The sequence below is a fragment of the Juglans microcarpa x Juglans regia genome, chromosome 6D (genome assembly GCF_004785595.1).
Source record: "Juglans microcarpa x Juglans regia isolate MS1-56 chromosome 6D, Jm3101_v1.0, whole genome shotgun sequence".
Lineage (NCBI taxonomy): Eukaryota > Viridiplantae > Streptophyta > Magnoliopsida > Fagales > Juglandaceae > Juglans > Juglans microcarpa x Juglans regia.
In genome coordinates this window covers 7330673-7402761 of record NC_054604.1, presented here as the reverse complement: position 1 = coordinate 7402761, position 72089 = coordinate 7330673, and the positions used below count along the sequence as shown (strand labels likewise).

The 72089-nt window shown below is 35.0% G+C and overlaps 6 protein-coding genes across 7 annotated transcripts in view; 3 read left to right on the top strand and 3 right to left on the bottom strand.

Annotated features, from left to right (window-relative positions):
* The window catches only part of LOC121235013 (cyclic dof factor 3-like), a 3314-nt gene extending 1406 nt beyond the window's left edge, over window positions 1-1908 (bottom strand). Inside the window, exons 1-2 of the mRNA XM_041131197.1 lie at window positions 1614-1908; window positions 1-283 (exon numbers count right to left, since the gene is read on the bottom strand). The exon at window positions 1-283 is cut by the window's left edge and continues 1406 nt beyond it. Of these exons, the coding sequence (XP_040987131.1) occupies window positions 1-283; window positions 1614-1889 (559 nt within the window). The 5' untranslated portion in view covers window positions 1890-1908. The remainder of the gene's footprint in view (window positions 284-1613) is intronic.
* Window positions 1909-30682: 28774 nt separating this feature from the next.
* LOC121268855 lies at window positions 30683-31562 on the top strand. The gene is made up of 3 exons (XM_041173119.1): window positions 30683-30844; window positions 30937-30995; window positions 31121-31562. Exons 1-3 carry the CDS (start codon window positions 30760-30762, stop codon window positions 31259-31261), a joined length of 285 nt encoding a protein of 94 aa, XP_041029053.1. The 5' UTR covers window positions 30683-30759; the 3' UTR covers window positions 31262-31562.
* An 11040-nt stretch (window positions 31563-42602) lies between these two features.
* Window positions 42603-44474, bottom strand: LOC121268827 (GDSL esterase/lipase At1g74460). The gene is made up of 5 exons (XM_041173092.1): window positions 44093-44474; window positions 43821-43951; window positions 43464-43703; window positions 43091-43340; window positions 42603-42971 (listed from the first exon to the last, which is right to left on the bottom strand). Exons 1-5 carry the CDS (start codon window positions 44331-44333, stop codon window positions 42712-42714), a joined length of 1122 nt encoding a protein of 373 aa, XP_041029026.1. The 5' UTR covers window positions 44334-44474; the 3' UTR covers window positions 42603-42711.
* A 4461-nt stretch (window positions 44475-48935) lies between these two features.
* LOC121234365 (geranylgeranyl diphosphate reductase, chloroplastic) lies at window positions 48936-51115 on the top strand. Its single transcript, XM_041130283.1, has 2 exons — window positions 48936-49811; window positions 50185-51115. Exons 1-2 carry the CDS (start codon window positions 49122-49124, stop codon window positions 50884-50886), a joined length of 1392 nt encoding a protein of 463 aa, XP_040986217.1. The 5' UTR covers window positions 48936-49121; the 3' UTR covers window positions 50887-51115.
* Window positions 51116-59093: 7978 nt separating this feature from the next.
* On the top strand, window positions 59094-61844 carry LOC121234767 (malate dehydrogenase, chloroplastic). 2 transcript variants are annotated; one of them, XM_041130856.1, is made up of 3 exons: window positions 59144-59248; window positions 59661-59711; window positions 60341-61844. In XM_041130856.1, exon 3 carries the CDS (start codon window positions 60347-60349, stop codon window positions 61583-61585), a length of 1239 nt encoding a protein of 412 aa, XP_040986790.1. In that variant the 5' UTR covers window positions 59144-59248; window positions 59661-59711; window positions 60341-60346; the 3' UTR covers window positions 61586-61844. The 2 variants fall into 2 exon arrangements, with proteins under 2 accessions (XP_040986789.1, XP_040986790.1); XM_041130855.1 differs by lacking the exon at window positions 59661-59711 and having other exon boundaries at window positions 59094-59248.
* A 2672-nt stretch (window positions 61845-64516) lies between these two features.
* On the bottom strand, window positions 64517-66016 carry LOC121235351 (protein RKD1-like). Its single transcript, XM_041131699.1, has 4 exons — window positions 65907-66016; window positions 65582-65723; window positions 65081-65449; window positions 64517-64945 (listed from the first exon to the last, which is right to left on the bottom strand). The coding sequence occupies exons 1-4, from the start codon at window positions 66014-66016 to the stop codon at window positions 64751-64753; spliced, it is 816 nt and encodes a 271-aa protein (XP_040987633.1). The 3' UTR covers window positions 64517-64750.
* Window positions 66017-72089: the final 6073 nt, after the last annotated feature.

Sequence of the window (72089 nt, the reverse complement as noted above, 5' to 3'; positions counted from 1 at the left end):
TGTAATTATTATAGTAACAGAATTTTGTGTCCATGCTTTTGCAGCGAGGGCATGGGAGAATTTTATCTGGCTTCTTCAAGGTTTTCTCTTGAGAGTTGTTTGTATCACTCTGATCTTTTTCAGTCTTGGCAGTTTTTTCTATTGCATTTTCTTCCTCTATAGAGGGTGTTTTAGGATTCACACTAGCATCAAGCAATGTTTCTGAATTTATCTGATCTTCTGTGTTCAGCGCTGGATCATTGTCTTGTTTCATCATCTTGGTGTCTTTCGTTGATGGTGAATCCTGCAAATCAAACATTGATTTTCATTTAGTCAGTAACTAGTTACAAGTATTTAAAATAAGTACATCAATTCAGATGGGAGCCTACTCAGCATGGTTGCCCCAACATCGAGGGCAAGCAACAAAGAAAAGTAAAAATAAACTTAGAAATACATAGTGATTATCTGCAAAATCCAGATATTTGAAACCCGGTAGTTGTATATGCATATTTGTTTTGACAAAATCAAAGCCACATTAATACTAAGCAATTTCATTGAGACTTCTGGAAATTTATAGAAGCCACTTACCCTGTCCTCTAAAATCAAAGTACAGTAGGAAACTTCTAGATAAATAGAGAAACGCCAATTTATATCAGTATAAGACAACTAGTAACTAGAGTTTTACATTTTAAAAAAATATTAGAGAAAATCAAGTTCAGAAAAGCAAATTGAATTAGAAGAAAATTAAATTCAGAAACTCTACAGAAAACGCTTTAAATATTTCACACTCATTTTGTAAATTGTAAAATGCTTGGCAACAATAAAAGTTAAATTGTCAAAAGCAAAGAGCCTCTATCTTAGGTTGTTTTGGAAAAAAACAAAGGCCCTGTGTCTCTGGAGGAGCTTGAATGGCTAATTGGTCAAAAGGAGGAGAGCTTTCAAAACACGATATCGAAACTGGAAGTAAAATAAAACCTTGAAACTTAAAATTATATAATTCTCAGAAGGGTTTGTCTGATTACATGATTGGAACAAAATAGGTTAAGGGCAAAAGGAATATACTATACTGTTTTCGAAAAACTAGTTCAAATAATCCAGAAATTTCTCAACAGCATCAAGAGCAGGTAAAAAAATTTTTAGAGCAACTAAAACGTAGTAAGAAATTTGTGGGTAGAAATTGTACTCCAATTGGTTGCATACGGATTGATAAGGAAATCAAAAGTTCAGAATCTTAAAAAAAAATTAGCTTTTGAAAACGTAAAACTCAACGAAGCTCAAATGTGTAGAAACTTGGCTTTCCCAAGCCCTCAATTTTGAAAAACCCAAAGGAGTGAAATATCAACACCAAAGTCTAAAACTAAATGAATACCCCAAAAAACACCAAAATTAGATAAAAATAAAAGCGTTTTCTTCAGCGAGAAAGCAAAATTCAAAAAGGAAAACCCCAAAACCCCAACTAAACCCAGGGCCACAAAAGGGGAAAAAAACTGCCGGAGCCACTTTAACATCCCCATTGAAGATGATAGTGAAACAAGTAAAACCAACCAACCAGCACTTTCAACGTCCGAACAAATGAGTTTCCCTAAAATTTTCTGATAAAGACACTAAAAAGCTTATTTTCTCACTCTCTGTACCTTCTCTGATTCTTCTTCTTCTTCTTCTTCTTCTTCTTCTTCTTCTCCTCCTCCTCCGCTACACCTTTCCTTCTCCCGAGCAGTCGCCGACATGTCTTCTCCAGCGAAGGCCGGAGTCTCGCCCTCAGAAGGCAAGGGAATTTTCTTGCCGAAGAGCGTGATAGCAGGGTCTTTATTTTCTTGCATTTTCTGGGGAAGCAAACAGGGGAGGTGGAAAGGAAAAAACGCGCGAGGTTTTTCTTCGGGTTTGGGAGGGTCTGATCTCTCAGTTGGCATTGGACGTAGTAGGAGTCGCAGTCTACGTTATTGATCCCGTTTAAACAAAGAGGTGGCTGCCACGTCAGCACAAGAGTTTGATTCTCAGCCACAAGTTTTTGTGGCCTCCAGATTTTCTCTTCTTTCTTTCTCTAATTTTTTATTCTGACTCTCACCCCATCGCACAGAGACTTGTGTCCATACCGAGTCGATTTCGAAACTTTACGTTGAATTGCGATGAATTTAGTTTAGTTTAATTTTAAATGGATTTTTAATATATAAATATTTAATTTTTAGACTATTAAATTTTTTTTAATTTAAAATTTTTTTATACGTAAATTTATAATTTTTTTTAATTTAATATTTATTACACGCGAAATTTATAATATATTTAAATATATTATAAATAGATCCTATAAAATTTATTCTAATATTTTAATTTATTACTATTTATAAATAACTCAAATTTAAAATCTTTGGGACAGGTTCGTTTTTCTCTTGAGGCACAGAAATTTGTATCACTATATACGTGGCACGTTGGGAATGGTGGAAAGGTGGATAAATTTGTATTTATAAAGAAATGTTAAGTCTGCAATAGAAATTGTCCACCAATATAACATCTCCTCCGAGCATTTATCTTCTTTTAATATCATTTTATTCTAATTAGTTCCCACCATACTCATATGTTTGGGATTTGGAAATAAAAATTTTTAAATATAATATTTTCATCATTTTATGATATAATATTAAATAATTATTAAATAAGTGAAAATTATACTTATTTTTTAATTACTTAATAAAGAAGGGAAAATATGATAAATAGTAGTATGAGCCTAACCACTATTTTATTACTATTTATTCAAAATCATTTTCTTTGTATTTGTTAGATTAGAAAATGGCCTGGGACAAATACAATGCTCCCTCGTGACATATATTGTCTACTCTATCCGCTTATGATTGGTACACTTTAGGGGATCTTTACTTTCCGTTTCTGTCTTGAATGTTTCTCTTATTTACTTTTGTGCCCTTGCTTGTTGTTTTGTCTTCCCGTTTCTGTACGGCTGTGTCTTTCATTTTTACGTTCCTGCCCTTATTTGATTTCATGTGTACATTTTTGCCCTTGCTTGGTTTATTTTTGCTTTCTTTATTTGTCGTTCTGTTTGCTGCTTTTGTACATTTTTTCCCCTGTTTTGTTTTTTTTTTCCCTTTTTGCCGTTGTTTGATTGCATCCGTACGTTTCTCCTTTTTTTTTTTTTTTTTTAATTTTCATTTTGAATTTGCTTATTTTACGTTTCGCTTGTTCTTGACAGAGTGTAGCTTCTGTTCTTCTTGTTGGGCTTTTATTTGTTGTTTTATTGAGAATGAAATTGGTTTACGTTGCATTTGGTTTTATACTTTTGGTTCTTGCACAGTGCTTTAGTGCATTGGTGTGATGTGTCAAGGATGTGTCTCACAACTGGTCATAGTCGTTAAGCTGCAAATTGTAAAGTGGGTGGCACGGTGTGTTTATGACATTTCTGATGCTTAAGTCAATAATAAGTGAGGGATAATAATTTAAGAATGCTCAATCAGATCATTCGAAGGTTATTTATTACCCCTATATGTAGGCATGAAGAATATTGGATGAGTACTATAAACTTATTAACTTTGTACAATGCTTAGTTATTAAAAGGCTTATCCTTAATGTATCGGAGTTGTCTAATCACCATGTCATCCATACCAAAAATGACAAAACAGTGTCGTTTGGTCTTATGTTATTAAGTTGTTTTATAAAATCTCTCAGGCATGCCTGGAGTTATATATATATATATATAAATACATATATAATTATTTATTATATATTATATATAATATATGTGGGGCGGGAGAAACTTGGAGCGGGGTTGGGCCTCCTCTGTCCCCCACCTCCATTGGAGGCCTCAGATGCGGGCGGGGCCACCCGCCCCCCACATCTACCGCACGGAGCCCCGCTGCCCACCCCTACTAGATGTTTCTAATTTTAGATTATTTCAGGAATGATGTTAGACAAGATGTGATACTTTTTATGAATCTTTGGCTACTAAATTTAATGACTATTGATTTTGGCATATTTTTTTGGACTTGTTAGAATGGATTATTTTCATTGCATATCATTCTAGGATTTCAAATAATAGAATTTAGTTTTTGTTCTAGAAGATAAGATTATTATTCCCTCCTCTACATTCCTCAGGTAGACATAGTTTTTTGCATTTGGGTGTCACGTTTTCATTCTTTTGAATTAGAGACTTTGACCAAGAAAGAAAAAAACATATCTTTGAATGCTACTCTTCACCCACTTTATTCATTAACCCATTGCTATGTAATTGAACCAATTTTAGAGTTGTATACCAAGTGTTAACGTCGTGTTTCGCACGCGTTTGAGCCAGGTTTTAGCAACTCAGATTTTTAGGACTTGGGCCTATGAAAATAGAGAAGAAGATAGTTGGGAGAAGGCGACCTTGGGGCCAGAGAGTCTCTGATGCCAAAGTTAGTAAATTCTCTTAGAAGTTTGTAAGTGAAAGAGTCTAGGGATCAGAGATAGTTTCTCGTATCTGAGACTTGCTATTTATACCAAGAGTCTGGGGGACAGATCGTGTCTGCCCCCATGGAGTCTGTGTCCTTTGTACAGTTCCTTTTGTCAGAGTCATTTAATGCAACGTGACTCTGCGACGATGTCATTAATATGGTGTGTAGCTTGTATAATAGTGTTATTAATACGTTGTGGTTTCCCGATTTAACTCACATCGTTAATGTCCTTGGTGGTCCGGTGATACCTCCCATATTAGAAGATTGAGGGTCCCCCCGTATTTTTCGCCCATTACGCTGACAAACACTCAAGAGCTGGACACTATTCAGAGGGTCTTCTGGTCGCGAGTCTCATCCCTGTAGCACTTTCCCACATGCAGGTAGCGTCCAGAGGCACCTACCCATGGGCCAGGTCGAAGATTCTACTTGTTCTGGGCTAGGCCTTTGGTTTGTTCCCAATTGCCCTTCTTAGGCCCGCTTAGATAGAGAGGGAAAAATCCCCTTACACCAAATTTTTATGCTACTCTACATTATCTTATTTTCAACTACATTTTATTTGCCGTATATAAATGTTATTTTCAAGATTTTTTCACACAAATGGAAAAACGTGCCTTGCACGTTGCACCATCAACTAGTGTGTGTATATATAGATATATATTCCCCATGGCCTCAACCATGGATAGATTTGCAGTACTCATCTTTATTCGATCGAGTTCAAGTAGATTCTTCTATAGTATTGTCTCAAGCATTAACGGTGCTACCAATCTCAACATGCTTGCAGCTTGCTGAGACGTACATACTATAATAAGGCGAGGTATCTATTCGTAATAAAAACAAGAAGTACGGAGGTAAGAAAGACATGGCTACTGATCCCCATCCTCCGAGAGAGAATTAGGCCCCTAAGGAAAAAAACTACTAAGAAATATGGAAATGAAAAGTCTCTATTAATAGAGAATTCTAGCTAGAAAAACAAAAGGCATGCATAAAAACCCTAGTTATTTGGATGGTAGATCAGTATTATGAGAATATCTCCTAACACTTCCTAGTTCGTACGTACGGTTAAGTTTACTTTCATTCCCAAACGCACACACGTACAATATACTCACAATAAATGATCCTCCCACGTCGCTCGTAAGTCACTTTATTGTCAATAACAACGTGCCACGCCACACATCAATATATGTATTTAGATAGAGAGATAAAAATGACAAATATGGTATATATAAGAGATGATTAGTAACATTTTCTTTAAAAAAATTGCAAATTAGGAGGGGAGATCCCCTTCTGTTGGAGTTAGGGTGGCCGCAATTAGAGGTGAGCACTGACTGATCTGATTAGTATTTAGGACTGACTCGGTAACCAGAACAAAAAGATGGCCCGGCTCGACCCAACCCAAGTTTGATGAGTAATAACACCTTTATTCTCAAGAGACCGAGATTGATGTGGGCGTCGATTATAATTTTAACCAAAGTGAAATTATTTGCCACTTTTATAGAGGAATTCTGTACAAAGACACAAACGCAGAGAGAAAGTGAGAGTGAGAGGAAGAAGTCAAAACGAAACTGTAACCATAACCGTTGAGTCATCGCTGCAATTGCGTTTCTAGAGTGAGAGAGCTCGCCATGGCTGCAGCTGCGTTCCTAGAGTCATCGCTGCATGGATCCTGCATGTTGGCTCTAGCCGTGGCACTTACGGGTGACGGTGACAATGGTGGCCTCGCGATGAAATGGGTTCTCCTCTCAAGTGCTGCGTTAGTCGCTTTCATGTAGGGGTGCTACCCGCATGGTGCTGGGCGGGGGCACCCCCTCCCCGCCCCCCGCCTCGCACCATGTCGGGGAAGCGATTTCAACCTCGCCCCCCGCCCTGGTAGAGGGGGGTGGGGTTGAAACCGCACATCGCCCTGACCCCCGCTCAACCCAGTGATTCACTAGATCTATAATTTTTTTTGGGTCTAAAAAATATAATTATAAATTTTATTCGAAAAAATATAAATTCATTAGAGTTGTATTTTTGATTGTTTTGGTTTCTTAGGCCAACCATTATATAGGAGATCAAGGTAATACAAAAGTCATTCTTAAGCAATGTGTGACCTAACGCCTAGGAGGCAAAGACAATCCATTAACTTGAATTCAAGTTTTTAACAAATTGTATATATTTATATATAATATATATTTATATAAATATAAAAAATATTTTTTATTATAATTTGGGACGGTGCGGAGCGGGGTACGGGGCAGGGCCCCATTGGGGTCAGCCCGCCCATGTGGGGTCGGGGCAGACGGGGGAGGGGTAGCTAGAGGCAGGCCCCCGCTGCCCACCCCTACTTTCATGTTGGACTCACGAGTGACGGTGACAATGGTAGACCCGCGATGAAATGAGCATTTTTTGCAGAGCCTTCGATATGGATTTTATGGGGATTCCTGGATGGTGCTTAGACCGAGCTCCTCACGGTTGATGCAAGCAAGCTCTGTTTTTCTTTTTCAATTTAATCGTTTGTTCATGTAGTTTATAAGGTTTGGTTTTTTTCCATAATGAAATGCTCTATTTTGTTCTTTTTGTTTTTCCAAATCGGCATAAAACTAAGGATTTTCCTTGTGGTTGAACAATGAATCAACAATCCGTATAACATGCTCCAACTTGTGCTTTAAATTGACTGCAAGTGGTTATGACGACAAAGAGAAATGGGGAGGGATGGTAGCTAGGGTTTGAGATCAATTGTGAAAACGTGTAGTTGGTTTCAGCGGGTTCGACGCTATTTCAAACCACTTTTCAGGTCGATTCGGATCAGGTCTTACGGACATATTGGGTTACGTACTTTTTTGCACAGCCCCAATTGCAACCACCCTAACTTGAAGCTATGGTCCACACGACTAGGAGTGTAACCGGTCCGATCTGGTCGGATTTTGGACAAAATTTAGGACTGAACCGGTATGTACCGGTTTTTCATTTTTCAAAACCGATTACGCCCCGATTACCCTCCTAAACCGGTACATCCGGTTTTACCGGTCCGGTCCGGTCCGGTTTTTCGATTTTTTTAAAATGTAAAAAACATATAATAAAGTGTTACTTCTTATGATAAAATGTTATTAATAATTTAATATATATATATATATATATTATGTTTAAAGCATATGATCAATTAAATTTTCATCTTTAAGATTAAACTTTTATTTCATAAATTATAATAACATTATCTTATATATAATTATATTAATAACATATGATCAAACAAATTACAAATGTTCATATTTAAAATTAAAATTTTATGTTATAATTTATAAATTCTAATATGAAATTATTTCATATATGATATATAATTATATATTATATATAAAACTTATATATATAAATATTTTGTATAATATATAAAATTAATTTTTATATATATATTTTTTCTAACCGGTCTGGTTCGGTCCGGTCAGGTTCCGGAAACTACGGAATCGAAATTGGACCTGTTCCGACCGGTTTTTATAATATAGGAACTGGTTCCGGACAGTACCGGTTCAAAACTAGACTAACTAGTCCGGTTCAGTTTGATTTTTCGATTTTCTGATTTAAATTTATACCCCTACACACGACCACCCTAGGTGGCTAGGTTGGACTTGAAGCCACCCCAAGTTGGTTTGGCTGGCTAGCTATGACCACCCCTTTAATCAAGAAAGGAGGTAATGGAAGGGTTTTTTCAACCACGTGGCAAGGATTTTACACTTTATTACGGTGTGATCTACTTTTTTATAAAAAGTTTAAGCGAGGCTAGTCTATTGAAGCTTGTATAAATTATTTTTCTAAAAAATATACCAAAAAATGTAAAACAATTTGACAAAAGTGGTATACTAAAAACATTTTCCTAATAATATTAAATAGTATAAAAAAATATTAGGAAAAAACTACAAATTAATGAGGATGAAGTGATAAATTAATCTTTATATTCGACATTATAAAATATACACACGTAACAATATCTTCCCTCTCTTCTTTAACATCATTCTTGATTATACATATCTTTCTTTTATTCTAAAATATATTGTAATATTTGCTTTCAGCTAATTTTATTTTAGTGATCGTTGTTTCAAGTTTGGACTACTTTTTAGATGTTGAAGTGAGTTGAGTTGAGATGATAAAATATTGTTAGACTATTATTTCTTAATATTATTATTATTTTGAGATTTGAAAAAATTGAATTGTTTATTATATTTTATGTTGAAATTTACAAAAATTGTAATGATGAGTTGAGATGAGTTGGGAGGAGTTAAAGATCCAAACTAAGCCTATAATCTGAACTGTTAATGCAAAAGAATTGTACAATATGCCAGAATAGGAGAAATAATCATTCTCGGTCCATGATGGTGTTTCGAGCCTCGATTAGAATAGTTTGGAATCTCCGGTAGAGGTCCGGATTGGCTATATGGTGTCTGTATGTACATTCATAGCAATAAACAAAACTAATTGCAGGAAAAATAAATAGAGAATAAGATACAGATTTACGTGATTGGGCATTGAGCCTACGTCCATGGGTCGTTTGGAGGGTAAATTCACTATAATTTGATTATTTTACAGTCTTTCATGATCTCTTATCTTTATTGTACAATAAAATTCGGGATCCATTTTCTGGAAGAGACCTTCTCTTTGAAACTCCCGTCGTAAAGTTGAAGAAACTAAAGAAGATAAAATATGACATTATTTGAAAATATGATAAAATTTAAAAAGTACTGTTACATATAAATACAGTTTTACGCACAATAATATTATATGTATAGAGTATTCATCTTATTTTATCAATTTTTTTAATTAAAATTTCAAAAATTTCATTAATTCAATACCTGATATATCAATACGCGGTATGATCATGTGAATAAAATTATAAGCATAATAGCATTTTTTAAATTAAATTTTTAAATCAATGATAACATAATTACTAAAATATCAGCTTCGTTTGGATCATCAATCCATCTCAATTCATCTCAACTCATTATTACAATTTTTTTAAATTTCAATATAAAATATAATAAACAATTTAACTTTTTTAAATTCTAAAATAATAATAATATTAAAAAATAATATTCTAATAATATTTTATCATCTTATCTCAACTCACCTTAATATTTAAACGTAACCTAATAAAGGTTTTTTGAATTCAAAAGTGGAAAGAAAAAACATATAAGAGCATTGTTATTGGTTTCATCAAAGTTATCTCTAAAATTTGATGAAAAGTACATGATTTCTATAAATCTAAAATTTTCCTAACCATAATTCAACATTGAATTAGCTATTGAATTCATCAAAATAATAATATAATATTATTTTTTTAATAAAAATATTTTTATCTTTTTTCTTATTTTACAATTACATTGATCATATGTTAATTAATAATTTAATTTGATTCTTACATTATTATTACAAGACGGTTGGAGATTAAACGTGAATAAAAAAGATTTTTAGAGATTAAAAGTGAATAAAAAATAAATTTGATGAGTGATTAGTAACTCTTCAAATTTGAAGAAACCTATCCATTTACTATAACTCAAAGTTTCATACTTATATTTTTAATTAATCTAATATAATTTTATTTTAATAAAATTTATTAAATTTTATATTTGATTAGATTTGTAATGAAATCAATACCAATGCTCACTGACAAGGTGCGATGCCTAGTCATCTGCGAACATATTTCAAATTGGGGCAAAAACTGGAAAGTTTTTTCATCTGTGGCCATATAGGTGCAACACGTGTTAACCATCTACTATATTTAACAAAAGAATCAGCCTGGTCATGACACGTGTCCTATGCACTGAAACTTTGTTTATTGTTTGGAGAATTATAAAATTGGTAGACGTGGGGATGAAAAGTTCCCAACATTATCTGTTGGAGCTTAATTTGGGTGTAAGTATTAAGAAAGGTCAATCATGAAGAGGCTTGCTTTGTTTTTTTTATGAATGTATGATTCATGAGAGGTTACTTTTCCTAACTAAAGTTTTGTTTATTAATGTAGGACGGTGTCGTGGTCAGCTAGCCTTTTAAAACATGCTTAATTAATTTAGATCCAATCAAATACTGATTTCGACAGTTTAATCTAATCGGTTTTGAGTTGATTAGGATCAAAATTAATCCTAATTTTTTTAGGGTTTTTCTTTTTGTTTTGCATGTAGATATTTAACCAAAAAAAAAAAAAAAAAAAGAAAACAAAGAATGAATCATGATACAAATGTTGTGGAAGAGATATTTCGGGCCTTGGGACAAATAAGCCAATACGTTGGAAGGCCCAAGTTGAAACCTTAGGAGTCGAATTGGTTTTGCAAGTCTAGATATTGGATCTTTAACCACGTGGTGAATAACATACAGAATAAATAACATCTCAGATGGTCCAAGAAATCTATCATACTGATTTATTCGAGAGTTATCCAAGATAAACTTTGGAGTTAATTGTTATCAACATCTTCATACTTCTATAAATAATAACTGAATGTAACAGATTGAGATTCATTCATATATATATATTGAGAACATTTTTCTCTAACTCAGGCATCGGAGTACCCCTAGGCACCAAGTGTTGCCATCTTATTTGTTGTAAGTTGTCCGTACTGTTAGTAGTATGAAACACGTCCTTAACATGCTACTTGGAAAATGTAGGGTTTGTTAGATGGGGTGACAAATTATTTTCTTCGTTTTAAATTTTATTATCTATAACAATGCTATATTTGATATGTCATATTTTAAGAGATTTATTATTTAAACATGCAGTTGATGATAAACTTATCTAAAATATGACTAAGGTGTCGTTTGGATAGTGAGTTGAAATGAGATGAGTTGAGATGAAAGTTAAAAATTGACAGTTGAATAAAATATTGTTATAATATTATTTTTTAATATTATTATTGTTTTGAAAACTGAAAAAAGTTGAATTATTTATTATATTTTGTACGAAAATTTGGAAGAATTGTAATGATGAGATGAGATGAAACACTTTCACCATGCAAACGGAGCCTAAGAATGATAAAATTGAGGAAAAGAAGAATAATATGCTTAAATGGAGCATGTATCTGTTAATATTGTTTCCCTTAAAAGAAATGATAGTTGCAATCGTGAATATGTAAACGCCGTGCAATCATTTTGAAAAAAGTGAATAAATACGAGACCCACATGAAAAGAAATGAATTTTTTAATAATGGATCCTACTTGTTTTCAACGCGATTATACGGTACTTGAGCACTCCACGATTATATGTAGCATTACTCTTCCCTTAATGGTTTTGTGATGTAAAGAAAAAGTTGGTACTAGGATTATCTTGAGTAGCTTGAAAGAAACGTATCTCTAATGAAAAGTTATGGTAAGAGCCAATAATACAATCGAATGAGTTATTATGGCAAGCTTGAAAGCTTGCCACGTTATGTATGATTAAAAAAAATACATGATTTGAGTTATTATTATTATTATTATTAATACAAATGTATTCTAATAGTAACAGTGTATTACAAGCTAACTTGTAAGTAACTAAATTCTTATAAGAAATCGGATAAGGATTCCTTGGAATTGAATGAATTTGTATAAAATTGACAATTGGGTCCAATTTGATTAGATTAAGAACTAATTAAAGAAGAGAAATGCTTTAGTCGCAAATAAATTTCACAAAAATAAACTTACAAACTGACGTGGCTTGATGTGAAATGTTAGATCATCAGACCACGTTAGTTTGTGATTTTACTTTTGATGGATCTCTTTGTTAAAATAAAGATGAATAGTATCAAGGCTAAGGATGAATTGGGACTCCACTTCTGATGTTATGGATGGAGTCTATTGGATTTAATCAAAAAGATTAAGCAAGCATGCAACTTTACAGAACTAGCAGGCCGAAGTAACCCAAAACTAGAGAAGGTGTTCAACTAAATGCCTGTACGGGTTCCAAAGCATCCAAAACTTTCTATGTCAACAGCCTCCAAGTTCATAGAAATTTATGACATTTGAAGAAATTCAGCAACTTTCCTCAGTGGATGAATAGAAATCCGATACTGGAAATCATTGTTTTCTTCCATAAAAAAGCAGGAGAGTTTGCTTCTTCTCGTAGCTGAAACTGCACACACCTGACACCTGTACTAACACTTGTAATAATACGGGTCTATTCATCAATTTCAGCCACAATGCATAAGTTTAACCAGTGCAGTCTATAATACAATAGAAAAAGACTAGAGATTATGGTCTCTAGCTTGGGGGTGAACACTCTATGAAACAGGTCTGGACGCCAAAGATCACTTCGTTGGCTTTACTAAACTGAAAGCCAGAAGCAAATACGTACACCTAAAAAGTTCTACAACACCATATCACTGTAGAACTTCGTTAATGCATGTTACCACCATTCAATAAATCATTAAGAGATCATAGCAGGTAACATAGTCAAAAAAGGAAACTTTAACTTGATTTTCCGTTCAGCACCTCTGCATTGTTTCCAACTGCAACGTCCTTGAGCGAACTGAAACTGGGGATATAAACAGCTACTTCGAAGTTTGATTCACCTTCACGAATCTTAATATACTTGTGTTCTTTTCATGATTAGTCATAATACAACAGGCAGTTGCAAGCAGGACGGTACATCAGCATTGCTCCATTCCCTAAAGTTTTTACTGGTTGGTATAAGCCTTGAGGCCAGAGTTGTCCAAGGTTCTTGGGCACCATACTTCTTCAATGCCCACACGCTAATACGGCCACAATCAAAAGTCGCATGCATGCATAGATAAACGTTTAATATGCCCATGCCGATAAAACTTTTCTTCTTTCATGCCCCAGATGTCACATATATGGATGGGAGCTGGAAATGAGCGGATCGGAATTGCTCACTATCAAAGTTAAGAGGAAAAAATAAAAAAATAAAATAAAATCCTCAGTCCCAAAATGACACGAAACCTGCAGAAAAACAGCCTACGGAAAAATCAGACAAAGTTGAAAGGAAAGAGAAATCTTTTCTTATTTGATCTTAATGTCATCTAACTGTATTTCAGATATAAGTAACTAATTGCTAACTGTTATGGCTCAGCTATGAGGAGTTAGAAGGTGCAGAGACAGAGTATGCGAAGGTGGAAGAAGCAGCAAGAGTATGTTGGGCAGAACTGAGAAGTGTCGAAGTGAAGTCTTTGGAGTTAAGAAGCTATGACTGATGTGGTGCCGTTTTACTGCCAGCCATAAGGTGCCGTTCTACCAAGGATAAAGTTGTGCGTTTTGTTTAAGTTCCTTTGCTATGTGTTTTGTAATAAAGTGTAGTCCACGTCTCTTTTATTTGGTAAGTTCTAGAGGAAGTTTGTTAAGGGTTAAGTGTGTCTTTTTTGTCAAATTCCACTAGGATGATGGCTGTAAAGGGGTGCAGGGAATCTATAGTGGGGATTCCGAAAAACATTGAGCAGACACTGTAGTTGATTCTTCCTCTTGCTATTTTCATTTTTCCATTTTTACAAACAGATCATATGCAATCTGCCCAAACACGATAACTTTCATAGACCATTTACTCTCCATCCTTATTTACATATTACCCAGACTCAACAGCACCCTAACACTAACTTACTAACTAAAGTGTTGTTCCAATGTAACTAAATGCCAACTGTATAATATACTTTCAGGTCACCTATACTTCTAACTCTCCCTCTCAAGATGGTGAGTGTATGTTATGCACCAATCTTGAAAATTAGAAGATAAGTGAACTGATCGACTCCAAGAGCTTTAGTTAGAATATCTCCCACTTGATGTTTTGATGAAACTTGAGATGCACAAAGAATGCCTAGGTGTATTTTTTCTTGCACCAAATAACAATCGAATTCTATATGTTTTGTCCTCTCGTAGAACATTGGATTAATTGCTATGTGTAATGCAACTAGCTGGCTGTCATAAAATAACAAGGTTGGTTGCTTATGATCAACACCAAAATCCTTTAAGAAAGATATCAATTACCAAACAATTTCACAACTTGTAAATGTAAGTGCTCTATACTCTGCCTCGGCTGATGACCTTGAAGTGGTAGTTTGTTTCTTTGATTTTCAAAAAATAAGAGAATCACCAAGAAAAACACAATATCCAATAACAGAACGTCGTATATCAGGACAAGATGCCTAATCTGAATCACTATAAGCTTTTAAATGTAATGATGAAGAAGAACGGAAAAAATCTCTTGTCCTAGAGTTCCTTTGATGTATTTTAGTATTTGGAAAGTTGCATCCATATGACTCTGAATAGGCTTGTCCTTGAATTGGCTTAGAACCTGAATGGAGTAAGATAAATCTGGTGTGGTCATGGTAAGATACAATAATCTGCCTATCAATATGTTATATATAGCTTGTAGGATCATCAAGAGATGTTGAATTTGATTGTGTGAGTTTCAAATTCGAGACCATTAGAAACTTGATTGGTTTTGCAACAAGATATCTAGTGCCATTCAAAATGTGTTTGACAAACAAAAATCCATTTGGCTAATCTAGCCACTTCAAGTCCAATGAAATATTTGAGTAAATCGAGGTTTTTAATCTTGAATCAAGTGTGCAAGAAATATTTGATAATTGTTACTTGTTGTGAGTTATTACTGGCCACTATAATATCATCAACGTATACTAATAGTGCTAGAAAATTATTGAAACTTTGTCTAACAAAGATGAGTAATCATTCTTGGATTGAATGAAATCAAGTTTGAGCAAAAAACTGGACAACTTGTTAAACCATTGTCTTGAAGCTTGCTTCAATCCATAAAATGATTTTTGCAGCTTACAAGCACATGTCTCCTCCTTGCTGCCATAATTAGGAGGCAGGACCATGTAAACTTATTAAAAAAGATCACCATAAAAAAATGCATTATTTATACCAAGTTGATGTAAATACCAATGATTAATGAAAGCAAGAGCAAGAAGGCAACAAAGAGTAGTAAGCTTGGCTATAGGAGAAAAGGTATCCAAATAGTCCAAGCCCTCATTTTGAGTGTACCATTTGGCATCTGCCTTATATTTAATTTTAAATACCTATTTGCATTCAATGAGATGTTGAGGTAAATCAGTGAGAACCCAAGTCTTATTTGCTTCAAGAGCAGACAATTCAACAGACATGGCTTCCATGTAATAAGGATATCTGACAGCTTGATGCTAAAATTTAGGGTCAAATGAGGAAGAGACAACAATGATAACCGCATGATGAGACAAAGAAAGGTTATCATAAGAAAGAACATCTGTAAGGGGAAAAGAAATACCTGACTTTGTAGAGGCTATAGGTAAAGAAGAGACTGAACAAGATTGAGAATTAATAGGTAAGTCACAATGATACTGCTGAAGATAAGTTGTAAAATGCCAAATTCTAGGGAATGACGAAGAGAAGAAACAAGTGGAGGAATAGAAGGAGCAGATGGAGGAATAGGTGGAGTAGAAACATAGGGAGAAAGAGCAGGAGTTGTAATATGAGAAGGAAATGAAGTTGAAATTTAGAAAAAGGAAGATGAATAACAGAAGGATGATAAGAAAGGTTAGAAGCAGTTGTAAAAGGAAAAATGAATTCAAAAAAGATGACATCACGAGAAATGAAACTTGTATGAGCTCGAAGATCAAAAAGCTTATAGCCTTTGACCCCATATGGATATCCAATAAAGATAAATTGATAAGCTCCAGAATCAGATTTATGTTTGTGAGGAGAAGTAGAGGTTTTATAGCAAAGACAACCAAAAACACGCAAATGATTATAAGATGGTATAGTGGAAAATAACACCTGATATGGACTTTTGTTGGAAAGAAAATGAGTTGGAGTTCTATTAATCAAATAGGCTGTTGTGAAAACACAATCACCCTAAAAGATTAAACGTAAATTTGCCTAGAAACAAAGAGCTCTAGCAAGTTGCAGCAAATGTTTGTGTTTGTTCTCAATTATGCCATTTTGTTGTGGTGTATAAACACAATTACGTTGATGAACAACACCATGAGAACTATAGAAATCAAGCACGTTGAAATCAATACCATTATCATGTCTCAAAGTTTTGATTTGAGTATGAAACTGAGTATGATTAAGAGCAAAACAATTCTTAAGAAAGTTGTGTGTTTGCTTTGTTTCTCATGAGATAAATTCATGTACAAAGACTAAAGTCATTTACAATAATAAGAAAGAACCTAAAACTTTCTATAGTGGCAGTGGAAAAAGTACTCCAAATGTTACAATAAAGTATTTCAAAGATAGAAGAGTTGATACACTCACTCAATAAAAAAGGTAGACGCTGCAGGGCTTGAACAAAGTAATATTTAGCAAAGAAATGAACACAAAAATTAAGTGAAGCAGATAATTTACTAATCGAAATTAGATTGAAGGTAAACGATGAAACACAGTGAACATTAGTGAGAATAAGAGATTCAGTTAAGGCAATATTTTCAATATGAGTAACACTAACTTTGAAACCATTAGAAAGATAACATATGTGAGAAAAACTGAAGTGAAAGAAGTAAAATGTGAAGTGGAACTGACCATATGATCAGTTGCTCTAGCATAAAATCCAAGGTACAAATTTAGAAGTAGAAGTAGAGGTACTTGTGCTAGACAAAAACTGATGTAAACGACATGGTGAGAAAATTGAATGACAAAAATCACCTGTCATGTTGGCAGCGAAATGAGAAGTGCTACCTTTGATTTTTTCTTTAGAATTGTGAGAATTAAGCAGACAAATTAGGTGTTGATATTGCTCTTGTGTGATTGGAATCTTTGGAGTTTCACTGATCATCTCCTGTGATGAAATAGCAGATGCTTGATTGGCAGACGCAAATTCTGACTTTAGCTTTGTAAACTTAAAACCCAGTGGAAATCTATAAAGGCAATAACATCTTTCTTTGGTATGACCAGTCTTTTTATAGTAACTAGAAGCTAGTTTTTCTCTTGTAAAATTACCACTAGATTTCACAAATGGTTTGACAGACATCAAGTGACTGACTAAAGCAGAAACACCAGGAACCAAAACAGCAGTTGTAATTCCTCTTGAAGAATTAAAGAGAACCTAGTTAATAGGTGGTAAGAGTCCATTAACAAGATTTGTCCTCGAACGTGTGAATATGATTCATTTAAACACATCTTAAACTTCATCACATACTCTTGCTTTTGGTAATCAAGTGTTCTTAAGGCACCACAAGAACAACTCGGTAGATGTTTGTAATTAGTCGGATCATTCCATAAACCCTTGAGATGATTGAAGTAATTACTTATCGACATTTATCTTGAACCAACGAAGAGATAACCTTTTGCAACTAAAACATTTAGGGCCCATTTCCTTGAGAGAATCGTTCATTGAGATCATTCAAACTTTGAGTGTAGTATCAAACAAAATTATGCTTGTAACAATCACTTTGGACACCGAATTGAGTAACCAAGAGAGAACTAAATTATTGCATTGAACCCAAGAGGAATACATTGGATCTGACGGAGTGTAGGCATCACATGACTTCCATCTACAAATCTAGTTTTATTTTTCGTGTTGAGTGCCATCAACATGGATTTGATCTAGGTATTATAATTTCCTCAGGAAAAAATTTGAGAAACCAAGATTGTACTAGGATTATCTCCATGATGTAAAAAATAGAGGCTTGTAGGATCCTCTAAATGATCGAACATAGATGAATATGTTGAAGATGCCATGAGCTAATGAAGAAGGAAATGATTGGGAGGAAAAAAAATACTAAGTTGATACAATGCAAAAAAAAAAAAAAAAAAAATAGAGTACAGGAAAACGAGATAAATTTAAAAGGAAACTAAGAGAAAATGAGAAATCTTTTCTTATTTGATCTCAATGTCATCTAACTATATTTATACAAAATATAAATAACTAGTTGCTAACTGACTAACTAAAGTATTGTTATAATGTAACTAAATGCCAATTGTACAATATACTTCCAGGTCACCTATACTTACAATAAAACCAATGAGTGTTCCATTCTGATAGGTGAGAAATTTTAGTTCATATAGTGGGAAGGAAGCACATACCATTCTTCTCCATGACTAAGTTCTAAGTGTTTGTATCTCAACCATTAACAAAGTGCTCTTTTTGCCGCTAATGGAATCACAAATCCATTGAGAAAATCTTCTTATCACTTGATACTGATTAATACTGAAACTAAAGCTCAGCCTAGAATCAAACTTCTATATCAAATTCTCAGCGTTTCTTGCTTTTGGAAGTTCTATAAATCCTCTAGTAATTGGATTGCATACAAAAACAAGGTTATTTTGTTTTAATTCAGACAAAAAAAAAAAAAAAAAAACTTTTGCACAAACTCACAATGCCAAACTTGTAGTTTTTGGGGCTTGTCGCAATGTAACGCTTCTTTCTTGCCACACCTTTAGTAGTAAGCTTCACACTTGTATCTTTTTTCCTATTTCAATACCATTTTGGCATCGCATAATGAAATCGTAAATTTATATTAAGTTTTATGTCCAAACGAAGGTCACAATCATGCTTACCGGTCTCACAAATTCAACATCCCAAATTAAAAGTATAATTTTTAAGCTTAAAAAGGTGGATGTAACTTTTTATAGTAAATATGTAACCCTCAAAATCTCTCTCCCATTTCTTTTCCTTCCCCATCTCTTTTTCTATTTTATTTTTAATTTTTTAAATGTTATTAGAGCTCTTGGCTAACGCTAAACTCGATTATGTGGGCTATTTCTTTTAAAGTTGTTCCGTTCATTTTGCATTTTACAAAATTTTCTCAGTTACATTCATTTTTCAATCTATTTTTTCTTATATTGGAACGCCAATCAATTGTACGAGATGTTTTTAGCAATTTGGCATTAGAATCACCAACTTCCTAGTGTCTCTCGCAGCATTCTTCCGTTCGTAATAAATATCATACTCAACATGCTATTTGGTGTTCTTTTTTGTTCACCACATGTTCTTCAGAGGTTTCTTCGCACTTATCGGATCGTCATTCATGATAAGTCTCATATTTAATGTGTTATTTGATGTTCTTTTTCGTTCATTGTATGTCCTTCAGAGGCCTCCTATGTGCTTAACAGATCTTTGTCCTCATTTTCATTATTAATCTTGTAAATCGATTTGTTTTTACCCTCCATACACTTGCGCCAGGCCCCACAGAGACACATTTTGTTGGGTCGTCTGTTAGATCTCCAAAACTCATCCATTTGGCTAGTAATGCATTCTTATTTACAAACTCAGGATGATGTTTCATCATCATATTGAGTTTGAAGGGGGATGTTAGAATATTATCAGATTTTATATAGAATATAGTTATAATATTCTAGTATGTATGGTAATATGACTTTTTCTCTACAATATTTAGTTTATTGTATAAATCAATTATGATAAATTATTATTATTATTGATTTATTTTGTTTTTATTTTTTTTCTCTAGCTTCATTCACCTATAAATAGGAACATTTATTATGTATTCACGAACAATTGACAATAGTAAAGATGTAACCATCAAAGTCTCTCTCATGTTTCTTCTCCTTCCTCATCTCTTTTTCTATTTTATTTTTTATTTTCTACAGAACACATTTAGGTTCATTCGCTTGAAACATGAGACAAGCATATGCTTTTCTCGACTTAGCAAACTTGGGACTGTAGATCATAAGATTACGACAAGGTTTGCATACACCCTTGCAAATGAGATTTGCTTTCTAGGGAAGTCTGAAGTAGAGTTTCAAAAATGATGGATCTTAGATGATCTATTATGTATCACACTGGTCTTCAAATTCCTTCTTTGGCATCTTTCTTTGCCCCTTTGTTACTATAGTACTCATCAAAAGCTGTTGAAGGTGTTTTCCATTTCATGGTTGTTAGATAAGAACAAGGATTGGATGTTAGGTAGAGCTAGAACATATAACATGATAACACTTTTTTTTTTTTTTGACTTTTTTCCATTTTTTTAACAAATGCAAGAATAACTAAAGAAATCAACATAATCTTGAAATCAACAAAATAAATAGGGTTAACTCCAAAATTAAGCTCAAACTCATCTAAAATAATCTAACTCAAATCATTAATAAATCAACTCAATGATTCAAACTGCATGAGTACTTGAACTTTGCATGCATTTCATTTTGGTTAGTTGTAAAAGAAACTAAAACTTCAGACCACCAAATCAAACGAAAATGGTCTCGAAACAATTCAAAATAATGACAAAAAAATCTTAATTTTTATATGAAATGATTTGTACGATCTTAGACTGTGTAAACTCTACACACTCTTTTGAAAGAAGTAGGCAAATATGTGACATATATGAAAAAATCTACTTTTAATGGTGAGTCCTACTTTTTCTCAAAGAAAGTGCGTGAAATTAGTACACTCTAAAACTGTATATACTATTACTCAATTTTTATTCTTTTGATTGTTGAGAAACGATTTAAGAGATACAATAAAAAATGGAAAGAAAAGAGAAACAATAGATCGATCCCACTGTCTAATTGATATACGCGACTTTACATGAGGGATAAGCTATGATTATATTGTATTCTCTAACTCTTTCAATAATCTTGCCAACTAAATAGTGTATGATAGAGATCGATCTCGTACGTGTCCTAGATGGTTGTGAAGTTAGCTTTTAATTTTAAGGAATTGAATGAAAAAGTAGTAACAAATAGGCCAATATCAACTTATATTTCATGGTTGTTTTAATGCATGCAGTTAGATCCAAGAGAGGCTATTATAAGCTAGGGTAGAAAAAATCCTTCAAGTTTTTTGTAGTTTAAATCTAAAAAAAAAAATCAAGTTAGTATATAACAAGTTTTGATCTAATATATGGTTATTTGATCATTATAAGGTGGTTGTGTACGAGGTTGAAAAATAAAGAGAAATCCAGTTAGTATATAACAAGTTTTGATCTAATATATGTTGATGGTACTAATGTAGAAGAAGCTTCCATTGGTCCTCATGAAATAATCCTACTACTTGAATGATTATAATGTATAGTACTTCAAAAATAGGTGGATGTATACTTGAACCCATGCTTGTATATGTCCCGTTACAAATATTGTATTCCAAAAGAGATTGCTTCGCTACTTATGAGCTTAATTAATAATTCTTCAGTTTTAATCAGAAATGACATGACTGATAATTAAGATTGTTGATTAGACTAGGGGTGATAATATGTGACATAACTTGTGAATCTAAAATGAATACGACACGAAATTAGCGAATTTGAGATCTGATATAAATGAGTTTTGGTCAAAACGGGTTAACCCGTTAAGATACAATTAAAAGATGGGTCAATAACGGTTCAACCCTTTTAATCTAAAATTAAACCGCAATAACCCATTTAAATTTTATTTCAAAATTAGAATTTTATTTTTCTTAAGTTGTAATATTGGTATTTCTTAATATGCTTATGTTTTATTGTTGGGTTTGTAATTCTGGACCTATGTTCATGTTTGTTATTGTAGGGTTTATAATATTAGTTTTAATATATATTAAAATTTGGAAAATATTGATATTTGTTGTTAGTAGGTAGTCTTATTATTATTTTTTAAAGAGTGATGCTATATGTGCTTATAATTTTACTTAGAATTTTACTTACATAACTCATTTTGTTAGTTTTCTTTTAAAATTCAAATTTTGAAATTCAAATTTCATGATTTTCAGCATATCAATAACTGACATGTGGAGAAATAAGTTTTTTTTTTTTAAAGTTTTCTTAAGTATATTTAGCATTTTTCTTTTTTAAATATTGGGGTTACTTATAAATATAGATTTTAACTTCTATCATGTGAAATTATATTAATCAAGTTAAATGAGTTATACGAGTTAGTTCAATCCATTTACATGAAACGGGATAAAACGAATCGTGTCGTGTTGACTTATTTCTAATTAATTATTAAATGGGTCAAATTGGGTGACACGACATATTGACTCGTTATTTAAATAGGTTGTGTTAGGATTTGAAAGTTTGACACATTTAACTTAACAGTTTGAGTTCAAGTTGACCCATATAATCGAATATCCATGATTTTACACTATACAGACACAATCCAAAAACACGAATTGCTACTCTTTGATTAGACTAGCATAATAAAAATAATGATGCATCGTGGGATTGTTAGGACTTGGATTTATGTTTGGCATATATTAGATTTAAAGAAATTTTTATTTCTTTGAGCACTTGGGAGGCCTTAATTGTCTATCACTACTTTGGTCATGAAAATAGACTAATTAATTAAAATCTTCAAAAGCACTTTGGTTGTGATGAAAGGTAAAAAGGTTGATGGCCTTTTTTTTATAGATGCCATTGTCAGATGACAACATTATATGTAGTTACGTCATTACGAGCAATTAAATAGGATTTTCCTTGAGTTTGAAGAACAATAAACTAGACTTTTGTAAGCATTTCATTTATAGGAATTTAGTGGCCTATGGTTAAGTTTGGTGCAACTATCTACAAAATTAAAGATACAATGTACTATATATATTTGTCATGCTCTCTCTAGTGGGGGTATTTAATGTTTTTTTTATTTATTGATGATCATTTGAGAAAAGAGTGTAAAAGAGTGATTTTTGTTACCTTCAAACCATACAAGACTAATTAGCAGTAGCTAGTGGTGCTAGACATGCAACTCAAAACATATAAACTATATAAAATTGTGTAGGCAAATTTGATGAATTCTGCATGAATGAAGCTAATCACTACAAATATATGATCTTTTGCGGCCGATTCTTTTTCGGCTATGTTATTATTGATCTTAAAAGGCCACTAATTTGCATTTCTGTTGTCCCATTTCTAGTGACTAATAAATCGTTTTTAAAAATTACCTTTTGTGGCGACATGTAGTTGACACAAAAAAATTAGATGATAAAGATTTTTTCGGTCACTTATTGAGTTTTTTACTACGAGCTTAAGTTGCCGCTAAATGTGATACTTGATACTTCTCCTCCAAATGCAAGGACCATAAATAGCCTCAAAAGGTCACGGTATAAACTTGTGCTACCTTCCTCTCTAAGGTGTGATTTAGATAGTGAAATGAAATGAGATGGTTTTAGATGAAAGTTGAAGAAAATATTATTAGAATATTATTTTTTAATATTATTATTGTTTTGAGATTTGAAAATTTTGAACTGTTTATTATATTTTATGTGAAAATTTAGAAAATTTGTAATGATGATATGAGATGAGATGAAACACATTCACTATCCAAAAGGACCTAAATATTTCTCTCCGTACCTAGGGCAATCGCTTTGTTCTCTCTTCCATGTGATTCGCTTTGTTCTCTCTTCCATGTGATTTTTTTGTTGCCCCTCCTCACACCAACTATATACTGTCACACCGTCAAAACGGTGAGTCTCTCTCTTTCTCTTTGTCTCTCTCATGTATCTAATCGGCTCACAATCAGTTTACAATTTGCTCCCCCATCACTAACCTCATGTTAGCTATTGACCAGTCTCTCTTTCTCGACCTTCTCCCTTCTCTTTCTATCTATCGGGCTTCTCTCTCGCCTCCCGCCAACGTCGATCACCCATTTTATGCCCACACACACACAATGTCACCCTATTGGTTCGTTAGACACTTTATTGTTATTAGATTTGATATTTAGGGTTTTATGATGTAACAACGTTTTGTTGAATTATATACATTTTTTTTTTCGACTGGTATGTAGAGGTTATGTTTTCTGGATGGTTTCCATTAATTTTAATTTATGCTCCATTCGGTTGATTGCATTAGAATTTTTATGTATGATCCTATTGGTCATACAACTTTGTAGAAGCATTTTGATAACAGATTTTACAGTTTTGTTTCTGTAGTTAGTTGTAAGTCAATCATGTACTTGTCCATAGAGTAGACAAAATGAGTTGGCCACTGTAAACAAGGGTGAATGAGTGATTTCGTGATCGGTAGAATTACATTGAAAAAGTTTTGGAAAGTTGTATATGACCTTGTTAGTTCATTGGTTAAGGCTATTAAAGGTTGTTTGGTTTGGACCTGACATTTTAAGGCCAAACACTAACGTATAATGACACAATATCAACAAACATTGGTGACCTTTTTCCAAAAGGGATTATTGGTCACATCATTTTGTTAAGAGGACTGCTACATCCGTAAAGGAATTACACAAAAAAAATCCTACAAACTGCTGTGGTTTCATCTGATCCATTAGATCTACTTTATAATAAAAATAACTTTACAATTTTATGAATCACATCAAGCCATGTCAGTTTGTAGAATTGTTTTTGTGTAATCACTTTGTAGCTAAAGTATTTCTCTTTTGTTATATTCAATTTGGGCTTCAAATTAAGGTGACCTTATACATTTATAAAGAACAAAGTCATTACTACAAAATGTTCTGCAGTTTTCATTGGAGAATGTATTTTTTATTTGTTTTTGGATGCGGTTTAAGAAGTGTTTAGCATCCTCCTTTATCATTTATTTGATTCTCGTTTTCATGCATTATTTCATCATATGCATGCATATGACTATTTTTTTTTATTGAATTTAATTATGGTCTTTCACAACTCATAAAGGAGAGGCTAACACAACCATTTTCTTTTATTCGATTACATTACTTTATTTTTGGTAGATGTTATTGGTATATTTGTTATTGTTTATCTTAATGGAAATGTTTCTTTGCTTTATATTTTTGCCTTTACTTAGCTGTTTGTCAAAAATTTGCTGGACTATGTTGATGTGTGCCTTGTGTTTCTCATATAGAGATCATATTGCATAATCAGTAAATGTTGAGCTATGTTTCTTCTATGATTCTGCTCAACTTTGGTTTATTGCTGGACTTCCTTTTCTTAAATGTCTTCAAGTGACAACCTATAGTTAAGTTGGAAAAATATTGGAATAACCCTTATGCTTTCGATCTTTTCTTATTTTCACTATGTTTATTGCCTTTACTTTCCACTTAGAAATAAGAATATTTACCAAATCCATTATCAAGGCTTGAAAAAATCTGAAACTTGAGCTGTTTGGTTGTGAAAATAATGGCCATATTTCAGAAAATGTTGCAGAGATATATATATGACTTCCCTACCCTCTTGAAGATTGTTTTCTATTATTACTTTTAGACGTACTACCGTGTCATAGTCATGTTAGGTTCATGGGACCTATAGATGATTAGATATTGTAAAAAGCATGGCATAGAGGTGAATTATACTCTATCAAATGTATTGAATTAAAAGTTTGCTGTTAATTGTTCTAATTTGAAGATTTTTTTGTTATCTCACTTTTTGTTGTGTGAAATTTTTTTGTTGTCCTTTACCTAGTGAACATAAGTATATATTAATACTTAGTTTAAATAGTGAGTTGAGATGAGATGAGTTATTTTTAAAAGTTTGTGTTTAGAGGAAAAACTGACATGATATGGTTTTAACTGTTTTTGGAATTTAATAGTAGTGGATCCCACCAATTATTGAATAGTATCTGTAATAATAGAAGATTTTTTTTATAAATATATTTTATATTAACTAATAGCAATTAATAAACTACATACCCATAAAAATATTAAAATCACAAAATTAATACAATTATCTTTCCTTGAATTTAGATTAAAGAATAAAAAATTCAGTTAGCTTATTTGGTACAAATAACCTTTCTTTTTTTTCAAATTTGACGAGCATCTGGAATAACTAATTATCAATTATAGAATAAAAAATTTGGTACCTTATTTTCTCCCAAACCCATTATTTCATTCAAATATTATAAATTTTGGGTGGTCCCAAAACACAATCGAGCATTATTTTCACATTTTAGCAACAAAAATTTATCAATTGTTTATTTTGGAAAAATTACATACATGTCCAAACCCCGCGCATAAACAATATTACCGTTTTGATTGGGAATATTATGTGTTAAACTTCTTAATGTTAGCTTATTTCAATTTTATTTAATTATCCGATGTATGAACAAAGTTTATGAAATACCAATTATTCGGGATAAACTCGTGGGTTGGATTTTTGTTTTGAGTACTGTAGGTTGTTGTCCAGCATGTACTGCTGGACATGCCACCTAGTGTATTTGAATTATTTTGTTATTTTTTTAAAATATTTTTTTACATCTTTAACCATTAAAAAAAAAATACATAAACTCACTAATAATCATTTTCTTAATCATTAAGTGAAAAAATAAAAGCTGAGTGGTCAACCCCAACGATAAAGTTGGGGCGGCACACTAGCTGCATTATTTTTTTTCCTTTTTTCCCGTGGAAAATATACTGGGATGTTCACTTTATACACAATAGTGAAATTATGTAAAATAATGAGATGGTTTTGTTTTGACCATTTGGATATGCAAAGACTCTTTCCATACATACAATGTGAAATCAAGTGAGATGATTGTTATCTTAACTCTGAAACCAAATGAGGTCTAAATGAATTGTGGTGTACTGATCTTAAATCACCAAAGAAAGAGGAAGTTTTATAATTCAGGAAAATGAAAAAATCTAAGGGATTGGAAAATCTAAGGCATTGGAGATGTTAAGTACGAGGCGTGTTTGGTTGAAAAATGTTTATGATCAAACAGACAATGCATACTTGAATGAAGTGTTCTCAAAAGTTGTGATGCATAACACTATTGGTGTATTACTTGTTACGGTTTCTCTATTTGATTTGGAAATTGAGTAATCTAAAGTTAAATAGGCTACCCATATGCGTCAACTTGAAGGACTCAATGTTAAAAGGAAACAATATTTTGTTTGTAGGTGAAATCAATCATTAAAGTTTTTGAACCAATCATCAAGAGAGTGGTTGAAGCAATTGTCAATGTATGCTTAGTCAATCTAGATATGTAGGTGAAATCAACCTAGATATGATACCTTTTTTTCTTTTTAATAAAATAGAACCTTTATTAAAAAAAAATCCCCACTGAGGCGAAAGAATAACCATATACAAGCAAGCAAGACACTAGGACTTATATATCTACGTAAAACCCCGCAACCGTCCAATACCAATGTCATTTCCAGCAAACTCCATTTATGATAGTTTATGCTTAGTCAAGATTGTTTCAAAAGTAATTATAATACTTTTTGTCACATGTTCCTTATTTTTGTATAGTTGGGAACAACTATACAAAAATAGTGTTCCCAACTATACAAAAATAGTGGATGCTTATATACTTGGGGGGCTTATGCTTATTTTGTATAGCATGCATCAACATGCATGTTATGGTTTGGCATGACATATAATGCATGATGTTTATATACTTGAGAGTCCTTACAAATGTTGATTTGGTACGAAATGAAAGAAGTGGCAGGGGTTCTAGTGTCATTGGTTATATATATTTAGATTATGAGGTGATCATATGGATAATGAAATATTTTTGATAGAGTTATAGGTATTCAATCTCTTTGTTTGGAAAACAATATTGAAGTCAGCAATTGTTTTGTCTTCCACAAAGACAAATAAGTATTTGTGACGAGTTATTAACGACGAAACAGACTATTCGCAATGAGAATATACTTATTTCAATAGAAATAATCATTTTGACAGGAAATACTTGATAGTAAATAAGTTGTTTTCTTGTAATGACAATGATTGACAACAATTGAGATGAACGAGGCAATATGATCAAGTGGTGTGGTAAACCGCTTGATCTTTTAATTAGAGCAGTAATGTTGTGCGATATCCATATATAGTGAAATATATTTGACTAAACATAAAATGCCTCGTTAAGAGGATCAAACACATTGACATCAAATAAGATTTTATTCGAAAGATTATGACGCGAGGTGAATCGTTGTATGGAAGAAAATTGCTTTAGTAAAAAGTGTAACAAATATATATGTTGATTTAACTCTCAAATTCAATTGGAGGAGATGGGTTGGAAAGACTCACATTTTTAGTTTTAATAAAATTTAAGTAATTAAGGTAGATCAGATTAATTGTTAATTAGGGATGCATGTGAGTTCATGAATTTTGATACAGTACCACACCACCCTCTAGTTTATCTCTCAACAAGAAAGAATTGCCTTTATTTCCATGCCATTCATGTGCACCAATTCAATTTCCTTTACTTACAATTTAATGTTTTAGCCGTAATTGGTGTTCTCTTCTTTAGCCGACAATACATGTAGAGATGAAGAGCCCTTAATTGAAGGCATGCGCAAGATTGAGGAAAGATCATAATCTATGGAGAGAGATTTGAATAGCAACACCATATTAAAGAAGTGATTTTTTTTTTTTTTTCTCTCGTTTGTCATCACATGGCAACAGAAGAATAAGACTTTGATTTTCTCTGTTCTTAATAATTCACTCTTGAAAGTTTGAAATTTTGAATGAATAGAGATTTACACCCCGTTTGGATGTTGAGGTAGTTTTATTATATTTCATCTCGTCTCATATTATCTTAACATCTAAACACTCAAATATAAATATTTTTTAATTTCAAATTTGTAACTTTTTCGTATAATCATTATCTAATCATTACAATTTTTTTAAACTTCTAAGCAAAACACAAAAAATAATTTAACTTTTTCAAATCTAAAAATAAAATGATATTTTAATTTTATAATATTTTTATTCAATTTTTTATCTCTCATTTATTCTGTAAATCTAATAAAACATATTAGATTTCATGTGCTCGCATAACTTACGCAGGATTTCCATGGGTTGACTAAAATTTCTTCAAAGCTACAATGATGATGGAGGGAAAGTAGCAGAAAGCAATGGAGTGTGTGTGTGTATATATATATATATATATATATATATATATATATATATATATATATTTAAATGAGTGCTGTAGGACCTTTCCTTTTCTCCTGTGCTTCAACTTTTATTTACTTTCTCAGCCATTGCACATTCAAGCGTTTGGAAATATTTTCTAAGTCAGAGGTAGAGTCACACTGTTAACCTAATAGATCTGTCCATTTCTTGGAATGGGACAGATTAAAAGCAAGCACTAAAAAAAAAGCAGATCAGAAGTTTCATAAACAAGTTAACATTATGGTCAGCGGTACTTTTGGATTGATTGGCATACACGAAAATCTGATCTTTTCGGTTCGAAAATCAATTCTATACCTTCAAAACTTGACTAAAGAAAAGGAAGAAAAATTGCTTTGTCGGGTAGGGCTGCATTCATGTCACACTATATTCCAAGCATTCTTTGTTTTAACTGATGATCATGAGGCCCCGTGATAAGAGAGTACTAGCTAGACCCATTTTATCTTGGGTTGTGATCAAGTGAGAACTAAGTTCGGAAAAGAAAAGATCTCCTCAAGATTGAGGGCTTCCGGTGGGAAAGAGAGACTCGTGAATTAGGTTCTACAACAGTTATTGCTGCTCGAGTAGGACCTACTTCATTTGTGTCTTTCTCTTTCTCGTTTGAAGCACTCAAATTCGAATAAGAACTTAGAAACTTGACTACTCGTTTGTGATATGGAAGCATTGAAAACCTCAAAATAGATCATGTCTTCTTAGTTGTTTGGATTTTCTGGGTTTTTAAAGGTGCATACAATATCCTACATCAGTACTGAAAGATAAGTCAGCACTATGATAGTGGAGAAAGGTCTTGTTGCACTATCATACGCGATATATATTGAGATGATCCTAATTTTAAAAATTAAACGCAGAAAACTGATTTTGATTTTGTCATCCTTTACATGCATCTTATATATATGATTGTTCCCCTCCCATTTATAAACTGCAAATTAAGTTGAATATTACCACACAGTAAGTAGATTAGCTGCAAATGGGTTTGTTCTTCTTCCACAGTTTCTAGTTTTAATCTCATTACTGGTGCATGGTAAGTAATATCATTGCATCATCAACCGAGTATATATAATATTCTTTTCAGATATATGCTTTCCACATTCGGCCTTATACTTGCATGGCAGAATTAATATATACCACATTCGGTGGCTATAATTTGTTTAACATTTAAGTCAAAAAAATGTGTGTCATCGCTAAACTTTTAGTGTGCTTCTTGGATTTGAGATTTTCAACTGTATCAATTCATTGAATATCCGAGTTTAATGATAATTCTTTCCAATAGACGCTGACTTAAAATTATGCAGGAGCTCAGCATTTGCCACACCACCCACAGCATCATGTTTTGTCAGCCTCCACTAGCATGCATAGTGTGTTCCATCTTCTCTCTCTCAATCGTACAAAACAACTATAAATTTCATAAAAATCCCCCACTAATTGATAATCCCGTGTCTACAGTGAATTTGGTTTCAACATCTATGGTTCATATTGTGAGAGAGAAAGAATCCAAGAAAAATAGGCCTGCAAAGGTTGGTAACGCGTTAAGCTCCCCAATGTTGTGTTCCTATCACCTTTTTGACTTTAGAAAAATAAGGTTATTTTGCATTCCCCAACAACACAAACGTCCAGAGAAATCTACAAGTAAATGTATAAATATAGGCTACTAGCTTTATGAGAAATAACATTGGGTTAAGTCACTTGTAAGACTGTTTTGTTATAGGAATGGCAAGCACTCTCACTCCTCTACTTGTAGTACTCTTGTTGGTATTCTCCTCCCATGTCTGCTTGAATGCTGTCCCAGTCACAAGTAAATCTTCAACAACTTCCTGCCAGCTCTTGATCTTCATCTTTTTCATCTTCTTTTTCAACTTCTAATGAAATAGTTTGTCGTCTTTGTAGGAATTGGAAGCCTATTGCATGGACCTCAAGTTCATCAAGTTTCAGAGAATACCCTCATGGTAGTAACCGAGTTTATAACCCCAAAACCAGTCCAAAATTTACTCAAGATTTTCTAGATATCTATTTAGGGCCATGAGTCAATCATTATATTCCAATATGCTAATATCCCTTTTTATTGCATCAGTTAGCTACCGAGGAAAATTTGGAGGAACCAAACATTTCAGGAAGAATGGATCTTGAACTACATGATTACCCGGGATCAGGGGCCAATAATCGCCACACTCCAAGGCCACCACAATTTGGGAAAGTCTGTGTTGATTGTTAGTCGCTCTAGGTAGTAGGTGGGTTACTTATACTATATGTTTTCTGGGATGGTTAGTAGAGAATCTGTTTCCCAATCACTCATTTAGGTAGCCAATATCTTTATTTACTTTGTTTTTGTATGGAGTGGCGGGTACAAATTAAGTTTAATTTGGATAGCAAATATGTATGATGAGAGAGAGAAAGAGAGGAAAAACTGGAGTATAATTCATTTATGTGAAGCAGAGAGCCTTTAAGCAAGAAGATCTGCTTAGCTATCTGTATGAACTTGGATTTTAAAGTATTAGTTACCAACAAGTTTGATATATTGCATAGTAATTCTTATGTTGGGGACTTTATGGAGGAGCTGAAATCCAGTTGCATTTGTTTTGTGTTAAAACTTGCTGATTCAACCCATTAAATAGAATGTGGATAAGTAACCAGGAACAAGCAGTTCGCTGCATAATTTTTGTCTAGAGGAAAAAATTTCTCTTCTTTTGGTTTTTTCTTATTAACTTCTTGGTATGATTGGAATTTGTAAGAAATGAGAAGTTTGTTTGTTTATCATTTTATAGTGACTTGAAGATGAGTAGATAAAATACAGAACAAAATAAAAGCAGTAAAAAGCAACTATAAACCAAATCAAGAAAACCTTAAAATAAGTTAATGAGAATCAGGACACAAATCATTTTCTTTATTTTTTATTTTTTTGAGAATCGGGATGCCTACTCAAGCAAAAACCTCGGTTGCAGCAGCATTAGCAGGTCCTTGAATCAAAGTGAACTTGAAACTTGCAAATCTGCTTCGCATCAGTCTGCACGATGGCAGTCCTCAACTACATGCTGTCTGCCATCTAGGCACCATTCAAAGCTGTACCTTCAGCTGCTTATCACATTGAATTTGTATATACAAAGCTTATTCCATCTATAACTTCATCCCAGGCATTCATATACTCCTCTTTGAAGAAAATGTAACTTCATCACAATTAGATAGAAAATCTGGTAGTAAATTTGGGGAGAAGTTTTCCTCTAAAAATTTAGGAAAGAAACATCAGATGAATCCAGGTTTCTAATATAAAGGTTGTGGTTCTACAGCAGTTACAGATGGAAAGATGATCAAAAGAAAATCTTGAAGACCTTTAAGTGTTGCCTTCAGAAGGTCCTGGTAGTTATTGCTTGAAGTAGCAAAGAAACATCACACTACCCTTGCTATCTCACACTGAAATTTGGTGTAGTGCTATACCTATTAGTGTTGGTCCTATCCAAAAGAAGAACGAATTTTCTCTCTGAGCACACTCTGCAGAAGATACAGAGAAGGTGACTTCTCCAACATAAATTTTCTGTGCTATCTGAGAGTTGGTGCTTGTCCTTGGAAAAATGTAAATGATTTTATAAAGCTAATCTGGTTGGAGCCAGAAGAGCAAACTTCTTAGAGCTTTAGAATTGTTAATGCCAAAAATTGCACAATAGACCGGAAGGGAGGAAAGAGTCATCCCTGACCCACGAGATGATTTAGACATCGATACGGTGCTCTTCGTGTTTGGGGGCAAAATCCACTATAACAGGTGATGATTTTACAATGTCTCATGACTTCATATGTTGCTCAATACAATGGGATAATTTAGTCTCAGGAGAGTCCCTCTAGAGAATTGGTGGAGTGTGCCTGGAGAGAGCATGTCAGATTTGTAGGGGAGCTACTCCGATTTATAGAGGTTATTTCCTTTGAGTGATAGAGTTCAACTTGACTTGTGATACATTTTCCTTTTAGAAGTCTGAGCCAACTTCTTTGCCTTATCTCTTTCCTGCATTATCTCTTGGCTTTATCTCTTTCCTTAGCGATAGGTTTCCTGAGGGTTTGACCCAGTCAATTTAGTCCCTATCAGGCTTACTTTATAAACTATGAGCCTGGTCTCGTTTTGTTAGCAATTTCTCATACTTTTCACTTTCCATGTCTCTCAATGCATGTATGTTTTGTTATGAGAAACTGTGTTAATTCCTCTTTTTGTGTTTTCATTCCTTAAAGATTCATTTTCTCTCCTTTTTTAACAGCAACCGATATCATCTATTATTTATGATATATTCTGCACTAAAAAACTATATGTGATAGATACATATGTTCATTCAACTGGCGGTGCTGAAGATTATTGCTTCCACCTTGCAACTTTTCAGCAGAATCCCCAGATTCAAAAGAAAAAAAAAAAAAAAAAAAAAAAAAAAAGAGTGAATGGAATAAAATACTGCTTGGGCGACACAACTCCAATTTGGCACGAAACTGCTTGCCTTTCTAACCCTTCTTTGGCATAAAAAGAGTGAATGGAACAAAATACTGAAACTGCTTTACAAATGGGTTGGTGTTTGTTTGACAACCAAGTCCTAAGAATGTCAATTTTAATACATTCTTTACAGAAGCAAGTTAGGTACACCACCTATAAGAGCCCTTGAATATTATAAATATCTCCAACCATTTTGTATATATATTTGCATTATGTTAAGTGGAGAAAGTGGAGGAGGATTGCAAGGGTGGTAGACATCCACTAATAACTATATCTCACCACTTCCTGATTTATCGGGCATTCTCTGAACTCTCCACCTGAGAATGGACAATAACATAGTGGTCATTATGGCATTCTGATGGTGCAAATGTGCCAGAATATGGACCACAGAGGTAAGTCTTGAAAGATAGAATCTCATTAAATTAGAAAAAAAAAAAAAGTACTATATATAATAGATTCAACAAAACCAGTAATCTGTAGCTAGCATGATGTATAGATAAAGCAATTAAGAGTAGGAAGTGAGAAGGAAGTTCATGCACATCTGGACAGATGGAGATAAAAAAGGTAGCAGATTACTATATAGCAAGAAATCTTCTGAGAAAATGTATGGTGATTCCGACACCCTTTTCGGTGTTTAAACCATTTTATTGGCTTAAAATATACTCACGTTTTTTTGGAGATAATGTTTGAAATTGTCTTGGTTCGAAGTTAGTCAATTTTGTTTTCCTTAGATAGAGGGGTTGAGGTATGGGGATTTAATCCTTCACGAGAGACAGGACAAACGTCACCAGGCTGCAACACGCGGATCCAACCAAGCTTTTTTTTTTTAATCTATTTATTTATTTTTAGTTTATTTATTTTATTATATTTTCTTCACATGTTTTTTATTTATTTTTATTTTAAATCCCAGATTTAATTTTGTTTTCCTTTCTTTCCATTTTTATTTTTTCTTTTCCTCCCCTAGGTCTGCCTCATCCACGGCATGCATACACATGCATTCGTTCACGACATGCATGCACACACACGTCTCTCTCGTCTCCCTAGAGTTTCACCTCACATATATAAAGATACACTTTCACCTTATAGCCTTGAGAATTACCCTGTGCCGTCGCTGAACCACTGCACAGAACCACCCAGCCCTTCTAGTTCGACGCCAAACTCCATTCTCCACGTAAAAAACCGACGCCCATCCTTCTACCGTAAGCGGCCACCACCTAGGCTCAAAACCACCGTGCGCCACCTCTTCCTTTCAACAACCCAGTCCAAAACACACGAACCACTGTGCGATAGCACTGTCCAAGCCCCACGAGAAACCGAACAACCACCACCGAAGGGCAGTCCCACTGCCAAGCCTTCCACGCTACAACCCACACGGCTGGCCCCTTGCACGACGGAAAACACTAGCCCGAAGCAGAACCGACCACTGCAAGCCTCCACCGGCAGCCACACGAAGCTGCCTCCTATCATCCCGTAGCCTCTTCTGTAAGTTTCCGTTTCCTCTGTTTTAGTATCCAAAAATAGAGCAGCTTTCAGCCACCATAAACTGCTGCCATACCCTCCACCGAGAGCCCCACCACGTTGTGACCCCACCTCACGAAAACCATCGCGGTTAACTCTACCGCGAGCCACCCCTCTCACGGAAAACCCAGCCATTTATTTCCCTTTTTTAGCCACCCGAAACAGAGGTCCACCCACTGCACCGCACCGCACCAGCCACTCCAAGCCGTCGCCACCCGCTCGGAAAAGGGAGCTGAACACCCTCAGGCCACCTCAGCCTGTAGCACCCCCTCACGGTGAGTACCTCCCTCGGTTACTCCCTCCTTTCTCTCCGCCCTCTCTCGCGCTCACCTCTCCCTCTCTTTTTCTCTCTTGCTCAGCCCAACTCGACGGCATCTCCGCCGCACTCCTGCTCCTCAGTTGCGCCACCACGGTCCCTCCAGCCAGCCCCGTCGCGCCTCACCCCTTGATGCATGCCTCGGTTTCCCTTGGGTAAGTTCCTGCCGCCGCATGTGTTAATCCTGTTATTTGCATGATTTACGCTTATAGGTTATAGGTTATTTGCATGATTTACGTTATTTGCATAATCCCGTACTTTATATATATATATATATATTATATATATATATTATATATATCGAAAGTTTTAACCTAGGTTGGGTACTTACTAATTTTGACCTAATATATATATATATATATATATATATATATATATATATATATATGGAAGGTTGGTTTAACCTAATGTTTTCGGGTGAGAAGTTTTATTTTTGGGGTTTATGTTTAAATGAGTTTTGCTTTAAGTGTCAATAAATATTATATTTTTATTTTAATAATATTGTTAATTAAAGGAAGTAAACCTATTTTTAAGAGAGGAGTTTTTCATGACTTATTTTATGAAAATTTTAGTAACTAATGTATTCTTTTTATTTATAAAATATTGTTGGTATTTTAGATATTTTGAATATTAATTTTTATTGAGTTATTTAATTATCATAATACTTATTCGATAAATTTTCTTATTCGGTATGAATTCAATTAAGTGGATATTGATGGTCTTAGAAAATGATGGTATTTTAAGGTTATGAGGATTTTTAGGTATTGAAGGATTAAAATAGGTTATTTTAGAAGTTTAGGATTAAATATCGAAATGTGTGATTAATTGGAAATTTACGAGAATTACGTGATTATTTTAAAGGTGACGATTAATTATTGTTCGACATTTTGAGGAAAATTTCGAAATAGCTAAGAAGTCCAGGTAAGCGAGGTTCCTATACTAGACTTTGCATTAAAATAAAATGAGCTGAGGTTGACTTTTTGAAAAATATAAATATTTGGTTACGAAAAGAAATTTAAACTACCTCAGTTATTTGTTCTGCATTATTCATGAGATTCTGTTTAAGAAGAGAGATTTTCTATCATGACTGGTGTAGATATGAGCTTATTTTTGACACTTTATTTCTGATTTATGCAAAAAGAGCGAATATAAAAATTTGTGCATAAAATATTGTAAATATGCTTTGGATCTGTTCTGATTACGAAGATAATATGATTTTGTTCAGTACTCTGTTTGGATAAAATGTGATCTTTGAAAACATTTGGCATGACTCTTTGATTTTGAATTTGATTCTGTTTCTGTTCTGTTCAGTACGGCCCTGCCACGGGTTATAATAGTGGATACGGCCTAACCACGGGTAATAATAGTGGATACGGCCTAACCACGGGTTACAATAGGGAATACGGCCCAACCACGAGTAATAATAGTGGATACGGCCAAACCACGGGTTATAATAGTGGATACGGCCCTGCCACGGGTTATAGTAGTGGTCTCTGTTTTGAGTGCACACCTTGGTGACAGAGTGGTTTATGTTCTGCTTAGTTATTCGCAGATTGCACAACCCTACCACGGGGGTTATACATGGTTTTTGTTCTGATATAATGTTCTAATGATGATGATAATCATTTATGCTATGCCAAAAGGATATTTTTGAATGAAATTATTTCTAAATCTTCGCTCTGATATTTTGATAATATGTTTTGCTTCCGCACTCTGAAAATAAAAATGTTTTGTTCTGCATTCTGATTTCTTTAAATGCTCATGTTTACACACTAGTATATGTCCTCTACTTATTGAGTTGTTGATAACTCACCCTTTATCTCCATATATTTTTCAGATAATTTTGATGGTTCAGCTGGAGAACAAGAGTATGAAGTTTTAGCAAGGTGTGATGTTTGAAATGGAATAAGTGCATGAGGGTACAAGTGCTTATTTGAGAGTCATAGTTAAATAACTGATTTTATTTTTCGGGTATTTTGATTTGATGAGTTAAGGATAATTTTAAGTTCTGGAGAGTTTTTAATTTATGTTATTGAGATTCTCTTTATTGTCCCCATGGAGGAATTTAGATATTTGAATTGATTAAATGGATTAACATTTTATGGGATTTTCTGGATTTTATAGTTGTGTTATTTAAGTTGATTTTAGATATTAAGAATTAACTCTCCGGACCTCCGGGAACAGGGCGTTACATAACCCTTTGGTTTATTCTTCCATTTCACTGTAAACGCTAGACAATATCATATCTGAAAAGGGGATTTTGTACTCAACCAGGCTGAGTTCAGGCCTCCCACACCAAAGCCGAGGATCCATAGCAGGGCAGACCAAGAAATGGCAGAGAGGGAGGCCTAGATGAGCCCAAGAAGGGGAAAACAAATGACGGTCTCCCTAGTCACAATGCATTAATGAAGGGCAGACATGCCACAATCCTATCCCCTACAAGATCGGCCACACTGAATGCAGCTCGGAGTGACCAACCTCGAGGTCAGGCCTCTGTAGCTGACAGGAGCAGCCACATTAAATGCGAACCCATGCCACCCGGGATGAATGTGATCATTACAGCGAAATAATGATCATTTGAGGAATCTGATATATATAGGAAAAGGCTAACGACAAGAAGGGGTTACATACATCCGATCACTCTCTCTAGCTTTCCATAACTTCTTGCTTCCATTACTCTCCTTGAGAAATTCTGAATTTAGCATCGAAGGTGACATAAACACCACCCCGCCACCCTTTCTTCCACTCTCGCAAGTATAGGAGCACCCCCACAATCGATGCTCTATAATCAATCACCACCCAGCACGGTTAATTTTAGGAAGGACCTTCATTCGCAGAGCTAACTGATAAGGAAGTGCCATCAAAATCAATCGCTGATGAAGAATCCTGCTTGACCAACGAATTGGTTGAGAACGAAGAAGTCGAGGATCCATCTTCACTCAACAACACTGGATTTTAACGAGAAAGGCCCTTGGGAGCAGAAGGCTCGAGAGGTGTCCCGCCAATAGAAGCAGTGCCTGAGTTGCCGCTAGTAAGATGCGGGCCATCATTGCCATCGTTCTAGGTAGTCCCCGCCTGTCGACAAGAAGCATCCATAGGGGCCGACACGACCTCCTCGTCACCATATCCCGAAGTGGCACCAGTACGCCGAACACTCGCCCAGACACCTTCGAGCACTCGGCAACGACAACCGCCTTGGGGTTGCCTAAACCCAATTGACACAAGGTCTTAAGGAACATAGCCTCTAGCTCTTCATCATTCTGATCGTGGTTGGTCACCCCCCCCTGCGTTCACCTGGCAAGGTGGCGGGAAGACCTTGGAAGAATAATGGTGTAGGTGTTGCTTTCAAAAAAGATGATCCAGACCTCCCCAAGCCGCCAACAATCCCCTCCAACTCAAAGAGATCGTCTCATCCTCCGAATCGTCTCATCCTCCGAACAGAACCTCTTCGCCGCACTCTCTGACAAGCCCTTTGATGACCGCTCCACCCCTCGCTGCACCGGTAGCTCCCCTAGGAAGTCACAACCAACCACGTGAGACTGGTCGAACATGACAAGAAATTGGTTGATGTTCTCCTCTATCAAGAGAACATCGGTCTCGACCTCCTCGTGCTCCTGGACCCAAGAGTATAGCAACTGAATGCCGGCTCGCTCACGCTCGAACAAGACGAACCTAATCTTTTTGTTTTCAGGAATGACCCCCCAGTTGGACCGAATGGGGAGCTTTTGGGGCGACGGCTTCCTCGAGTGAGAACTATCATCCTTTGCCCGACACGAAAAAGAACTTATATTCAAACAGCTTGGCATTAGAATGGGAGGCCTCAAGAAGGGCGAGTTAGAATTTTGGGTGAGAACAGAAGTTGCAGATGTTCCCCTCTAACGTGCAAGCCGCATGGGTGAATAGAAACTTCCGAGCAATCAAGTTTGGGCATTCTTCCTCGACATATTCCAGGACCATGTGCCACACCACGCAGTATGATGTCAAGATTCTTCAAGCATTAAGGTGTACTTGAGTCGGGGTCATGCCTAAAATGTCTAGGAAATCGTGCAATGGGTGGCAAAAAGGGAGCCTCACGCCTTGCGAGAACATACCGAAGTATAAAGGGATATGTAGCAAGGCAGACTAGAAAATGGCAGAGAGGGAGGCCCATATGCGCCCAAGAAGGGGGAAAACAACCGACAATCTCGCCAGTTACAACACATTAATGAGGGATAGATAGGCTGAGATCTTGTGCCCTTAAAGATCGACCGCATTGAATGCAGCTTCGAGTGGCCAACCCCGAGGTCGGGCCTCTATAGCTGATAGGAGCAACCACATTAAATGTGACGCCTAGGGAAATGCTAACAACAAGAAGGGGGTTACACACATTCGATCACTCTCTCTCTAGCTCTCTATAACTTTTTGCTTCCTTTGCTCCTCCAGAGAAATTCTGATTTTGGCATCAGAGGTGACACGAGCACCACCCCGCCGCCCTATCTTCCACCCTCGCAAGTACAGGAGCACCATTGTAGTGGACGGCTACAAAACATGTTTCAACAATATCACTTGTTAATTTGTTTCAAGCTAAGAGTGTGTAATGTGGTAGGATGTATGTATATATATAGTTTTGTTTAGAAAGGTGTAAAGATAGGTTTTGTGGATGCTCAACTGCTTTCCAAAGTTATTGATGATTCCATGAATAAACTGGGCAATCCACTACTGATCCAATGGTTCAAAGTACTAGACCATCATCCTCAAGATAACAAAATTTTATAGGAATTGAATGGCCTGAACATAAAATAAAAATGGTAACAAAGTTTCATGAATAATAGCTATGGGAGGGTAGTATTTATGAGAAATACTTAATCTATAAAAGATTAATCTTTCATAACTAAACTCGCAAACTGACGTGATATGTTATAATATGTTATATATACTTTACAATAAAAATGGCTTACAATTTAACGAATCACATAAACATACGTCAATTTGTGAGTTTACCTTTATGAAATCTTTTTGTAGATCTAACACTTTTCAATATTTATGACGTCTTGTCTTAAGGGTGTATCCTCCGTATAACATATAAAATTCTCATAATTTCTTTGAGATCTGTGTCATGGAGGCCAATTACAGTAAAAACCATATATAGCACATATTAAAGAGGAAGAGCTGCAAATGCACTTTTTTCTTCTCACTGAATGATTTGTCAATTCATTGAAATTGAGAGAAAAGGTCGTTGTGCTTAATTCCATTTTACCAGTCTTTTCCTGAATGGACATTATGTTTGAAGGAACTACGAATGCCTGATCGATTTATTGTGGGATTAAATTTTGCAAATTGGCATGCAGTTGGCACTCAACAGATCGATATATGTATAAGCAAAGTAAGAAACATAGAACTTTGATGGTTATCTCCGAAGTCTTTTACCTTTTTCCACCTTCTAGTGAATCCTTTTGGGTTGAAAGAAACTCCTTCACCAACCCACCATTTGTACCACCGTTGGCATGGGTCTCTCTTTCCTCCTCTCTCCCATCTTCTCCACTCCGTGTGATATTTCGTCCTCTTTTCTTTTTTCTCTTTTCACTTTTTTCTTTTTCACTCCATTTTAGTCAAATAAAAATCGCTGAATTTACAGTAGTCTAAAATAAGAGTGACAATATATGACATGACTAATGAATCCAATACAAACATCATATGAAATAAGCGAGTTTATATTTGATATAATATTATAAATGGGTTTTGGTCAAAACGAGTTGACCTAATAAGACACGATTAATAAACGAGTCAATCCGCGAAACCTCACAATCAACCTGTATAACACGAATAAATTATATTTTCAATATTTATAAATATTTAGTTTTGAAAAATGATTTTTGCAGTCCTAGATTGTACAAGGTCCAAGCACTCCTTTTGAAAAAAATGGATAACTCTAGAACCCACATGAAAAAATCATCTTTAATGGTGGACCCTACTTTTTTCAAAAAGTGCACGACCTGGATTTACGCAACCTAATATTTTATCTAGCATTACTCTTTAGTTTTATGTCCTTTTTGTTGTTGGGATATAATATTAATATTATTATTTGACTACTTAATATTTCAAACTATTAAACTTTTTTTTTTTTTGCTAATATGTAAGTTTATTTTATGAAAATATTAATTTTCTTATATATTATTGGTTTGGATATTAATAATAAACTTTTTTTGGTTGCAAATAGTCGTTTTTAATCACAAGATTTTATCGTTATAAATTGATTTATCGTCATGATCGCTACTGTCCACTACAAGAACGGGCTTTTGTGACCAATTTATTGCGACTAAAAGACTATTCGCAACTAATTTTAGTTGCAAATAGTCATTTCGCTGGAATTAACTGGTCGCAAATAGACAGTTTTCTTGTAGTAGTCTTTGCAATCATATGTATATATATTCGTTGATATTTGATGCAATGCCAAGAACTAACAAATTTGAGTCCCAAATCTTATCCAACATGCTAATTAAATTGGTATATAGGGGGAGCTAGGATGGAGAAGTACTAGTCTTTGGTGAACCACGTGTATTATTTTGTTTTTAGAAAATACTACTTTGTCTCCTACTTGTACCGCTCTATTTGATCGCTTGACCAAATTTTATTTTACTTAGTGATTAAAGAATTGTTTTTAAGTGTATTGGGATTTTTTTTAAAATATTTAAATATATTAAAAATTTGTGAAAAGAAAAATGAAAAAAAAAAAAAAAACTCAAAACACGCGGTAAAGTTGAGCGGGTTACGCTGGGCGACTCTTTGTTTGCATGCTATATATGGGAGTGCTAATCATCCAAAAAATTAACCTTGAGTTGTAAATGTAATTGCATGCAATACGACAACGCTCCTATTAGAAATTCATGTTAAATAAATAAAATAATGTTATTCTTCATCTTGATTTTTTTTTTTTTTTTTATTATTCTGAATCACGTGATCATACGTTTTAATAGTTGCAGAGCTTAACTTATAATTAAAATGAAAGTGATTTAAAATATAATACATCAGTTTGTGTAATTAAGGATGAAAAGAAAATTAAGATAAATAATAGCATTTAGTAAACATTGATCACTTCACATATATCAAAATCTTGTAATGAATATTATTAGATCAGTACTTGAATGTGGCAATTCTTCCTTAATAAAAATGTTAAAAAACATGATGAACATTATATATAGAATTCATGATGACATATATAGTACCATATATATAAATATATATATATATATAGCATAATAATTACTGTATATGAAAATCAACTGCATGAAAATTGCAAATAAAATTCTTCGCATAAGTACATATATGAGGAATTATGATCTATAGCTGCACGCATAAAAATTAATGAACAGTACTAGCTACTCAGTACTAGTTAGTAGTCTTCCTGATCTGGGGATGGGGCGATAGCAGCAGGCGCAGGGGAAGGAGCATTATTGGGTTGGTCAGCACGCGTGAATCTAAATTTCTTGATCAGCTCATTAGCAATCAATTCATTAGCTTTATCGCTTGGGTGGTATTCATCCCAAAACACGTACTTGCTTCTGTCTCCACACAATGATGATGCAGGAATACATGTCAGTGCAGGTCGAATATTGTAAAAAGAGCAACATGGTGCGTCCGAGTTGTTGAATCCTGCGTATAAAACATGTCAAGTTCATTAATTACAATGGTAAAAGAAGAAGAAGAAGAAGAAATGCTGCCATGGCTGCATCTGCATGCAAGAGATGATCATGATCTTTAAGCATGCGTACCATATTTGTACGGATTTCTGATCACGTCATCGACAACATCATAAGCATCTCCAAATCTGAAACTTGCATTGGGAAGTTTGGTGGATAAGTCTTGTAATAGGTTGGTTGATGCTTGGTTGAAGCTGAGAGCAAGTTTGTTTGCTCTATCCTGACAATCCCCAGAAGTACTGAGGACCCTTTGCAGTGGAATGCATCCCATTGGTCCCAGCCCAAAAACCATTAGCTGCCTTGCCCCTAACCTGTGTAATAGCTATATATGTCCAAAAACAGAAAACAAAAACACCTGCTTACAGATAAATTATGGGAAAAAAAGAGCAGAAAAATACTAAACGTTGTTGGTCATAATTGCTCATATGATATGAGAGTAATTAACCTTAAGTTGGGCTTCGAGTGTCTCCATTAAGTAGTCGATGAAACTCTCATCGTTGTATGTCCATGAATCGCTATAAACAGGCATCAAGTAATTGTTAATGAAATCATTGCTACCTAGAGCAACCACATATCTAGATCCTTGGAAGAACTTCTCTGCTTCCTCTGGGCCAACTCTACTTTTTATCAGCTCTTTCGTCCCTTGAAAAAGCTCAATCTGCTTGTAAAGAGAAAACCTTTGAATCTGCAAGGCCACCCCCACAAAAAAAAAAAAAAAAAAAAAAGATCACTTTCAGCATTAAAAGGGTAGAACAGAAGGAGTAATACCATGATCATTTTTTCAATGGTACTTGAAACTTACAAAGTAGCTTCCAGTTTCATTCAGAATCCCACCACCTCCAGAGGCGTAATTGACTCCATTTTCCATTATGATATCTTCGGTTAGAGATGGATCCAGAAAGGCTGGTGGCCTTGGGAGGCCCATACTGTCACCTGAATATGCAAAAAAGTAAAAAAAAAAAAAAAAAAAAAAAGGGTTTAAAACTGTTCTGTATAGAGGAATATTGGACCTCAAAACTTGAGATTGCATCTGCATTTTCTGTATTTAATTTTGAGTGTATGGAGTTTAATTACCTATGATATCAGCCACCGTACGTCCGTTAGAGAACCTTCCATTAGGCAAACCATTGCCAAAATCAATGCCATACCAAGGCAGGCTTGCCTGGGCCAGGCTCTTGCTGAGATACTTGTTGTTTCCAACGTCCGAGAGGGAGTCCCCGAAGATGAACTGCACCATCTTACAGTTGTATCCATCAATGGCGATTCCCAGCACTGTAATGACAATCGTTAGCAGCACAACAGGGAAGTTGTTCATGTTCGATGATAAGCAGCTGATTCTTTAATTTCAGGGCCTTCAGATCATCAATCGATCCCGGCCTGTGAAATTATGATTTTGCAGATCATGTAAGAAGATTTGGGTGGGATTTAAACATGTGGAAAATAAGAAAATTGGGTCTAAAAAGAGGAAATTCGAGAGAGAGAGAGAGGGTAGATTGTTTGATAGACCAACTTTTGGTGATTATTCTAACCTACCACAACTAACCTCGCTTTGTTCCAACTGTATTGGGTCCAAAATGACCAAAACAACGTAAGATTATATATATCTATATAGGTTATAAGTATGGAAATATGATCACTGCACGCTGTTTAACTGCTTTTGTGGTTTGAATGTTGGTAAGCGGTATAAACGAAGAATTCACGTTATGGTGATATATGTCACGTAGATATTTAATTACTTGTGTGCGCGGGTTTACGCATGAGTCTTAACATCCACTTGGAAATTTGGAACAGGCAGGTTTTTTTTTTTGTCCAAAATAATGAATTTGAAATCAAATTAAAAAAATAATGTTAGGTCGATACACTACTCCGAGCAAGTTTGCATATTCTATTTGAAAAAAAAAACAATAATAATTTATACAGGCTCTAATATACAAGTCTTACGTAGTCTCTTTATAAAAAAAATGAATTGCATTGTAAAAAGTATAAAAAAATTATTTTTTTAACAAAGCCTATTTTTTTAGAAAAGATATACGTAAAACTTGCACACTTTAGACTTGTATTACTAAAAAAAAAACACAAATGATTAGTACTATATATATATATATATATATATATATATGATTTTGAAATGAATTCTCTTCTCGATCTCTTGAAAAACAATCCATCAAAATATTAAAAGATAAATTTCTCCAAAAACATGAGTTTATTAAGTTATTAAAATAAATTCATATATTGGTCTTCGGGTTTATTATGCAATCTCAAACGGGTCTATTGGCTTATGATCTTTGCTAAAAATAAAAAATAAAATGTTCTTGTGGTATAAACCGAATCTCAAAGTGGTCCTTAATTTGTCCAGTATTTTCAAATTATATAATGGAAATTACCGAGGCCCCCGCATAGCATTGGACAAAATCCCAACGACCATTGGTGAATTCATCCAAAATTCCAAATTTTAGCATGAGAACAATTTTCAAATCTAAAGGAAAATAATTAAAACGTTAAATTTATAAAAAAAAAATTACCTCATATAAGTCAATAGAAATGTTAATAGATTGATTCGAAATAATTCTTGGAAAATGTCAAGGGGATCGAAGCATGTACCGAAGAAATGCACAGCTTGTTGTTTGGTCTCTATATATAGAGGGACCCATAATTCTTTGAGTTTGGAGGAATTTATCTTATTTAAATTAGTGCATAAGTTTCGGACACTATTTGGGTAGGGGTGTATTTTGTCCGATGCAATCCGATTTTAGACATATTTTATAATCAAATCAGTATACACTAATTTTAAAAATTGAAAAATCGATACTGGATTAATTCATCATAAAAGCCAAAACTTCTAATTTTACCGATTTCGATTTGGTCCGGTCTAGTTTTACCAGTGTAATTAGCACTGCCTAGTATTGGTACCTCAATTACTTGAAAGAAACTTTTGCATCTCCTAATTTATTTGTTTATGCACTTCAGGTGCAATTAACGCTGCCAGTAGTAGGGCTGAGTAAAAATTTGAAAATTCAACTCCACATCGACTCTGACTCCAACTCGGATTGTCCGACTCCAATTTCGACTCGATATTGTACATATTTTATAAGACAATATGTATTTTTATATATTAATCGTATATATTTTATATAACTATAACTTATATAGTTAATTAAATTCAATAATATACTAGTATGAGTAAATTATTATAAAATAATATACTTAGACTATAATATAAATAGACTAAATTCACTAATAATAGTTTAGTCTACGTAAACATCATATTATTAACTATTTTCACCATGTAACACTAATGTATAATAACAACTAATGTATAAACACTAATATATAGTAATATGTAATACTAATATATAATAACTAAAGTATAATAACATCTACTAGTAATGTATAATAATCAATGTATAATAACATGCAATACTAATGTATAAACATTAACATATAATAACATGTATAATGACAATAATTTGTAGAATGATTTATTTTTTTAATTTGAGTTATGTTTTAATAAAATTGAAATTGAAAAATTATTTAAAAAAAAAAAACTGAAATCTGGAAGCCCAAGTCCAATTAGTGAAAGTCGAAGATTGTCAAATTAAAATTTCAAATGTGCTAAGAAAAAAAACTCAAATCCGACTCTCCTAACTTCGACAAGTCAAAGTCAGAGTCAGAGTCATATCGGAGGCTATGCGAATCGGAGTCAGAGTTCAGATTACTTCGACTTAAACATTGCTGGTGCTCAGCCCTAACCAATAGTGAATATAGTAATACTTTTTTCCAGTTTAGGCTTTTGGGTATCACCATTTTGCTGAGCACTTGAACCGCCAAACAAAATCCAAAGGTAGAGTTCAACAAAACCTGGGCACCAAGAGTCTGGCACATCAAAAATCCCTATTAAACAATCCAAAAGTCCTAATTTATATATAATACAAATAAATCATATAAAATTTAAAAAAAACATATATATATATGTACCGGTCTGATTTGATTCGAACAAGTGTTCTAAAATTTAAAATGGAGCCAGTTTTGCTAAATAAAAATTGGTACCGGACCATTTCACCAATTTTTTATTTTTTTTTAATTTTTACAGCCCTACATTTGGGTTTCATAAACGTAAAGTTTCGATATGGTACCGAACTAGATTAAGATTCTGTGATGTTAAAATTCAGATTAAATACAATAAGGAAGTCTATGTATTGTATCTTATATATAACTGTTTAAATTCTAAAAAAAATATTTAAAAAATCTGGTCCTAGCTAATTGCTGAATATTATTAATTACTGTGTCAAGTTTGGATTGTATCAAATTAAATTTGCGCCGTATATGAATCAACCTTAACAGAAATACATACAAAATATGACAAGAAATTATGAACTTTAATATATGAAAATGGGATCTGTGTCCAGTATTTTTTTTTTTTTTTTTTATAGCAAATAGACTTCATTCATTCATGAAAATAAAGTTACAGCTATGACCTGATACATACAGGAAAAATCTCATATTACAAGAGGCCAACTATTCACGGTTGGGGCTTCACAAGTCTATAAATTTATTTATGATTAGTATGGTCTTAACTTCTATAACTCTCTACAGACAAATCTTTTAAGAGACCATATTCTGTTTAAAGCAGAGATTTCAAACCCTACCTTCAGATAAAGAGAGGACTTTCACTCTATGGACAAAATGTCCAAAAGACTATTTCTTTTTTATTTTTACCTAAATAAAAGGAAATAACAATAAACATAAAGATAGATCTGAAAATGATGGATTACAACTGTAGATCAGAATTTTCAACTTAAAGGAAAGCAAAAAACAAGAAACAAAGAGACTATAATGGTGCGTAAGGGAAACGAGCCACGTTAGGAGTGTGGTGGCCAATTGAGTCTAAAGAAACCAAGATCCCTAGTCCCAGAAACGCCGCGCGTGGTGGCAAAAGAAGCTTCTTGGTGCAGTGGCGCGTGCAACTCAAGCGCCGCTCCGTTTGACAAAAGCCTTCGGCCATCCGAATGATTGGCAGCCTTGAAATCTTATGGAGGAGCGCGTGGTGGTCGCTAGGTTTCAAAAAATAGCATATCGGCTTTAGATAGAAAAAAATAAAATAAAAATTAAAAAATAAAGGACTACACAATATTTGGTCTAACTAGAGATCAAGAGAGAGAAAAGAGAGAGCTTTCTACTAGGATTTTGAGCTGGTTTTGGAATCCATTTTTGTTGAGAATTGTCTCGTGTCCCATATTTTTTTTTTATAAGAAATAGATTTCATTTTATTCCATTTTATTTATTATTTTTTATCGGCATTGTCTTGTGTCCCGTATTAGTCAACCCTAATTCAACTTATTTATTTAATCCCTCTCAACTTCTTCAATAATAATATACAAACTTGGTAGATTTACGTCACATTCGCCTATCAATAAGACAATAACTGCTTAACGCTATGACTTGGACCCAAGTAATAAGAGCACTAGTAAGGGTCTTTATCTTAATTTTTATCTTCATATTTATATAATATATCTTTAAATTTATCTAAATTGACTTATGTATCTCTAAATTTTTACATAAGTATGAAGAAGTACTATTTATTCTGCAAATATTATTTTTAATATTTTTTTCTCTCTCATTCTCATTAAAATTAGTCATTTTAATATATGAAATTGGTAATATTTAAATATATAAAATTTATATTTTTGAGCACATGCTGTTAATTGTAAAATATATAAATAATAATAATTTTAAGAAAAAAATTAAATAATATTATTATTATTTAGTTTAAAGATACAAAATTTAATATAAAAATTTTTTTTAATATGTAAAATTAATTTTTTAATATGTAAAATTAATTTTTTAAAAATATGATTTTAAAGATGTATACAGAGGAAGTAATGTCAAAGTATTCTCTCGACGTGGCAGTAACAAGAACAGACAGCCAGACAGTCAGATATCAAGCAAAAAATCTCTTTTATTATCCTCATCAATTTACAACCGTCCATTTCCACCATCCAACTGCCCAGACAGTCTCATATCACCAACCATATCCATCACTCCCAACAAAAACCCAACTCTTCACTGCAACACTCTCATTGTTTCGGCTCCAACTCCGGCCAAAATGACTTCCATTGCTCTGAAATCCTTCGTTGGCCTCCGTCAAGCCTCTTTGGAGAAGCCCCATTTGACTTCCCAAGCGAAACCCAGCTCGATAAATCCCAGAAAACTACGTGTCATTGCCTCCAAGTCCGCTCCGAAACTAACCAATCGAAACCTCCGGGTGGCGGTTATCGGTGGCGGACCAGCCGGAGGGGCTGCTGCCGATACCCTCGCCAAAGGCGGCGTGGAGACATACCTAATCGAGCGTAAGATGGACAACTGCAAGCCCTGTGGCGGAGCCATACCGCTTTGCATGGTAGGGGAATTCGACCTCCCATTGGACATCATTGACCGCCGGGTCACCCGGATGAAGATGATATCTCCCTCGAATGTTGCCGTCGACATCGGGCAGACCCTGAAACCCCACGAGTACATAGGGATGGTACGGCGCGAGGTCCTGGACGCGTACCTTCGGGACCGGGCCAAGGCGAGCGGCGCCGAGGTCATCAATGGGTTATTTCTAAAGATGGACATACCGAGAGATGGAGTTTCTCCGTACGTGCTGCATTACACAGGGTACGACGGGAAAGCCGGTGGGGTTGGGGAGAAGCGGACGTTGGAGGTGGACGTGGTGATCGGCGCCGATGGGGCTAATTCTCGTGTCGCCAAGGGCATTGGTGCTGGTGATTACGACTACGCCATCGCATTTCAGGTAATGCATGACTAATGTTATGAAAAAAAAAAAAAAAAAAACAAAGTTTGTTAATTTAAGATTTGTAAATGTGTTTGGGATAATATAGTATTTGTTTATCTGTCTGAATAATATAGGATTTGTGTTGTCCAATGTCAAAATTTGTTTGATTTGTTTGGGTCAATGGCAGCATCATAGTCATAGATAAATGAATGTGTGCTAAGAACTTATTGGATGTTAAGACGTTCGAAATTTTTTAACATGGTAATGCTTTAGTTGGGAGTTTTAGAAATGGGAAGTTTGGCTAATTTTTGCTGGTTTATTCCTCGTGAAATTCCAAGTACTTGCGTTGTAATGCATCACTGAATTCTAGATTCTGTTTCTCTGACTGCAGGAGAGGATCAAAATCCCTGATGATAAAATGGTATACTATGAGAACCTTGCCGAGATGTATGTGGGAGATGATGTTTCACCCGACTTCTATGGTTGGGTCTTCCCCAAGTGCGATCATGTGGCTGTTGGCACCGGCACTGTAACCCACAAAGGAGACATCAAGAAGTTCCAACTTGCAACAAGGAACAGAGCCAAGGACAAGATTTTGGGTGGTAAGATAATACGAGTTGAGGCACACCCAATCCCCGAACACCCCCGCCCGCGCAGGTTATTAGGAAGAGTGGCTTTGGTAGGAGATGCAGCTGGCTACGTGACGAAATGCTCTGGTGAAGGTATCTATTTTGCTGCAAAGAGTGGGAGGATGTGTGCTGAGGCTATTGTTGAAGGGTCAGAGAATGGCAAGAGGATGGTGGATGAGGGGGACTTGAGGAAGTATTTGGAGAAGTGGGACAAGACTTACTGGCCAACATACAAGGTGCTGGATGTGTTGCAGAAGGTGTTCTACAGGTCGAACCCGGCAAGGGAAGCCTTCGTGGAGATGTGTGCAGATGAATATGTGCAGAAGATGACTTTTGATAGCTACTTGTACAAGACAGTGGCGCCTGGGAGTCCTCTGCAGGACTTGAAGTTGGCTGTGAATACCATTGGGAGCTTGGTGAGGGCTAATGCACTTAGGAGGGAGATGGACAAGCTTAGCGTATGAAAGAAATCTATTTTAGTGAGATATCTGCATTTAAATTTGTTAGTACTTCAGTATGAAGACAGTTTCTTTGTACCCAGAAATCAATCTGCATTTCAAGTTTAGTTCAGAGGTTCTCCAGTTATGATGTGAAAGTTATATAGAGAGTGCATCGATGTAATACCATGCCTACAATTATGTTCTATAGAACTTTAGGCAACATGCAGTCAATGAATGCAGAATGCCTTGCATATGCTTACTATCTTTAACGTATCTTGCCCTTTCCTTTGCTATAATCCATTTGGGATCCTTTTACGTGACATGATTAGGAAACTATCCATTATTCTTCATATATCTGACAATCATTTGATATCCTATCAAAAGGATGATATAATAACGATGATTAATAGTAGTTTTTGATAAATTAAATTACCCAGAGGGCAATTTTTGTTATTTGTTAGTAGCTTTTATGATAGACAAGGTGTCTATATCAAGCCGCTCCTTAGATGAACAGGGTATTCACAATGGAAAATGATTTATACACAACATTTTTCACAACACTTTATACAACTATATTTTAAATGAGGGATATTTTTGTAAAACATCTTGTAAAAGTTACATCATTTTAGAAAAATACTTTAATTTTATAACATTGTTGTATAATATGTTGTGCAATGTATTGTGTACATATCATTACTCATTAACAATAGTCAATAATCATCAACTTAAACCACACAATCACAGGAGTTACCAAGTGAAGCACATGCAACAGCTATAGAATCCACACAATCAAAAGACTTATCATCTCATGCAACAACTACCTAAATTCTCAAAGGAAAGTCCATCACATGCAACAGCTACCCAAATTCTCTTTTTGGTTCAATATTCATATCCCTGCATTTACACTTTTCATGTATAAATCAATGTGTCTAATGGCAATATACATATTGTAATATTGTAATCTACTATAAAATAGACAACTAGAAAACTCTTAGATACTCACAGTTACTTAGGTTTTTTTACAAACACTTTGTGTGCACATTGTCTTTATGGTATCAGAGACCGTATGAGTGAAGAGAGTCTTCCTCCATGGCTACTATTGCCTTGAACGTAAGAAATTTTGGTGACACTGCGTCTCTCCAACAGTAACTACCCACTATGGCGTGAACAAATACTAGCCTTGGCTAAGAGCCAAGATCTAGTCCACCATCTGCTACAAGTAGACTCTGCCCCTCCAGAATTTGAGATCCCTCTCGATAGATCATCAACTTTGAACAAAATACAAATAGAGCCCTACCTCCATTGGTGCAAGTCTGATAGACTTTTACGAGGCTGGATTATTGGCACCCTCTTGGAAGAGGCACTTGGCCTCGTCATGGGTTTGGATTCTACCCACTAGGTTTGGGTGGCACTCAAGGTGGCATACGCCCATGACTCTTAGGAGTGAGAGTTTCATCTCACTCAACAATTGACAAACCTTAAGAAGGAGCTCATGACGCCTCGTGCAAATCACCTCCGAACCTTCAAAGGCTTGTGTGACAGCTTAGCTTCGATCGAACGGCCTGTTGCAGACAAGATGAAAGTTTTCTCCATGTTGAATTGCCTCGGTGCTCATTACAAACCCTTCACCACCTCAATGCTGAAACCTCCCATGCCCACTTACGTCGAGATTCTTCCTCTTCTTCACGGGTATGAAATCCGCACCTCTCTCCATGAATCTAACAATTCTTTCGCTTTCTATGGTCATCGGACAGGTGCGCCGCCCAATAGGGATCACTGTTGAGGTGGTGGTGGTTTGCAACAGAGAGGGTTCTCCTCTCGGGGTCATGGGTTTCATCCCACCACTCAGTCTACTAGAAACTCTCCAAATGTGGGCTCTCAAACCGTGGGCTCTTCATACTCTTCTTTTACACGTGAGCCCAACAATAGGCCCATCGATGCTAAGGCCCGTGACCCACCAGATACCTATCAAATCTGTGTTAAAAAGGGTCGTGTTGCTCTTAAGTGCTGGAACCGATTTAATCACTCGTACCAGCATGATGATATTCCTCAAGCCCCAGCAGCAATGACGTTGGAAAATTTTTCTCCTGATAATAAATGGATTGTCAACACTGGAGCGTCTGCTTACATGACAGGTAATCCAGATATGCTTGAAAATTTACGTCACTATTTTGGTACTGATGATATTATTATTGGGGACGGCAGTTCCCATGTTATTGCTCACATTGGTGATACGTACATAAATAATGGTAACACTATAATTAAGTTATGTGATGTTCTTTTAGTGCCGTCACTTGCAAAAGATTTGTTATCTATTGGGCAACTTACCAATGATTATCTGTATAATTGTGAATTTTATGGTGTTGATTTTGTTGTTAAAGAACGAGAGACCAACTGTGTCTTAATGGGCGGACATCGGAAGGGTAATCTTTACACCTTATCTACACCTTACAAAGCGCACTTCTCCACCCGTTTCCAGACTGCCTCTAAAGACGTGTGGCATCAACGTTTGGGTCACCCTCAGGCCTCTGCTATCCAAGTCCTAAAATCCAAATGGACTTATTCAAATTACTGGCTCCAATAAATCTCATTCTATTTGTGAAAGTTGTCAGTTAGGCAAATTGAGCAAATTTTCTTTTTTATCCTCTTATAGTTTAACTCATGCTATTTTTTATAAAGTTTATTGTAACTTGTGGAGACCTGCCCCTGTTATTTCTGTTGGTAAATTTCACTACTATACATGCCTAGTTGATGCTTTTTCTAAATCTATGTGGTTTATTCCGCTTCGAAAAAAATCTGATTTTTTCTCAGCTTTTTTTATTTTTTGAAAAATATGTAGAACATATATTTAATAAAAAAATTAATTTTTTTCAAACCGATGGGGGTGGTGAATTTGCTAATACTCAGTTTACCTCTCATTTAAAAAATCAATGCATTATTCACCAATTTTCATGCCCTTATACCCCTGAACAAAATGGTGATGTGGAACATCGTTACCGTATCATTCGTGAACTTGGTATGACGATGCTCTTCCACAATGGTGTTCTAAAACGTTTTTGGGTTGAAGCCTTTGCCACTGCTACTTTTTTAATTAATCGCCGTCCCACTACTACTATTGATTTACAATCAACGTTTTCAATTCTTTATGAAACTTTCCCTGATTATCAGTCCTTGTGTGTTTTTGGCTCCAAATATTATCCATATACTTGGGACACCAAGCACAATAAATTTGATCCAAAAACCTTGTCATGTGTTTTTTTAGGCTATAGTGATCGGCATCGTGGGTATAAATGCTATCACCCACCTACTTGTCATACTTACATTTCTCATCATATTTTTTTATGAACTTAATTTTCCTTATAAAAATCCTGGAAACCTTCATTTACCCCCACCCTCTAACCCAACCTTGTCTATTTTCAATCTCTGGGTAACACCTCCTTCAGTCCACCCTCCCCCTACTACTTCCTCCCCTCTTCCCGAAGTAAATATTCCCTTACCCACACCCATCACCTCATCCGCTACTATACCCAACTCCCCCCTCTCTACCTTCTCCATTTCCATCTTCTCCTTCACCGCCCTCTACTTCACCTTCCCCAAACCCACCTCCACCCATTACACATACCATGATCACCTGCTCTCACGCCGGTTTTCACAAATCCAATCCCAAATATGCCAATCTCTATGACCTCTTCACTATACCAAAAGAGCCCAAAACCATCCACTCTACTCTCACCCGCCCTGGTTGGACCCAAGCTATGCTTGATTAATTGCAAGCTTTGTATGCTAACAATACATAGACTCTTGTTCCTCGTGATTCCTCTATAGCTGTTATTGGTTGCAAATGGATTTTTAAGACTAAACTCAATGCAGATGGAACCCTTGATCGATTGAAAGCTCATTTAGTAGCAAAATTATTTCACCAAATAGATGGTATCGACTACCATGAAACTTTCTCTCTAGTAATTCGCCCAAGCACTATCCGGATTGTTATAACGCTTGCTCTGATAAATCATTGCGACATTCGTCAGTTGGATGTCAAGAATGTTTTTCTCCATGAGGACCTCCATGAAACCGTCTACATGGATCAACCTCTAAGTTTTGTTCACCCAACTCACTCTTCTCGTGTTTTTAAGTTAAACAAAGCTTTGTATGGCTTAAAACAAGCTCCACGTGCATGGTTTGATAAGTTCTTCAATTTTTTACTCACTTATGGTTTTCATTGCAGCACTACTGATTCATCTTTATTTACTTATCATTCTGCTCATGGTTGTCTTATGTTACTCCTATATGTTGATGATATTTTACTCACTAGTTCCTCCACTGATTTCCTACATGAATTTATTTTGACTCTTAGTAGTGAGTTTGCCATAAAGATCTGGGTCCTCTCCATTACTTTTTGGGCATTCAGATTGCTCAAACTACTAATGGCCTTACCTTGACCCAAACTAAATATGCTCTGGACATTTTAGATCGAGCTCAAATGACTGACTGTAAGCCTATAGGCACTCCTATGATGGTTAAGACCAAAGGCCTTCAGTCAACAACACCTTTCTCTGACCCAGCCCATTATCGCAGCCTTATTGGTGCTTTCCAATATCTTACTCTTACTCGTCCTGACCTTGCATACAATATTAATTTTGTGTCTCAATTTATGCACTCTTCTACTGAAACTCATTTTAAAATGGTCAAACGTATCCTTACATATGTGAAAGGTACAGTTGATTTTGGACTTCATTTCAGTTCCAACTTTACACTTGATCTTTATGCATTTTCTGATGCAGATTGGGCTAGTTGCTCTCGCACCCGAAGCTCCACGACCGGTTATTGTGTCTTTCTAGGCAGTAATTGTATTTCTTGGTCTGCAAAGAAGCAACATATTGTCTCTCGCTTAAGTACTGAAGCTGAATATAGAGCTATGGCCCAAACTACTACTGAACTCACTTGGATCTCCTTTCTACTTCGTGACCTCGACATCAAGCTACACGCACCACCTTTATTGCTTTGTGATAATCTTAGTGCCTTTAACATGACCATTAACTTAGTTTTTCATGCTCAAAGCAAATACATTGAGATTGACTACCACTATGTTCATGAACGTGTTGCTCTTGGTCTTCTTCATACCCGTCATGTACCTGCCTCTTTACAACTTGCTGATCTCTTTACCAAACCACTTGGGCGCCCAAATCTCTTTCCTCTTTGCACCAAACTTGGCCTAGTACCTTGGCATAGTTTGCGGGGCATATTAACAATAGTCAACAATCATCAACTCAAATCACATAATCACAGGAGTTACCAAGTGAAGCACATGCAACGGTTATAGAATCCTCACAATCAGAAGACTTATCATCTCATGCAACAGCTACCCAAATTTTTAAAGGAAAGTCCATCACATGCAAAGGCTAGACAATTCCTTTTTTGGTTCAATATTCATGTCCTTGCATTTACACTTTCCATGTATAAATTAATGTGTCTAACGATAATATACATATTGTAATATTGTACTCTACTATAAAATAGACAACTAGAAGACTCTCAGATACTCACGGTTACTGAGGTTTTCTTACAAATATGTTGTGTGCACATTGTCTTTATGGTATCAGAGACCGTGTGAGTGAAGAGAGTTTTCCTCCATGGCCACCATTACCTTGAACGTAGGAAATTTTGTGACCCTGCTTCTCTCCAACAGTAACTACTCACTATGACGTGAACAAATACTAGCCTTGACTGAGAGCTAAGATCTAATCCACCATCTACTACAAGCAGACTCTACCCCTCTAGAATTTGAGATCCCTCCTAATGGATCATAAACTTTGAACAAAACACAAATAGAGCCCTACCTCCAGTGGCGCAAGTCTAATAGACTTTTACGGGGGTGGATTATTGGCACCCTCTCGGAAAAGGCACTTGGCCTCGTCGTGAGTTTGGATTTTGCCCACCAGGTTTGGGCAACACTCAAGGCAGCATAATGGCATTGGTTAGCGATTTACAAGGTCCCTTAGAAATTGAAATGCTACTACATGTCTACCAAATAGAAAAAAGTATGGTAGCATAATGGCATTGGTCAGTGATTTAGTTGTCCCTTTTTATTAACCATAATTTATTTGTGTGTTGCTACCTACATCTTTTACTCAGATATCAAAAATCGGCCACAAGGGCAAGGAAGGTTGCAAATTCTATTTCCAGGTGGAAAATTTTACATACCACACTCATATCCCACATCTATTCTATTACAATGAGTGTATATTGTCTATTAACCTTTGAATTAAAAAAAAAATGATTTAAGGGTGATAAAATGTTACATTTTATATGATAGAATGTGGGTGTTATTTGTAGCATTACTATCTGTGAGAGGAATAAAAAGGATAGGGAGAGGTAGGTCAGGTTAGGTGGTCTCCTGTTTTTTCTTTCTTTTTCTATTTTATATTTTTTTTATTTTGTATTTTCTCAATTAAAAGATGGTAATTAGTTTGTAAGACAAAGTTATGAGCTTTAAATTTGATTATTTTCTTCCTTACTTGCCTTCTAAGCCTTTTGAAAAGGGAAGGATAAATGCAACTTGTGTGATGGGATTTTGTAGCATGGGCATTGTTTCCTACTATTTCTTTATGCTTGGATTGAAAAACCTTTTTAGAGATGTTTTTATTAGGGTTTGAAAAGGTAATGAAGGCAGTATTCAGAGGAAAACAAATTATATCAGATTTTTTTCTCTTAATTTATGGAAGTGTTTTTAGTTTTTATTTGTTAGGAAAATCAAGGTAAAATATTTTGAGGATTGAGCTTTTTTGGTTTAAAATTGTTTGAATTAAGACTTATCAAACATGATACTCTTATCTCATTTCATCTCAATATCTAAACATCATAAATACAAATATTTTTTAATTTTTAACTTTCAACTTTTTTACCTAAACATTACCTAATATATGAAAAAGTAATAATTACATCAAAAAGTTAAAAATTAAAAATTAAAAAAGTGTTTATATTTGTGTTTAAATGATATTTGAGAATGAAGTTATATGAAACTTTGATATGAAATGAGATATTTGTGTTCTCAAACAAATCCTAAAGAAATTCTTTATCAAACATAATGTTACTTGTGAAACGGAAGAGTAAAGTACACAATCCGATGTCAAAAACTAACATCTCATATTCTTAAACTCTAAGGATTTATTTGGACAGAAAAATGATCTCATCTCATCTCATTATATTATTATAAATTTTTTAAATTTTCACACAAAATATAATAAATAATTCAATTTTTTTAAATCTAAAAAAGAAGATAATATTAAATAATAATATTCTAACAATATTTGATTCAACTTATCTAAAATTATCTCATCTCATCTCATCACATCTCACTATCCAAACGAGTCCATATAACATATATAAATCATAATACGTCTCTGTCGTATTACACTCTCATTTTATTTTCATCTTATTATATAACATATGTTACTTATATTGCTATTGGATCACTTTTTTATTTTTTTAGTTTGAAAAAAATTAAATACCAATAAATATGTCACCTTATCCTAATAGAATAAAATTAAAATTAGAGCATAGTAAATATGTTTTTTCTTTTTGTATTTCTCTTTATTTCAAAAGTTAGTATAAAGATGGGTTTATTAAAGCATGTACTTTTTCTCATGCGCACCTACCAGTATTGACTCCTTGCAATTGATTTCTATTAATTTTAAAGATGATAAAATAACAACTATTTTATAATTCTTTTATAATTCTATTTAAAATTGAGGATAATTATATCAAATTAAAATTATTTTTAATAGAATAAATTATAAATTAGTTATAAAATTATTTTGAGCGTATCATTACCCTTTTTATATCATTTTATATATATTTCCACCTTAATTTTACGGCATCTATATTGATTGTAATGTATATATGTGGTTACAATTTGATCAAAGAAAATATAACAATCTTTAAAATTTTTTTTATCTGTCATTAAAAAACATATTTAATTTAAAAAAAAAAAGTAATGCATCATTTCAGTTCTCATCATTTCATAATGTAACATTAGATGATTGGAGATTATTTATTATATTTTATTTGTAAATTTATTATCTAATGCCATATCATGAAATGATGAGAAAGTAGAATATGAATATATTTTTTTTAAAAAAAAATATAAAAAATCTTATTACATACTTATAAATAAATAAATAAATAAATAATCTTATTACAAGCCAAGAATGGATATTCGGTTTGAAGATTTTAGCGTTGTCAAAAGGCAGTGATTCCTCAAAAGCCAAGGGACGGACTTCCCGAACTAAAACCCTTATAAATTACGAAGCTCGTAGCGTCTCCGTCTCCTACCCCCAAACATCCTCTCATTTAATTTCTTCCTTTGGCATCCGTTCCTCATCTCCAGGTTCTCTATCCCTCCCTTGCTACTCTTTCACTTTCCTCTTCCATTTTCGTTTCCCTAAGATTTATTGTCTGATTTATTTTGGTTTTCTGTTTATTCATTTGCTAATTATCATCTGTAAGATCTCGAGCTTGTTATTTGTATGGCGTATATGTGGGTTTGTTTGAATCTGAGAATCTCAGGATCTGGGGATGCTAGTTGCGGCAAATTTTTTGGTTTACGTTCTCGAGTCAGTCTCTTGTTTCTGAATGCAAGATTTACAATTATTTTTAATCTTTTAGCTTATCAATATGCAAGATAATGACAACAAAAGAAAAACAAAAAATGCGATGGGTTTCTTGCCTTATCGTATTAGGAAGTATTGACGTTATTGTGTGGTTTGCAATCCTTTTGAAGCAACACTATTCTAGGATAGGTTTTCCTTCCAAATTTTGAAGCTTTTGCAACAAGAATTTCAGCGTTGACTGTGAGTTCCGTATAATTTTTTCCAATTCACTGTTTTTTGTGAATTTATGAAATCCGATACTTATAGGTTCATATTGATAGCATAATGCTTGGTAGATTTTCTATGTAATGAAATTCAGAATTGAACCTAACTTCCTAAGTCTCTCGTAGGCTCATAGCAGGGATTTATATATTTTTCTTTATTTGAAGAATAAGTCTATTTGAAAGTGTATAACAGGTCATATAGATTTCTTGTGAAGTTAATGTTCTTGAGAAAGCAGAAGCTATCATTTTCTAAACTCTTCTCAGTGAACTTAAAGTACATCGTCTGTGGAGTTTCTGTTTAAGATCAGTAATTTTGATTGACTACACTTACATGCTCAACATTGGAATAATGCTGGTTGAAAGAATTTGTGGAAACAGAATTACATGCTCATTCGGTTTAGTTTATTTTTTTATATAAATTTCTTTCATTTTTTAATTTGAAGATTTTAATGTATTTCAACCAAGTAGGAAGTACTGCAGCTTAAGTTTTTAGATTAGATCAGTTTGAAAGCAAAATGGATAATATTTATGAAGCTCGATTGATTATTAAGTGCTCTTGCATATTGTCAATGGATAAGGCCCTTATACTCTTGTTGTTTTACACAGTTTGAAATGGCAGCAACGTCAGCAGCTACCTTTTCAATTGGAACAAATGTCTCCCTTGGCCGCAAAGCAGGCTCACATCCTCAATCAAAGCCTTTTGGTGTGAGGTTTAACTCCCAGAACCCGTTAAAGAGTTTCAGTGGCCTCAAGGCTGCAATATCTGTGACATGTGAGTCGGATTCCTCCTTCTTAAGCAAGGAAACCAGTGCCGCTCTTCGAGGCTCTTTTACCCCGAATGCCCAGAAGGAAAATCAGAGTTCTCAGTATCACCTGCAGCCCCAGGCAACTTTTAAAGTGGCAGTTCTTGGAGCTGCTGGAGGGATAGGTCAGCCCTTGGCACTTCTTATCAAAATGTCTCCATTGGTTTCTGCCTTGAACCTTTATGATATAGCAAATGTCAAAGGAGTTGCAGCTGATCTCAGTCACTGCAACACTCCTTCGCAAGTTCTGGACTTCACTGGACCTTCTGAATTAGCCAATTGCTTGAAAGGCGCAAATGTCGTTGTCATACCTGCTGGGGTTCCAAGGAAACCCGGTATGACTCGTGATGACCTCTTCAACATCAATGCTGGCATAGTTAGGAACTTGATTGAGGCTGTTGCTGATAACTGCCCTGATGCCTTCATCCACATTATTAGTAATCCAGTTAACTCAACGATGCCAATTGCAGCGGAAGTTCTGAAACAGAAGGGTGTATATGACCCAAAGAAGATCTTTGGTGTCACTACACTGGATGTTGTGAGGGCAAACACATTTGTTGCTCAGAAGAAGAACCTAAAGCTGATTGATGTTGATGTCCCAGTTGTGGGAGGCCATGCGGGGATAACTATTCTACCCCTGCTATCAAAGACAAAACCCTCAGTTAGCTTTACTGATGAAGAAATTCAAGAGCTGACTGTAAGGATCCAAAATGCTGGGACAGAAGTTGTGGAGGCAAAAGCAGGTACCGGGTCTGCTACATTATCAATGGCATATGCAGCAGCGAGATTTGTTGAGTCGTCTCTTCGTGCACTTGACGGAGATGGGGATGTATATGAGTGCTGCTATGTTCAGTCAGATCTGACCGAGCTTCCATTCTTTGCGTCGAGGGTTAAGCTTGGAAGGCAAGGTGTGGAAGCTTTGATTACCTCCGACCTCCAAGGTCTGACTGAATACGAGCAGAAGGCTCTGGAGGCCCTTAAGCCAGAATTGAGGTCCAGCATTGAGAAGGGGCTTGCGTTTGCTCAGAAGCAAACAGTGACTGCATAAGAATTCTGGGTGTTTTGAAGCCCTTACCTCGTCATTATAACGTCTGCTTTAGAGACTGTGACAGTGTCTGGTCTATTTGCGGGATTTATCATTGCATCAGAACTTTCAGTTTTGTAGATTTGTTCTCTCTCTTCAATATTTTGAGGTGTTGAAAAGTTTAGAGGTGGGTACTCCGATGTTGTACTCTATATCAATGTAATCGTTCGTACTGGCACCACTTAATGGTTGACAGTTTTGAAATAAGATGGCTGGTGCTCTATATTGAAGTTTATCATCAGCACCTCAGTTCATTCGGATTAAACCAGGAACTCTTTTAGGTCCGATTCGGATTCGGATCCCTCCATTTTCTTTTCCTCCCGCACCTTTTCCTCGAAATGAGAAAGAAAATGGCAGACTCGAATTGTATAATATCACTGTTATCAGCTCCATTCATGTTGAATTCATTTTACCGTGCAGGATCCTGTTCTACTTCTCTCAAACTGTGACTTGAACTCCAGACCCGGAATAGGATGAAATAAATGCAATTGGTGATGAAGGATATGATCTGATGCAAATGATTGAATGTGTGTATGCGAGAATGGATCGACCTATTATTGCCATTTTGGTACTTGAAATGTTAAATGAATATGCATGGGAAGTGGGAAATCCTTCTGTCTCATTCTCACACAATAGGACTAGTGTAAAACAAGCCTGCCCTTTCATCTCTAGCAAACACATTAAACTCATTTGTGGTAGCTTTGCATAAAGTGATTCTTCAACCCAAAGGTTCCTACCAATAGTCTTTGCTGGAGCAGCATCTTTTGAAACAGTGAGACCGAGTCCAGTCTCAAATAGTCACCTCTTGGTTACAAACCCCTGAAAGAAACTTTGCGAAATTGTGGCAATCAAACTCAGATGCGGATATTCTTGGCCACTCTGATTGTTGTACCCAAGAACCACAAAAGCAATAGTAAATTTCTTACTGTGATAAAAGAGTACATTCCCTTTTTCTTCACAAATTGTGCAATTCAGAGGAGATTTCAGCAACATAACCAACTATATGTCTTCAGTTACTTATTGATCTCATCCAGCATCTCATATATCTCCCGCTTTTGGTAGATGTGAAACATCCATCGTCCATAACAAACTCATGTGGTACTTCTTTCAAAACAATTGTGCCATAGCCAGGTGTCGTGTGTTGGTCGTGTGGATTGCTGTGTGCTGCATTAATTTCCTCACTTCCACAGCTTGTCCCACTTGCCAGAGGAATAAATGTTCAAAAGAACATAGTCCCCTGCTTATTGATCTTCAAGTTCAATAAAATGTCCAATCACTCTTTCCCCAAGGGTAGCATGACCCATGAATTCTGTATGTTAGGTCCTGCAAATCAGCACAACCCAAGAGATTTTACCATGCACCCATAATTATGAATGTTAAGTTTTATCCCAAACTCTGCGCTCATATGATCAAAAAAGTCATTCCCTTGTCAACCATCCCACAATGAGCAAGAAATCTAATAGAGGTCTGATCACTCAACCAGAAATCTCTCTCTCTCTCTATTTTTTTTTTTTTTTTTCATCCCACAAAATGTTTCAATAGTTCATCGCTTAGCCAGAAATCATTGAACTCCACGAAACCGCATTCTTGTTGGGCATTCCCTTGTATACCCCATAAGCCTTATCCAAACACCCAGAGTGTGAGTAAATCACAATAAGAGAATTACATAAATAATTATGCTCTTCAATGAAACCACGAATCCTTTCACCAGATTCCAACGTATTCTTTCTGTCACCTATCTCATCAAACACCTTACATGCTCATCACACCTCTCACAAAACGAGTACAAGCTCATGACAAAGTAGTGAGCAATAGGCTGTTCGATCCATGCCCATCTCTCAAAATCCTAGTGTGAACCTGAACTCCCCCTAACAATGAAGAAAGCTTAACACAAAACATAATAGCTAGCAAACGAAGATGCCAAAGGGTTCAAACGCACGTCTCACGGTTTTATTTCCTGTTACATGTAAAACCCCAACCTCCAGAGGGGATTTGCTCGTAGACCAGGCCTTGATCAAGGTATTGTAGTGAGATGATAATTGGTTTCATGAATGGATGGTAATTGGTTACAGTGAGGGTGATATCATAGTCCTACTCAATCTGGTTGCTGCTAATTGTAATGCATCTACACAGCAGTCATCACCTACCTTATTATACCACTTTTCACATTTATATTAATGTTATTATACCACTTTTCACCTTTACCATCAAAAGTAAGGTTCCTGAGTCACTAATTAAGAAGAGATAAACAAGTAATACAAATTAGTTCACTTTTTGACGAGGAAATAGGGTACTTAATTAGGAAAAGATCGTAATAATTTCAACTTTGGTGAGAATACAGTAGCATCTTATATGTTATATTATATTTTGGGAATTCTAGGGAAGCTGGAACTCGACAGGCAAGGAGCTACGTACAAACACTCCCTCAAGACAGACAGACTTCATGAGTCATAACCTAATCCCAACCAAGCAAATAATAGTGGTATTAAACCATAGCTGCGTTTGGACGTAGAGTTGAGCTTAGTTGAGCTCAGTTCTTTATAAATAGTAGTGAGTCGAGAAGTGTAGAGAGTTATGTAGGGTCTATCTAAACTAAATTTAAAGTGTGTTTGAATGTTAAGATGAGTTTAATATTTTTTATGAGAAGTTGAAAAAAGTTGTGGGTGTCACGTATAAAGATGTGTTAAGTTAAAAAAGGTTGTGAGTCCCACGTGTAAGGAGGTTTTGAGTTGAGATGAGTTTAGTAATTTAAAAGTTGAATATTTAGATGTTGACTCAACTTAAAATTAGATTGAGCTCTAAGTCTTGCAACCAAACGCAACTTTAAGTTGCATAATTAACTTGCATGAGTCTCGTCTTCTTTGCATGATACTAATCCAAGATTGGTCACACAAAAGAAAGAAAAAAGTTCGGATTGACCTTTTTCGTTTTGTTTCTTGAAGGAAATTGGCATTGGCCTTGTTATAGTTAGAACATGATATTAATGCAGCTGGTTGGAAAAGCTAGGAATCTTAAAAAGAGAGATCTTTCATCATCATCTTATTCTTCTTCTTCCCTTCTCTCGTTTCTCATGATACCATGTATCCACATTTCCACGAGTGCTGCCAGAAGAGCAAGAGTACTGTGAAATTACATCATCGATCGATCCCTTCCGAGCTTTCTCTTCTTATAGTTAGCTTTAAAACAAGCTTGCCTTAGCCGCTTCGTGTTGTCCTCAAGTTGCATATCTGGGATTTCCTCCAACAACTTCTTCTCCCTCTCTAATATCTCTATTGCATTTCTCAATTTTGCTTCACTCTCTTCTCCTTCCTCTTTACCCAACACCTGCATGATATCGATCCCACGCACTAATTTAATCAGAACACATAAACTGAAATAAAAAAATATAACATATATATATATATATATATATATATAGAGAGAGAGAGAGAGAGAGAGAGAGAGAGAGAGAGTTGGTACCTCTATGTCTTTTATTAGGGTTTGAAGGCTCATCAGCTTCCGATGGGGCCACCTACGAATACCTAACTCCCTACACCTTTTCTTCAAGAGTGTGAGACCCACGTTAAGCTCTTTGGCTGCCTGCATTATGGGCATGTAAAACAACTGAGAAATGGTTTTCCTGGACAACAATCTTGAACTACTGCTGCATTTCTCTTCCCTGCAATCTCTCTTCATCTTCCCCTCCTCTTCACTCCGGTCCGTGTCCTTTTTATCATTTTCGCACAACATTAAATCTTGGTTCTCAGGTTTAATAGTATCCATCTCATTCCAAACTCCTAACCGACTCCCATAACCATAGCAAACATCATCTGCATTGTATGTGAGGAGCTTTTGATCAAAGTAATTCAAACTCGAATGAAAAAAGCAACCGAGGGATACAAGTATGCATTGACATATACATGCATATATATATATATATATATATATATATATATGGTTATAATGATCACCTTGAATTACAGTACTTGTGGCAATTGGTTCAAGTTCCAAAGGTGTATACAGAGGATCATCAGTAGGGAATCTCTCCATCAAGGGAACGGCATCTAGAAAGCTCTCTACTATAGGCAATTCAGACTGCCAATCCATTAGAGAATACCCACTACTGCAACGTACATGAAATAGCTAGTCATATAAAAAGGAAAACAATAAAGTAGTTTATAAATTATAAATCTTCTGCAATTTGATTACTTTTTTTGAGACGACAATGCAGGTACCGCAGGAGAAATCGAAGAATAATACACTGATCAAACCTGATATGTATATATGTCTGTGTGTGTGTACTTACCTTAAGTACTCTACTGAAGGCATTTGGTTTTGAAAGAGGTAAGGGTCGTCATCTCCATAGACCATTTCATTCTTAGACCACCAACCATTGGGACTACTCTGGCTCCCCATTTTCGAAAGAGTTGGAGATCAGAAAGCAAAATACAGGATAAAGAAGGACGGATCGAGGGAATTTGATTTTCTAGTTGTTTCTCAGATCGATATTCGATGTGAGAGTAATGGCATCTACCAGTTTGGAAACTTAATTGATTTGCATGTATGCATTGGATGAGATGCAAAAACGTTGTGGCCGCCAGAAACTTATATATATAATAATGACTAATTAAAAAACAAGATTATATAATTAATGAATATGGGGAACGTGCGCCGGCCATGCATGATGTAATCATGAGTAGTAGCTAGCCTTGTATGTACGTGCAGTGGTAGTACTGGATGTGTGAGTTACAACATAGTGGGAACTAAATGATGATCATGCGAATATATGCATGAATGATCATGACGACAGATTTCTTACATTTTTTGTTTAAATTTCTTTTAAAACTAAGAGAAAATAGACAGTATATCGACGCCATTACATTAGATATTACCATGCATAAACAATAGCATTTAATACTATGAAATCTACTTGCATGAGTATTTATCACTCTCTAAATTATAAATATTATTGGCGAGTGTTCATGTATTGTTACAACTTCATATATATATATATATATTATATATATATTATATATATGAGGCTACTAATTTCTAATTTGCCGGCCACTTAATTACCTGGTTAAACTGATGACATATATTTAAGTATTTTAATTGTGAGAATTTTAAGAATCTGCATGCATGCCACGTCTCTTCTAGGATAGATAGATATAACTTAATTGGACACGATATTCGTCGTGATCATATACATATATACATGATACATACGCGTGATGAGTTGCAGTTTGATCTTTTTGAGGCACAAAATCTAAACTCGGACTCCTCCTAGCAGCCATAATGATTATCTCCGCAGCCCACTTTTCCTGCACTTCGATAATATATATATATATATATATATATATATACACACACACTCACACATGCATAACGTACCTTATATGGATTGTTGAATTAATATCGCATGAGAAAATATATGTGGCTCAATCACTTCTTTTTTTTTTTTTTTTCACTTCATTAGATCAGCTTAATTATAAAGAAAACTGACTGGGAGTTACAGTTCATGAAACTCATTAATATATTTTTAATATTTCTCCTCGATGCAAATGAGTGGTAGAAATGATTGAATATTAGTGTGTGTATATATATATATATATATATATATATATATATATTAGGCTTTAAAGACTATTATTTCCTTTAAATGACTGATCAAGAATAAATACACTGAATTTCTTCTACCATCCGTACTCATGATCTTAATGGAAGTCTATCCCTTTATGCATGCATGTTCAAAATTTAAATGAGATGTGTAAGGGAATTTTCCCTCCCCCAGGACCCATGTGACAGGCCCATAAGGAGTCCAATTCAGCCCAAGTACCTTTCTATGAAGGAGCCCCTTGCCCCTCCTTGGAATAACCGGGCTGCAAGTAAAACCAACCCTTAAAGCAACACCCACGTGGGAAGGAGGGATGACATAGACAGATGAGACTAGTTACCCTATCGCCCATTTCTATTTTATATTGCAAGTGCAGCATGGTCGCGTTGTGGTGAGAATTTGAAGGGTACTGTGAGGGAGGTTATCCCACCCCACCCCCCCAGCGGATCGAGACACGAGGTCCCAACCCACAATGAGACCTCATGACTCTCGGTCACCCACAGAATGAAGATGGGCCTCGAGACAGCCCAGCAATAGGAGAACCAGGATAAAGGATAGAATTGGGCTGACCTGGGAGGCCCAAGGTTGAAAGGCAAAGCTATATACATAAAGCATGGGAGATCCCCGAGCAAGAGGGCTTGGAACATTTAATGGCCGACAAGCCTTGCACCTGATGTCAGAAACGACCACTACCACCTCCAGATGACTGATGGCAGGAAGGACATGGAAGTGCACGCCAGGGTAGAGGCACACCGCATTTAATGACTGGCAAAGTTTACATGCCACGACAAGAATGGTTACATACTAGTCTGAATGGCCACGATCAGGCATAGCCCACCTGTTGCCTGACAAAAAGCTGGGAGGACAGTAGTACGATCCAAGTATGAAGCAGCACGACCATAATCGACAAGACAGGAGATCATCTGCTGCCAAGGCCACATCCCACACACCAACATGCCACTACTAACAAGTACCTGGGACCACACCACCCCATATATATACTCCCTCCCAGGGGTAAGGAAAACTCTTTAAGCTCTCACGCTTTAGCACAAACTACTAAGGAGATTGACTAACTTAAGAATCAGAGGCTCTCCAACTACCACAAAGCCCTCCTAATCCCCCTTTGTTTGCTTGATTGTACAAATATAAAGGCTCAAATCCAAATTGTTAGAATCGAGCCCAAAGACATATGAAACACGACGTTAACAAGGTGAATATCAAACTTTGTGACCAAAACTTTGGGAAAGTACATGATTGCATAATGGGTTTCGGAAAAAAGTACATATATTTTAACATTTAACCCTACCTAATTATGATTGGTCGAAAACTTTTCAATAAAAAATATTATGGATTTCGACAAAAAAAAGTTGCATGGGTTAAATATTAAAATAGGACATACATCCGACAGAAATTTTATTTTTATCCAATTATTCTTTTGATGATATGGATGGTTTTTTAATTGACTAGTTGTTTAGGTTCATAATCTCTTTAAACTTTTTTTAAGGGAAACTGTCATCATTCATTCATGAAAGAAACTTATATCCAAGACCGGATACATGCAGGGATATCCCCAAATCAACCATTACCTCATAAATCAATTAATGCATTTGGAACTCCATCAATACACTATGTCCTTTTTCTGACTGGTTTGGTCTTTACTACTGCTGATACTGCCTATAGACAAATGTCCAAGCGACAACATTCTGCCTAAACAGAAACTCAACCTCACCATTCATCAAAAGAGAGGACCCGACCTCTACAGACGTCCAATAAACAAACTCCTTTTTTTCACTAAACAATAAGAAAAGTAGTAAAATAGATGCGAAAAATGACGGATTACAATTTGGACCAACTCTAGTAGGCTTTGCAATCTGACAGCACATGAAGGCACCACGTTTGTCTCTTTTCAGCCACATAAGTCAAATCTAAAAGATCTGATGGTGACAATTCCGGTGATCAGGCACATGTGGCTAGAAAAGCAACCGAAATGGGTGGCACATGAGGACCATGCCTTGTGATTTTCGCAAAATCGCCACTATCCTCTAAACGAGTTACGGCCTAGGAGTCTTCTTGTGCTATGCGTATCTCTCGAGAGTTTATGGAAAACTGCAGATCTGTCATTTTCAGCTTCGAAAGAAACACACACACAAAAAAAAAAAACTACAAAAATATAATTACCTTGAAAGACAAAGTGAGTAGATGGAGAAATGAGGGAATGAAAGGGAGAAGGAGATGGAACTCATATCTGGGGGCTTTTTACAAGAGAGAGAGAGAGAGCTTAGGGCTTTTTACGGGAGAGAACGGCCGCTCGAGATATGAAGTCATCATCCCTTTAATTAGGTAATATATAAAAAGTATAACTGAAATTAATGAGAAGTAATTATATATATACTCTTAATAACTGTGTGGTTTGCTCAGTCACTACAACAGAAGAGGTTTTTTGGAATGAAAATTTTCATCCCAAAGAACTGTGATTTTATCACAAAATATATTTTAGAACGAAAAAAATCTGTCCTGAAGTCGTCCCAGTATCAATGTCCGAAAAGGTTTTTTAGGACTAAAAGTTTAATTTTGTCCCAAAAAATATTTTTTGAGATGAAATTGAGCAAAACTGTTCGATAGCGTTCGAAAAAAAAAAAAAAATTTAAGACGATTTAGATTCGTCCTAGATTTCCGATCAAATGGTAAAACCATTTTGTTCTACCATAAATTATGTTTGAACGCATACTTCGTGAGTGGTCGACCGAAATAAATTTGTTCAAACGGAAAAACATTCAAACATTAATCTTGGTGGTTGAACAGAATCCGAACAATTGTTACATTCGAACAGTTTACAAGTATTGTTTGAGCGTCTATTACAAATTACATTCGAATGTTCTATATTACTGTTCGAATGGTTTGATTGCTTTTGTTCGAATTATTATCGGTCATTTGAGTAGGAAGTACTTGATTTTATCTAATAATAAAAAACCAAATACACATACACCATATTTTAAAAAAATACATTACAATTTGTTAATATGCATAAAAGTAGTCTCATAAGTGCAAACAAAATAAATAAAACAATACTAGTGTTTATCATACAAAAACAGATATAAAACCTATATGTATAATGTAAATAAATTGTTTGGAGGCCTCAATTATTGCATAAATATCTGCATTTGAAGTTGCAGCTCTATCTCCATGAAAGAAATAGAAAACATTATTGAACGATGAAGAAGAGCTAGAAGTCTTGAACGCAAACCCTTCAAATATCCTGATGGTGGACCGATTGTTCAATTAATTATTACTTGAGGGCTTCCTCTTATTTTTTTCCCTTTCCAATTTTAGAGCTGAAGAAAACTGACTAGGACGTTCAAACTCCTCTTTCACAAAAATGATTATTTGTCCTCAATGCAAACGAATAGTGGATGATTAATTATTAGCTGCTCATAAGTCACAGAAGAATTTAGATGTTGTGGAATCGACGCCCAATATTATTAAAAGATGGTACATGTTTTGCATTTGCACAGGATTCTAGTGACTCGTTGCATCAAAAAATTATAGTCCATCTACAAATTATAGGAAGTGTTCTAAATAAAAAATAATTATAAAAAAAATCAATCTATCAAAAATTAGATAATCTAATTCCAAGTCAGATAAAAGATAACATTAAATATTAGATAAATATTTTAACCACAAAGAGATCTCACAAAAAATAAATTCACAAACAGATTTAGTTTGATGAATACGTTAGATTGTAAAATTATTTTTCTTGTATCATAGAGCTAGCGTATCATACAAACTATGTCAGCTCGTGGTTTTACTAAAAGTAAATACTAAGGTAAAATTCACTCTTCACTCTAACCATGAATCCTGTGTGAGCACTATACAATTCTTTAGGATCCACATAACGTACATCTTTCTAAAGTTAAGACAGTCTAATTTAGTCAAACAATTGGAGAAAACCTCTATTCGTGATCCAGAAGTACCTTGTGAAATTTGACTGATATGGGTTGATATCCAACAACCTTGTAACAGGCAACTCGATTATGGTTTAAAGTTGATCAACAATTTAATTATGTGAACTCAACAACACGTATATGACTGACGATCATGTCCATAATTTTGTATTCAGCCCTAGTCTCCCAAGTCCTACCTCATATCTCTAGGATGGCATCCTCCGATAACCACTCTGGGTTTTTCACCATCATCGTATTTCCTCCATCGTTGGTACCATCAAGATATCTTGTCTATATTCCTCCTAATCTTATCCTACCCAATAATGTATTATTCTATTCAATCTTGATTTCCTATATATGCTTGCCCTGTTCAGAAACTGTAGCTACCTTTACATTTTCTATACATATTTGCAAACACTGGACATCATCTGAAATTATATGATACCATTCTAGATTGTAATGAGTACCTAGAACCACCTGTACTAGAAATATGAGGAGACGTGGTGTTGTTTGGGAAGTTTGATGAGATTATCTTTTTTCAAAATTTCTCAAAATTTCCTTCTCAAATATCACTCAAACACAACAATTTTCAATTTCAAATCCCAAACATCACTTAGATGAAAAAGTTGGAGATTTTAAATTGAAAAGCACTTTATATTTGAATAATGTTTGAAAATGATATAATGAGAAGTTTTGAGAAAACATGATAATATCACGTTACCCAAACAAGCCAACGTAAGGACCAACAACTTATCAATTTCAAGACCACGATTCTCAACAGCCTAACACCTATCAATTTTTCCATCCAAAACAGTCGAAAAGCACCCAATTGGGTAAATGCTAAGCCTTACATTTGAAACAAACAATATTAAGATTAACTACACAACTTTCGAGCACCCCACTCAGTCTTTTGTCTTCAAAATCGTTTTCCAAG

Bases quoted from the DNA above. Each gene is read 5' to 3' on its own strand.
- LOC121268855 (XM_041173119.1), top strand. From the start codon at position 30,760: ATGGCAAGCACTCTCACTCCTCTACTTGTAGTACTCTTGTTGGTATTC. The intron at 30,845-30,936 runs GTAAATCTTCAA...TCGTCTTTGTAG, and splicing joins GAATGCTGTCCCAGTCACAA to GAATTGGAAGCCTATTGCAT. The intron at 30,996-31,120 runs GTAGTAACCGAG...TTATTGCATCAG, and splicing joins TTTCAGAGAATACCCTCATG to TTAGCTACCGAGGAAAATTT.
- LOC121268827 (XM_041173092.1), bottom strand. From the start codon at position 44,333: ATGAACAACTTCCCTGTTGTGCTGCTAACGATTGTCATTACAGTGCTG. The intron at 43,704-43,820 runs GTAAGTTTCAAG...GTGGCCTTGCAG, and splicing joins ATGAAACTGGAAGCTACTTT to ATTCAAAGGTTTTCTCTTTA. The intron at 43,341-43,463 runs GTTAATTACTCT...GGACATATATAG, and splicing joins CACTCGAAGCCCAACTTAAG to CTATTACACAGGTTAGGGGC.
- LOC121234365 (XM_041130283.1), top strand. From the start codon at position 49,122: ATGACTTCCATTGCTCTGAAATCCTTCGTTGGCCTCCGTCAAGCCTCT. The intron at 49,812-50,184 runs GTAATGCATGAC...CTCTGACTGCAG, and splicing joins ACTACGCCATCGCATTTCAG to GAGAGGATCAAAATCCCTGA.
- LOC121234767 (XM_041130855.1), top strand. From the start codon at position 60,347: ATGGCAGCAACGTCAGCAGCTACCTTTTCAATTGGAACAAATGTCTCC.
- LOC121235351 (XM_041131699.1), bottom strand. From the start codon at position 66,016: ATGGGGAGCCAGAGTAGTCCCAATGGTTGGTGGTCTAAGAATGAAATG. The intron at 65,724-65,906 runs GTAAGTACACAC...TGTACGTTGCAG, and splicing joins CCTTCAGTAGAGTACTTAAG to TAGTGGGTATTCTCTAATGG. The intron at 65,450-65,581 runs GTAATTCAAGGT...TTTGATCAAAAG, and splicing joins AACCAATTGCCACAAGTACT to CTCCTCACATACAATGCAGA.